The 57,924-nt window shown below is 35.6% G+C and overlaps 1 protein-coding gene across 2 annotated transcripts; it reads right to left on the bottom strand.

Moving 5' to 3' along the window:
* Nucleotides 1-13,325: 13,325 nt before the first annotated feature.
* LOC145680648 (uncharacterized protein KIAA0930 homolog) lies at nt 13,326-55,370 on the bottom strand. 2 transcript variants are annotated; one of them, XM_081751357.1, is made up of 11 exons: nt 55,213-55,370; nt 51,302-51,462; nt 48,452-48,631; nt 39,312-39,413; nt 35,498-35,638; nt 32,817-32,955; nt 27,214-27,320; nt 24,262-24,421; nt 22,076-22,567; nt 21,042-21,191; nt 13,326-14,472 (listed from the first exon to the last, which is right to left on the bottom strand). In XM_081751357.1, exons 1-11 carry the CDS (start codon nt 55,322-55,324, stop codon nt 14,432-14,434), a joined length of 1,785 nt encoding a protein of 594 aa, XP_081607483.1. In that variant the 5' UTR covers nt 55,325-55,370; the 3' UTR covers nt 13,326-14,431. The 2 variants fall into 2 exon arrangements, with proteins under 2 accessions (XP_081607483.1, XP_081607484.1); XM_081751358.1 differs by lacking the exon at nt 22,076-22,567.
* Nucleotides 55,371-57,924: the final 2,554 nt, after the last annotated feature.

Genomic DNA, 57,924 nt, shown 5'->3' with positions numbered 1-57,924 from the left:
AACAATGAGTGCCACTACATTGCATAGTGTATTTTTTTTCATAAAAACTTGTCTTAATTTTCATAAAATTCTTATTAGGTTAATAGTACCTTTTTATGGTTATATTTGGGCGAGGGGATTTGTTTCGTTACTGAGGAAGCATTTTCGTAGTGGGAAGCATGTAGAAGAGACAGTGGATATATTTCAAGAAATATGTAGGGCACCGAAAGCATACTGAAGTGCACGCAAATGTTGAAGTATATACAATCTACAGAACTCAATTTAAGCGGGCTTATAAGATAGTCATCTTATCTTTTTTGCTTTTTTTAACATATTACTTTAATTAGGGTTATCCATCTTGAGTACACGTGATCCTTATAAATTGGTATTTCATAGTGACATAATAGCTTTTTCCTGTAAATTTTGGTCCTGATGTTGTTCAACTCCACCACTTCTTTCCTTGTCATCCTTGTAAGTGTTAATTTTGGTGTACATTAACAATATGGAGGCACTATTTTTAAGATTTACGGGTAAAATCTATAGATTCACAAAGAAAGAGTAACATGAAATGAAATGAAATCTTTGACTTTTACGTCCCACGGTTATGCCGGTTAGGCTAAAGGAGACGGTGATGATGAGTAATGAATGAAATGGTGGAATGAAGAAAGTGGGAGGAAACGGGAGAACCCCGAGAAAACCCACGCACACGGTGTTTGTCCACCACAAAGTTCACTTGGCGGGGGCTGGAATCGAACCTGGGACCCCAAGCACCAGAGGTGAACGCTCTACCACTGAGCCACCGCGAAAGAGTAACATATAAAGAACTTCAACATCAGCATAATATGGTAGAAATAGTCTAATCAGTATGCCTGTAACTGAAGCAATACAGTAAAACGACGACAATTATAGTGTCGTTGTAGTGTATCTACTGTACATAATGGAATTATACTTAATATGAACTCTCTCCCAAAGTAGTTTTGAGCCACATTATTGTAAATAGCGATCTCCCCTCGGTGTCCTAACGCTTTCGCAAATTGCCTACTTTCACCTGAAATAAAATTCTTAATCTATTTCGCAACAGTCATCAGCGCCCTAACCACCAGTGCTGCTTTTCTTCCGGGGGATTAATAAATATTAGGAAGCATGCCTAATAAAATAGAACCGCCAATAGTTTAGTGGTTTTTATGCTGATAAATATTTGCAGATACTGCAAAGCTGAAGCTGTTGGCATATATGAAAGAAACTCGTAAGTCATTTTATGGTTACCCCATATTATCAATCTGTACGATATATTTATCTTTAATATAACTGGAAAGTCATTAATCTAAAAAAAAAAAACAACGTGTTAATTTTTCTAGTAGCTACGCGAAATTCTCCCTTCTTTTGCTATCAATGTTCCATATTCCGCCACGATGAGGCGCTGTAAACAAGTGTGGATCAAAAGCTAATTTGACGAAGTGTACACTATTTAGTGTGCACTCCATTTGTAGACTTCGAGTGTGCATCCTCGAAGTGTGCACTATGCACTTTTGGACACGGCCTAAGTTCTTTTTCAAGGAGTTGTTCTTAAGCAAACTTGGAGCAACCTTAATTCAAGACGCATCATCCCCATCAAAAGTATCAATGATTCTTTTGATGGGTTCAAAGTTGTTAGCATAATAGTAAACAGCTGTACTCCATGTACCCCATCTCGTTAACACAGGCTGTGGTGGAAGCAGAAGTTCAGTGGCTAATTCGCGAAACGCACTTGTTGACGAGGGAGCTTTCAGAAATACCTTTTTCACATTTCACACAAGAAGGTCAACGTCAGGAAGATGAGAACGAACTTCCTCTGCAATTCTATGTAGCGCGTGTGCCAGACAGGTGACATGCAGGATACGTGGGAAAAGAACCTTAAGGGCTTTTGCTGCACTTTTCATGTATGCAGCTCCGTCTGTGACAAAAAGGAGGACCTTATCGTATTTTACACATTCTGGCCACAGAATACTCAGTGATTTTGAAAAAACCTGTGCAATTGCCGTGCCATTTACTCTTTCCAGAACTTCTGATGCAATCAAAAATGTTTGTATGCCTTCTTACCTTTCCAAAGTTCCAATTATAACGTTGGCAATGGAACGTCCTAGAATATCGCAAGTTTCATCAATTGAAATGCATATATTTTTGTCAGCAACAAGTTTACGGATATCGTAATAGTTCTGCTGTACGCGCTATCAACGTAAGTCTTTCTCAAAGATGATTCACTTGGAACGTTTTGTTTTGTGTATTTCTCGAGAAAGTTTCTAAAGGAAACATTTTCTAATTTCCATAAAGGAATGTCCGCGTTAATTAGACCTTCACACAGATCATTCGCAAAACTGTTAGTACGCGAAGCGGGATTCTTGACTGTTCCAAGATTTTAAACCTTTTCACCGGTTGATTTGCATGTCCTTGCAGAATTGTGTTTTGCAGTGCTTATATGGTGTGTTACAAAATAACACTTTTCAGCGGAAACCATAGTTTCACATAACTTACAAAACAGTAGAGAACCGTCTGTTGAAAACAGTACGCCCGAATTCAGTCACAATTTTTTCCAAATTCTGTTGCCTAGAAAGACCAACTTTCGGCATCGTGAAATACTGAAGCGCACATAAATAGCAGTTCTGTATCACGCACGCCTAAGATTCACAATAACTGCCCACCTGGCTACTTCTTGAAAGTAATCATCTTCGTTTGCCATTCCAAGAACCGAACACTGCTTCAAAATTCCAAGAACCACTGCCTTCTACATCCGTCCGCTCCCTCTACCTGCCTGCTCAATCAGCCAAAAAATGCGTGTATCTTTCATCACGAATTCGCCACTAGATGGCAGGTCCTACCATGGCATCCTACCGTTGACAGTCAATCCTGTAGCGTTGCAGTTTGACATTTGTGCGTATACAATACATGTTAATAGAAACAATGTAAAGAAATCTAAATGGTTTGCGTAAAGGATATAATATGCGGTAGTCATTGAAGAACTACAAGAAAAAAAAAAGAAAAAAAGTTCAAATAGAAACACATTTGTTGATGTTACGGCTGAGGCACAAAAGTGAAAGAATACGCACAATTATATATTGGCCTAAATAGAATATATATAATTTTATGCTCTCGTGTGATGGAACTCTGATGCTATAAGCAAGGGTGCCGATCCTGGGGGCGGGGGCCCGGCTCCCCGCATTGTACTTATGAATATGCGATATTTGGTATAATTTGAATGCAATTTGTCTTAAAATCCTCATATATGTCTTCTGTATCTGAATGCCCCCCTCCCAAATTTACTGAGAAATCGGCGCCATTAACTATAATTGTAATTATACAGGGTGGCTCAAAAGTAGGTATACGCCTACACCCCTGCATCGATCAGGTATATCATTCTAGCTTATAGGTTCATTTGCTTCGGCTGTTCCGAGCTTAAGATATAAGTACAAAGACATTAAGAATAAATAATAAACTAAGTCTACCTTATAGAGAGCAATAAGAAATGATATAAAAAGCAATGGGTTGGTCAGTAAGTTACTGTATACCTACTTTTGGGCCACCCTATATATAATAAGGAAGTTTAAACCCCAACACTAGTCATTACTAATACAAATGTGAAACACAAAGATGTACCTTTTCTAATACACTTTCCAAACTTTGGGCTATCGCAAACCACACCACAACATGTTATATAGATTGTTTTTACTCTAAGCTAAATTGTACATTGTTTTAGTATTAAATTTAGTGTTGCCCACGATACGAAATAGCAACTGTCTATGAGAAACGAGATGAAAAGCTGTCTCACAATATAGCAACAGCTTCTTGAGATGAAGTAGCTTAAATCTTGTCTCGAGAGCAACAATATCCAAAATATACAAGTGAGTATCGTTTCAGACAGTGAAACTACAGTAGACTTCCAAGCTATGCAAATTGAATACTATATTGAAGACATGGAGTACGTTCTTGGGACTGAATCGATTACTGAGAAACCTTTCGCAAAATCTCTTACCGCTTTTGCTATATGAAAAATCAACATTGAAATTGGACGTAGTACAGAATTTCTTCAACTTCCAGTCAGTGGCGGATCCAGGGGGGGGGGCGATCGCACCCCCAAGAAGAGCAATCTTTCTTATTTTATATATACAGTGAAACCTCTACTAACGGATACCTCTGTAAAGCGGACACCTCTCATAACGGACATATTTTGTAATCCCCAAACACTGTAATAGGAAAAAACCATGTTGACAAAGCTCTCTAAAGCGGACACTCTCTTGTACGGACACGGACAGTCTTTTCTGTCTCTTATAGGTGTTATTTACCTCCATATTACGGACACTTTTCTAGAAACAAGTTGAAAAGTACAGAAAACGTACATTTTCAGTAATGTATACATGTATCACCAAGGAAGAACTGTAATAACATTTTTCCTCGTCAACTGGCTGTTCAGAAACTCAGATGAAGCGTCTTTGTTTAACAACACCCTCATATCCTTTGCTTGCATTCCACTCACACCCAACCTGTTTTAGAATCAAAAGCGATTGACAGTTGCCTGCCATTTGGGATGACATTTGGGCCATTCTACTGTTCCGCTGGAATCAATCAAAAGACATGTTTGGTATTTTTTGTCCGCGTATTCGCATATTGTCTTAGTGCCTCTATTTGTAGAAGGAAATTCTTTTAAGTCATTCTGCATCGAATAAGCAGTAAGGTGTGAGTTGTTGTGAGCTTTCGAAATGCCACGAGAAGCGCTAATGTTAAAATCGAATTGATTGAATTTTCGAAGAATACTGAGGTGTGCAAAGGATAGCTGAAAATTTTTGTATCGGTAAAACACAAGCACCTCAGAGAATATAAAACCAAGACAAGTTAATAAAGTTGTGGTGTGAAAATGACAATGAAAATAGTGTCTCATTGCTTTGAACAAAGTTGGTGTGCAAGTGAATGTTTTTATAGAGTGCGGAATGAAAAAAAAAAATCCTGTGTTAGGGTCCATGCTAAGGAGGTAGCAACAGAAATGAATGTTTCAGATTTCAAGGTCTCGAAAGAGTGGTTAGAGAAGTTTCGGATTAGACACAAAATTTCTTTCAAAGCGATTTGTGGAGAATCCGCAGATGTCGACATGCCCACAGTCATAGAACGGTTTGATAAATTACCTTCAATAATTTGTAATTACATATAACCTTATTTACTAATTTACGTAAGAAAATATCGAAACCTCTAAGACGGACACCTCTCAATAGGGGACAATTTTTGATTCCCCACGGCTGTCCGCTTTAGAGAGGTTTCACTGTATAAATAAAACCCATCCCAAAGTTTGGAGCCCTTAAAAGTAGCAGTATGACAACCCCCCCCCCCAGAAGTCGGTCCTGGATCCGCCCCTGCTTCCAGTTTTACTAAGATATAGGGGTGCAGATGGGTTATTTCCCTGAGACCAAAGAATCAATTTCCGAAAAAAGTTTGTGGCTATTTATCACCGTTTTGAGTTATACTGTTGAAACCGGAAGTGGTCGATTTCAACCACTTCCGGCTTAAGTAGAAGGTCTTTCTGGCTTAAGTATTCCTGGGACACTGAATCGATCCCCGAAAACTGCATGTCGATAGCTCTTGCCGTTTTTGCTCTGATACCTGTCAATCGAAGGACATAGCCGTTCTATAAGACTGCCAACACTTACACATAGTATAGTTTGGAAGTCTAGTACTAGACATCTTTTTCATTTTATAACTCCTCGTCAATATACCCCATTGTTGAACTCATCAAATGTGGAGTATACAGTTAGTTTATTGACTTAGAGAGTTTCGTATATGCAACTGCCAAAGGCTTGAGGAAGAAACGGAAAATCTAGTATCCCTCATGTATACCCCTATTAATTTTCTTACATAGTTCATTATCGGTCGGTATTTCATGAAATAACACTCCATTGTATTCCAACTTGTCTTTTCTTGCTTTGCAGAATGATACCCAACAATATAAGACCATTTTCTTTTCTAAACTATTGAAAAAGTGTGGTCATTCCTATGCAAACCATAAAGATTTACTCACGAAAAATGGGCAGTACGCGCTGCACTCTAGCGTCGAATTTAGAAAACAATCGTTCACGCGGGAGACAATGGTTTTTGAAAAGAATGAACAGGCAGGTAAGTGAATCGAGGAGGCGGTGCCAAGAACTGAATACGCACTAGCATCCCCGCCTCTCCACTTGTCACATTCCAACGGGAATAGACCAGTTATTATCAGACACCGAGATCACTTGGCCAGATAAGAGCGACTCAGATCTGTGGTATGCTGTAATTCATGAGTAAATAAAAAGTACTGGAAGAGAAAACCTGTGACAATGGCAACAAATTACTTCTAAATTGTGAATTGCCGTTTTCCTGAAAATAATATGAAAATTGCAATAATGGCATTTTGCCATTAATTCCGGGCTTTAGTTATTAGAAGAAAGAAGAAAACGTGTAGAAACTATTTGTCTTGATTGGCCTTCAAAATAATCGCCATATACCACAACACACTTTAGGCAGACGTAAAACTTCTGAAAACTGTCAGGGAAGGTAATCGCAGAACACATGTTCTTAGATGTCCAATACGTCTTCAAAACGTGTGCCTTTCTTGGCCCTCATTGAGCGGGAAACAGGAATTCTTAGACACCTTATCAGTGGAGAATGCAGGGTTCCCACGCCCCTGGAAAATCCTGGAAAACCCTGGAGATTGAAATTACCCTGGAATATCCTTGAATTTCTTTACAGTCCTGGAAAAATCCTGGAAAAGTGGAAGTTTTTCGATTTCCTAACTAGTTGCAATTACATGCAATAGAATGCGAACGAAAGCAGTCCTGCGAAATAAAAATTGCGAGACCTAGGACATTTCCCTCTCAGTGCCGCATTCTAAGGCGACTGAGTAAACGGAAACGCACAGTATACACCATGTTCGGTGTAATACATTTCCGCTCTGTGGATAGATGTGTTCATTAGAGATTCCTGTGCTTAGTGTATTGATTTATAAACATTAATATTTTGCTTCTCGTATCATGTTTTTGATCTTTTTGTGTAGTCAAAGTAACAACTAGGCAACGTTATATCTTAATCTGCAATGACATTGTATAAAAGCGAGAGTGCATTAGACAACATTGTGTATACTATGCGTTTACGGTTCCTCAACCGCTCGTGTAAACTGCTCAAAGGCATGCTACTGCCTTCAGAGCAATATCCATTACGAAGGAAGGAAGGAAAGAAAGAGAAATGTCCAGTTAGTTAACTGGCGATCTTCGTTTGATAGATTGTGCTTTGTTCATGTGGTTGAATAATAGCGATACTTTTCTTGTTATTTTACTTAACGATTAGCCAAAAAAATAAATAAATAAATAAAATAAAAATAAAATAAAATAAAATGCCTAAAGGCAAATCCACGTTCAGTGAAACTTGGCTGAAGAAAAAAGAATATAAAGAGTGGCTGACTGTGGGTCCGGACAAGTACAGTGCAAAATGAGTGCTTTGCTCAAAAGTGTTCGGTGTTTGCAACATGGGTGAGGCTGCCATAAGTCATGAAGGGGTAAAGAAACATTTGGCATTGACAAACAACCGAAAGGCACAGTGCAGAATTTTTTTCAGCCGAAAACTACTGTAGATAATGAACGGAAAGAAGGTAGTAAAGCCGATTTGCTATCTACCAGTGCATCACCAACCATTCAGGTGACACGCAACGATTGTTTGCAAGCTTAAGTACTTTGGGCAATGAAAGTCGTGACATCGCATTACTCGTACAATTCTTGTCAAAACATTTCGAGTCTTTTTACCTCTATGTTCCCCGCCAATGATGTGGCCAAACAGTTTTCATGTGGTGAAACTAAGTGTTCATATTTAAGTGTGTTTGGTTTGGCGCCATATTTCAAAAATCTCCTTCAAGGTTACGTGTCTGCGCAGCCAAGTTACGTTCTGCTTTTTGATGAAACTTTGAACTCAACGACAGCTAAGAAACAGATGGATATCCACGTTCGCATTTGGGATATTAACAACAGGGTAAGTAGATGTTACTGAAAATGTTAGTGTTAGTTTTAAATACAAGGACCAATTTGTTGTTAAATACTCGCATCATTCTAAGTGTAATGATGTGTAGACTATTTCTAAAAGTAACTAAACTAGCTTTACTTAACCTAGATTAGGCATACTTTTGGCTCACATCTGCGAAATATTCGCCATTTTTGACACTTTAAAAGGTAATACTTAAGATTATCTCCTCAACTTATACAGCTTTGGTTATAGTGGAAATCACCGTTATTTGGTTACGATGCAAAAGAAGTGGTACAGACACAGTATGCCAAATTATTAAATGCGACTTAGTTATTTGTAATCATAATTAAGCAAAGGAACTACTTGCAGAGGCACTTTAGACTCATGACACTTAATGTTCTGAGCTCTAACAGAAACATATGAAAGTATAAGGTCCTACCGAAGTTGGGGAAGATTGGTTTTGATTGAGATTGGAGGGGATTAGTTGCACGGATATCAGAACTTTGTTTTAGTCAAAGTTCCGGATTACTAGTCTCATGCCAAGATTTTAAAATAAAAGAAGCGAAATGAAGTATTCGATATGACGAAAATCACATTTCTCTGTTTTGAGTAAGATTTATATTAAAACTTGATATTGTGAGTTATCATATCAGTGATTACGAACTCTATGTTACTTTTTAAAACAAAATACAGAGGTTGTTTCCAATCTATGGTGACGATTTGAAGCTACACTAATCTTAAGAGAAACCATGTCGCCACTATCGAGAGTGCTCTATTTGGTGGCCCTGAATCTTGGCAATTGCCCTTCAGCGAAGTTTCCACTCTAAGAGGCTGATACGCAGTGTTTACGTTGGAAAGGGCAGTTATGTAGACCTCCCAAAAAGCACTTATTTACTGCGGCATTCGTCCAGATATGCACTTACCACATCTGTCACATACAGTCAATGGTCCAAGGTGCCGACACGACTGGTAATTTCCGTCTCTTCCCGCTTGGTGGTGCTGCACAGGGTGTTTCATTTCATCACCATAGATCGGAAACAATCTCTGTATACGATAGAAATACACTATCTGACCAAAGGACTGTTTTTATTATTTTTACTTAATAAAAACAGTGCTTTGGTCAGATAGTGTAATTTCTGTACAACAAATGCACTTAAACTTACTTTTTTTCACTTACAGGTGGTAACCTGGTATTATGGTTCAGCATTCATGGAACATTCTACTGCTGAAGTGATGCTGGAAGATTTCCAGAACTGTGTTGAAAGACTGAACCTAAACAAAGTTCTTCAGGTATCCATGGAATGTCAGTTGGAAGTTTCATCGTTTGTTGCAGGAACAGTTGCTACAGACTTCAGGAGTGCATTTGTTAAATGTGGGAAGCTGTGGGTTCCACATTGTACATAATTCTGTAAAAGAAGGAATGAACAAAACAGGGTGGCATTTGTTGGAAGTTTTCAGTAGTTTGCACAGTTTTTTTCAAGATTCCCCTGCTAGAAGGGAGGATTACATGAAAATGACTGGCTCACATGTGTTCCCACTGAAACACTGTGGGCACCGTTGGGTGGAAAATTTGCCCGTTGCCGAGAAAGTACTACAGATGCAGGAAGAGTTAAAATTATTTATTGATGAATGCAGTAAAACGTCAAATACCCCGAACTCAGTTTCTTTTAAAACCATCAAGTCCCACTTTCAGAATCCACTGACAACATCAAGTCACAGAGGACATCGGCAGTTTCTTGACAGTGTATCAGGTGGACAAGCCAATGATTCCTTTCCTCTGTGATGATCTTTATAATTTAGTGCGAAATATAATAAGATTTATTCTGAATAATAAAGTTGAAAGCATTGGTAATATTCCACAGCTACTGAAATTAGACATACAAGATTTTGCAAATTACACTCATCCAAAAAAACATTGATGTTGGATTTGTAGCTCAGCATGAGCTTGATCAGTTACTGACTAGCAAGGCCATCAGTGAAAAACGTGTGCTATAATTCAAGATTCAATGCAGGTCTTTTCTTGTCTGCATTGCAAAAAAGATATTGGAAAAGTCACCTATCAAATACCCACTATCACGTGCCATACAATGTCTGAATCCCAAATTAATGGGAACAGATAAGCCGAGATGTCAGAAAATGATGACGAGCTTATTAAAGACAGTGACAGATTTAAATAGAATTGAGGATGGAATGTCTTCTTGCGATGATATGCTGAAGGAGTACAGAGATTTTCTTGATGCTGTTGTTCTTCCAAACAACGGTGTATATAAGGAATTGGATCATATTTCAGGCAAAGAAAGTGTTGATGCTTTCCTGTATAGAGAAGTTGGTTCGTCAGGAAAATACAATAAGTTGTGGTTGCAGGTGATGAAGCCAGTTCTTCTCTTATCACATGGGCAAGCCACAGTTGAAAGAGGATTTTCTGTTAATAAGGAAATTGAAATCGAAAATCTTCAGTAGAAGTCATTCCAAGCGCAAAGAATAATATGTGACCACGTCAGTTATGTTGGTGGTGTAACAAAAGTAGATATTTCGAAGGAACTCTTAGCTTCTGTATCAAGTGCTCGTAGTATCAGTTATTCATAGAACAGAAGGAGAAGGCAAAGAAAGAGTCATCACAAAAAAGAAAAGTTGCTGATGCTGTTCAAGAGCTGAAGAACAAAAAGAAACGGTTACAAGATGACATAGATGAACTACAGAAATCTGCTGACAAATATGCCGAAAAAGCGGAACAGTGCGGCAGTTTGACTTTCATTGCAAAATCAAACAGCATGAGATCATCTGCAAAACAAAAAGAAGAGGAAGTGAAAAGTGAGGTGAAGAAGCTAAGTGAAAAGGAGATGATGTTGAAACTCAGTTAATCTGCCATAGCGATGTGTTGGTCTAAAGATTAACAGTAAAGTAATGATATTCTGCTGAACTGCATATTATAACTTCAGAATAGGTATATTTTGTCAGAAATACCGTGGAATTTTTGTGTGACATCCCTGGAAAATTTGCCTGAATATCCTGAAAAACCCCTGGAATTTTTTTTTGCCAGTTGCGTGGGAACCCTGAGAATGGTTAATAATCGAAAACAGGTACGCCAACACTTACCTCTCCAGCTTTGTGCAACTTTGACCGAATATGCAGAATTCGTTATAGCAACGTTTCACAATTTCCTCCCAAAATGCGGCGTTCACGAGTTAACCAACAGAAGCTAATTCCTTATCGTTGTCGCAGCGATCAACATTGGCTTGATGTTGGACCTAGGTGACTGAATCGCGGGAAAGACTGTGAACGCAATTCCATCGATGATAGTTTGATTCCGGATTGAAATGATAGCACCAGGCCTTATCTCCTGTGATGATTATTAGCAGAAAGGATGGCTTGTATCGTCGTAATTAAATTTCCAGAAGTTTCTGGCTTGTGCAGCATAAACTGGAAAACGTCCTTGCTAATGTCCAATTTGTCTGCCATCAATCATAAGCCAATTGCTAATCTTCATGCTAATGTATATCGCACTCGCTCGTGTCTGGGCTTGACATTCTCGACATCTGAGTCGAACGTGACTAAGTCCTTTCCTTTCTCATCGCGAAAGCACTTGAACCAGTTGTAAATAATTCGATTCTTTTACTCATGGATTCCGCTCCGTACAGTTGTACCAATATATGCGTCTGTCGTTTTCCCCAATTTGTACCAGAATTTGATGTTCACGCGTTGCTTCATTCCACTGCTTCATTAACAGTTCTCCATTTGTAGGTAGTACGTAAATTGATACAGATTTGTACGAAAAACTTAAATAAAACTTACATATATTTGTTGCTGTCTTATATATGGGTAATTTTATAGTTTCTGAAATATAGTTGTTCATTTTCTTAAAATGGCCATACATAGCTTTCCTCTGTGTAAGTCAAAACCGTGTAATTAATCATGATGTTATGCTGTAAAATATATTCTAATTAACATTTCATTAAAATATACACAAAAAAATAAACCTTCAAAGTTAGACTGTTAGCATATTCAGAGATAGATCGACTCAAATTTGGTGTACTGAGATGAATGTTACCCAACTTTCTTGCTCGTGGACTAACAGAAGGTTCTATTTCTGCTCATGTCTAGAAAGATGGTTATTCTTCCTTGTAGTCTGCTTCCTTTCGCTCCCACAACCTCTTTCCAATATAAGTTGTATGAATATTTTGTACGGAGAAAGAATCACATTGAAGCACCGCATGGAAATTCAGAATTATTAAACTCAGCGAAACGAAGGGATTTGATCCGGAGGAACAGATTCTTGTTTGGGAGTAATTGAAAGGAACTAAGCTTTCCGCCATTACTGTGTATCACCACTAATCATAATAATAATAATGCTACTACCTAGAATCTACATGCGTTTACTGAAGTACTTTTAAGGCCTCCACTGTCGCCTCCAAAAAGTCCTTTTGGGCAACTATACAACAATTTCAGTGAATTTTCCATTAGAAACATCTCTCTCGTCTAAGGTTACCTCTGGGACTTTTTGCAATTCCGATCACACACACAAGCAATTTTACTTTCAATTTTTTATTTGTTTATTTATTTTTACTGGTGGGTTTCTACTAGTTGTGTGACGGTATGACTTTGAAACTATTTTTCTGATTACGTAATTGTTGACACCAACAAAGATTAGTCCGGAATTCGTAGTTTCTTCAAGTTATCTGTCACTGAAGAGAATTTTATTTTCCTGAGTTTAGCTATACTTGATTTCTTGCTGCAGATGTATGTATCTATTTTGTATCGTATGGCGCTATTGCCTTAAATATACTACTACCCATGCACATAAAGTCGAACGCACTGTAGGTGCATCTAGGTTTTTTGTTTGCTTATAAAGGATTTACAATGAAATACAGCCTCAGAAGTAAAGCTATCATTGACGTACAGATTCAATAATTATGTTTTCATAAATAGAATGAATAAATGGAACAATTAAGTTAGAAAAAATCAATGAAATCTCAGGTTATGTTGAGTGTGAATGTTTGTGTTGTCTATTGTCCAATTAACTGGACAATTTAATTCGAAATTAACAGACAAGTTTAAGCGTCTGTCTTTCTTTAACCTTTTGGAAACAGGTGCGGCATTAAACACAATCGATCGTTCCGTTGAGGATAGGCGTCGGATATAAATAAACCATCTGGACAGAGACGGTAGTGTGGTTTATAAGTCTTATTTGCATTTACTTGTCAAAGATAATTCAATATCCAATCATAGACTTGGATTGCATTTAAAGCATCTCTGAAGACTGATAGTCGTCTCTGATGCGTTAACAATAAATATTTATGCAATAATAATAAAGTACAGGTAGTACACAGCCAAGTAAAATAAGACTATTTAAGAAAAGAACCATTTATTCACCGGTTGTTTTTGTTGATTTCCATATCACAGATACAACGAAAGTAACAAAATCTCAATAGAATTATGAGTAACATATTACTTAATAAATGCTGCTTACCGCAAGATGTACGTACGACGCATATGAGTATTCTAGAAAAATGTTCCTCCAAACATCACCCAATTTCTCTTCATGATTAATATAAACAAGATACACAATGCTTCGACCAGTTTTACATTAAAAACTCTTCTTTATATATTCAACAGAATGGAACGAGTAGGATAAAAGCAATGACTCACACCTAATATAAATGAAGATATATATATATTTATATTTATTAAAAGTTCATTTCCTGGAAGAAATTTACTAATTTTTAGCTTTTAAAAAACCTTTGTTCCTGATCTCGAAAGGCTAGTAAAAATATTAACTGTCACTTACTGCATAAAAATTTCTTTCATCTCTTTACATGGCTTTCTCAATTCTATTTTCTTGAAACGATAAAACTATTCCTCATTCTTTGTTCAGATCGACTTTGGCTTCAAAATTACAACAATCACTTTTTTCTCAGACTAGAACGGTTATTTCTTCTTTGGTAATATTTATCAATTTAATATATATATATATATATTTGTTTTATTTTTCTTTCATAAAAATGAAAATATATTTGATTCTGAATTTTAAAAATAAAAAGGATCCCACAGCCTTCCAAACTTAACACCATTGTCATCATCAATAAGTCACCAACACTGATTGGGATTAAACCCAATATTAGGCCTCAAGATACTGTTTACAACTAACTTCACTTATTTACTTACATTACATTACTTACATGACTAGTAAGGCGGATGTGAATACAGCAAATACAAATTGAACACAATCCACCTTCGACAAGGTACATACTTGTGCCTAATCAAAATCTCTTTTGCAAAGATACCGTATATACTTTTTTTTCTTTCATTAAACTTTAAAAGTAACCTTTAAATGCAAAATCCTTTTGGGAAGATGCTGATGTAACTCATACTTTGCAGATGGAAATACAACAGCTCTTCCCTAGTCAGGGGAGTGTTTTCCTGAGATCCATGTAACAATGTGACACACAAGTAACTAGAACGTCAAAATCGGCCCTTCTCGGCGATCCAAAATATCTGCAAAAAGAAAAAGGCAAAACTGTTAACTGAAATATTTTTGCCTATGATGCTGTTTGTATATAAAATTACATATGTTGTTTTAAGGAAAAATAAATCTCCTTTATCGTAGTATTAATTAAACATGTAATATATATATATATATATATTACATTTTTATGATACCACCATCTTCAAGTACCTAATTATTTAAGAAATACACGCAAGAATTGCAAATGTATATGCCTAGTGAACATGCACTTAAGAACACCACGCATATGCCACCAGATTGGATCGAAATTCACGCCACAGAATGTTTGCTTTTCGAAGGCATGTTGACCTTTTAGTTTGAAAGTCCCAGCAAACCGGTCACCATAATGGGCTGACTGATCCTAGTGTATGTGTACTGCATCTATTAGCAGTCTGAAATTCGTCCAACAAACCGTTACGAATGTAATTGTGGGCGTGGGTCACAGCATGTCTGCAATTTCCAGACGTCAGCAAACGCTTACCGTGGAATTTTGATGACTTTGAGGTGTGGGTGTACAGTGAGACTATGATAGGCCAGGTATTCGTTCTGCAAATACACCATTCAGGTTGGTCGTAACATGTCACTGATTCAGTAGTGTGCACAATAGCAAACCAAGAATTCTTATCGGTAAGTGCCTAGACAGAATATTTGTTCGGGGCACCGTAATAGATGGGATGGGAACTATTTGAGGCACCCCTTTCCCTCATATCTGAATACACAATCACTAGACAAAAATGTTTTAGTCGAATTCAGGTCTACGTTCCTCGCGCATGGTTACATCTACTTCTATACAATAAATACCTTCGTTGTACCTGATCAACAAATTCCTACTATGCGTTCTTTAATGCATTTTCAACAGTAAATTCTATCGCTGAAATGTTCTCAAATCATCGACTCGAATTCACCGAAGTTTTGGTTGCTAAATCCGTGACCCAGTCGCACTCTGTCAATTCAAAATTTAAGTGGTATTACCACTTTCATGTTAAAGATTTCGTATTTTATTAGGCAATTATATTATAAACGAATGGCTTATTTTTTATTTTTATTTATTTATATATATTTGTGCGTTGTCATTTTATTTTCTGCCCAATATTTAACTCACTCCTCATGTAAGCTTTGTCCATGGAACAAATTTCCTTACATCAAATCTTGAACTCTTTTCGTTACACTTTTTTATTATTATTACTATTTTATATATATATATATATATATATATATATATATATATATATATAAACTTGTAGAACGATTTCTTAATTTTTTTAAATCGAAATACTAAGTAGAAGAGTACTTTTAAGTTTTTTTTAAGAATAAACTGACAAACTTGTACAGCGAAAATCGCAGCAGTTGCAGACATTCATTTACAAATATTACCATAAACTGGATTTTCTAACATTACAACGAACTTCCTGGCAATATAGTCTACAGAGATTTATCTGCACAGCAAATTGCTATTTGGATTATGTGTGGTAACACAACACTATTGCCATTCTTTGTTTCTCTTGATAGGACTTTCGTATCTCTTTCACGTAGATGCCCAATCGTGTGGCGAGCCTGAGTTAATTGTAAAATTCCGTGACCAACCGGAACTCGAACTCCGGATAAGATGCAAACAAAAGTAGCAGTGCTAATCATCAGCTAACAGAAGCATCAATACATATACATTTAAGTAACAAAACAGACAAAATGTATCTTGAAAATATAAATGTCTGTCTATTTCACTTACTTATGTATCTATATTGTCGAAGTTTTTACACAAATCATATTGAACGAACTATGAAGTAATCAAGGATGTTATAAAATAAGAGGATCTGCCCATATCACAAAGTCGTGAAGCCATACGTCACAGCTTCGCCACACCCACTCTGCCCGCTCCGCACCATTAAGATCGCGATGTTTCGAGCCAACAATCATGGCGGAAAGGAGAGTAGCCAATCAGACGTGTCAGCTCAAACGATGCTCGGTTGTTTCTTGGCTTCATTGAGTTCATAGGATAACGACAAGTATGGGCATATCCTCAATTTTATAACATCCTTGGAACTAATGCAGGGACTTTGTATTACCAAAAACATTCAACATATGTAGAAACGCTTGGAACTACTTCGATCATTTGAAATATCACTAGATTTTCATATTCCTTTAGAGCCTTCAAAAACAAACCGCGTAACTCGATGTTATATTGCTGCGCCTGAGTGTTTACCGATTGATGACGGGGAAAGTTTGGTCTGAGCACGTGTGTATATGTGGGCTACTCGTGTCATCCTCACATGATACAAAATAGCCCATGCTACATAATCAACCTACCCTCCCCCTTCTCCCGTAAGAACAACCGAACATTGCTATTAATTTCAAATTATAATTACATATCAAATTATATGTCAATATTGTCTCAATTGAAAAATTACGTGACGACACTGGTATATAAAAGCAAGTATATTTATCAGTATGGGAAATTATTTCGTTTTCATCCATTACCTAAAGTAATTCAGCACATCCATGAATACGGATGAGATGTTTTTCTTTAAGTTTCATTTCAGGATGTGCTTTCGCATGTTGTATATCATGCGAACATACAAATAGTAATTTCAATCGCACGAAATAAGTAAATAAATAATATACATATTCTATTCTATGAGAACATGAAAATTAGCTACTTAAGGTCTTAATTTTCTTTAAATGAATAAAAAAACATTGGTAACACTTAATAAGCTATTTATTTTCTTCCTGCACTTACGGGTTTGCCTTGTTTATTAGAATAACTCGGAGCAGCCGATAACCTCCTGCTTGCTTGAGGGACATCTTTAAACATAGTGTGCGCTGTGCGTCTTTACATTATTTTTTTTCTTTCTTGAAGAATCGTTGTCAAGTAGTTGGGTAATTTCAGAAAAATGGGCTGGTATGTTCATTGTATCACAAAAAGGAATCTTATACTTCAGATCAACACATGGCCTTTGACACGAGATTATGAAGTGGTCAAAATTAAAGACAGGCAGGAATTAAAAAGGATAAAAACTATTTCACTGATTAATTACGAAATAGTATATGGTATGAGGATAGTTTTTCATATAAGTCTAATAATTCGTATATCGACTTTTAAAAGTCTGATCAGATTACATGAACATTTAACAGATACGAAAAGTGAATGTTCGGTGTCAGGATTGTAAAAACATCCGATGGAATCTTAAAGATCTAAGAATTTTATAATGTTCGATAGAAAGCTCCATAACTTTTATTTTGTTTTCGCCCGGCTGCGGCGAAATTAAAATGAAGTTACTATTGGTATGTTAGATTTAGTTTCATTATTACTATGGAGAACCTAAATAGTTTCTTCGAATTTGATGAATAAGGTGTCGATAGAGTCTTTAGTCTCACGACTGGTACTTGGTACATGGCGTCACATTTTCCGTTGGATATCAAATGAAAGAATAAGTCGCGAGGTTTCAAAACGTATTTTATGGGTATTTTATTATGTATAATAAAGGAAATAAACGAGTACACCATCTACGGTATTCAATAAATAAGTAAAGTCAATAGTTTCAAACTTCTTATAATATGAACAATTGCTTGTTCCAAACATTACCTCGCCTCTAATGGAAAAATACAAGGAGCTCAATATTTTGAATGGGAATGGTAAGTACCAGGGCACATGTTTTTAGTTCTGCTAGGGATTTCCCTCGTAGCTACATAGTTAGCGTACGCGTCTTTAGCGCAGAAGATCCGGGTTCGATTCTCGGTGGAAGCTCATGTGGCTCAGATTTCACGTTCCGCTGTAGGTCTCATAGAGCCTCGCTGCTGAAAGAGATGCTAAATTCTAGTTCATCCAACCAACCACAGATCTGCTTTTGGGACCACTAAGCCAACAGAGTACAAGTAAGGGTGGCTCTGACTCCAATATTTAATGTTAGTTCCCAGCTAACAGAAACGTTAGAAGTAGGCATAATAAAATTTAGTTGTGGCAAACTGTAGCTTTTAGGTCATTAACATGAACTTTCCAATATAGAGAAGACAAAGGATGATCTATTATGATTAACTATAATTTACAATGGCAGGAGAAATTTAACGCGGGTTCTGCCTTTCTTCCTGATGGTGCATGTCTACGTTCATATACTAGTTCCAAGATTTAGGAGAGAGAAAAGATTCAAGATGACTCCTACCATCACAAGCCATGGCATTTCGTTTTCTTAATCTCCTCGCTCCCCCCTCCCCTCACAAATTCTGTTTGTTAATTTGTTAGCAGAAGATTTTTATATAAACATTTCTTTACTTACTAAGTTTGCAACACCTCTATACGCTGCAGACTGCATCGTTTAAAAGGCTACAGCCTTTTGTGAAAAAGAAAATAGTGTATTTTAATTATATGATAGTCAACTGTTTTCACTTTTACTTTACATAAATATTAGTAGGTACTACTAGTCTGAAAATTACCACCGATGCTGCTGCGTGAAGAAGCGTAAGTAACATATTCGTAGGTATTTAATAATGACATTTTTATTTTCTAAGAGATAACTTAGAATTAACTGATTACGAAAGACTCGTTTTGTAACCTACTTCTATAATTATTGAAAATGAATATTGAAACATATTTTCATTCGTGCTCTCAAACCAACGCTCTGTTGTTCAGGAAAAAAACTTATGTTTACTTGCCAGTTAGTGGTGAAATAGTTTATAACATTATTTCATGTCTTATGTCCAAATCAAATTGTGTCCACGAAGGTATCATGCACTATTAACTATGCCTCAGGTATGTCTAATGAGCTTATTTTCACCAACATTTGTCCGTAATTAAAAACTATGATGCTGAAATATTAGCGTATAATGTTTTCAAGACCTTGTATGCAATGAAATCATCGAGTAAAATAAATATAAACGTAAGTTTCATTTGACAGTCTGAAACTATGCTAGACTCTCAAATTATGTAAATTCAATACTTAAACTTGAAGTAACACATTTATAACTTCTGGTTGCACTAGGGAACAAAATCAAAGATAGAACCTGTTCTTCTAATGCTGAATAAAAGACTTGCTATCTCTTACTGTTTTCGCTCTCTGGAGGTTGGTATTGAAACCAAAAGTGCTAAGTGATGTCTATCACTTCCGGTTGCAACAGAGGAATAATATCAAAAGATGAAACATATTCTTATGACACTGAATCCATTGCTTGTCGCTATATATTTCCATTCTATCCATTGTGATCAGTGTGAAACCGGAAATCGTAGAACAGATTCATTCTTAACTCATTCTTGAGATGCTGAATCTATGTCAAACCAACCACTTTTCGATATTTCTTACCGTTTTCGCTCTATGGAAATGAAGAAGAAGAAGAAGAAGAAGAAGAAGTAGTAGTAGAAGAAGAAGTAGTAGTAGTAGTAGTAGTAGTAGTAGTAGTAGTAGTAGTAGTAGTAATAGTAGTAGTAGTAGTAGTAGTAGTAGTAGTAGTAGTAGTAGTAGTAGTAGTGGTAGTAGTAGTAGTAGTAGTAGTAGTAGTAGTAGTAGTAATAGTAATAATAATAATTAATTTAGTTACATCTGGGAATGGTTGAAATCGGTAGTAGTAGTAAATTTCAACCATTCCCAGTTCGGGTGGTGATGGTGCGTTTTCTTGAAATGTTGAATCGATTACAAGAAAACAGTATGTCACTATCTCTCTCCGTTTTTGTTCTATGATGATCAATACTGAAACCGCTAACGGCTGATTTCTACCACTTCCGACTTGAACAGAGGATTAATGGACGAAATAGAATCTGATCTTGGCTCAATGAATTGATAGCAAACAATAGTTTCTCGATATATTTTACCATTTTTGCTCCATGAAAATAGGTATTGAAATTGGACATACTAGTAAATTTCAACCACTTCCGTTTCGGTAGTGTTGCGGATGGTGATGTTGATGTTTTCTTGAGACGCTGAATCGATTAAAAAACATTTGTCACTATGTTATCGTTTTTGTTGTATAGTGATAAATGTTGAAACCGGACATGATTGATTTCTACTCATTCCGTTTTGAATAAAGCGTTAATGGAAGAAAATGAATATATTCCTGGGACGCTAAACCGATTTTAAAACAAAAAGTTTCGTGATATCGTTTTTGCTCTGATACCTGTCGAAAGACGGACAGACATAAGCAGTTCTGTAGACTTCCTACACTTATGCATAGCATAGTTTGGAAGTATAATAAATAAGTGTTAATTGTACGATCAGTTACTACCGTGATGACATATCTTCTGTATCATGACGGATTATTCTGAAAGCATATTGCCATTCGTTCAAATATAAAGACTCCATACCTACAATTCAGGTACTATTTTCTAATTCTTTGTATCAATACAATGGTAACTATTTTACATTCAGTCCAAGTTTGAGATTTCTCTTAATGAAATTCCTAATAACTCTACTATTTCTTTCTTTTCTGTCCGTTACATTTTTTCGTTCTAACTCATTCCATAGCCTAAGAAAGTATGAGTTTATCTCTAGGGAAACAAAAAGTTCCAGTGTTTTCTATCAGGATTATTACATATTTCCCCATTTTCCTCCTATGTATTTAATTTAATAGCATTACCAACCTTTGACTATGCTCCACCACGGAAGAGTAATGTACGTAAGAAAGGCATTGAGTGGAACTGATTGTGCTCGACGCGATTCTTTCCAAAAATGGAAGGTTTGGGTAAATCCTCTCATCGTCCACAGTGGATTATAAGCACCATCATCAAGTTCTGTAATGAAAGTTAATGCATTAGAAACCAATTCATAAAGTACACAATAGCTTCAGTTTCATCAAAACGTTCTAACTAGGGTTATTTTATACACAAGTATATTACATAAAGCAATGATCAACTTCTCTCCAATGACTTGAAATTGTTACAGAGATATTATGAAAGAAAGAAAGAAACATGGAAAAAAATATACCCAATATCAGGAATCGAACCTATTAATTCTTTATGCAATATCAATGACTCAATCCTTATCGGTACAAATTCCAAGATGAAAGCAAAGTCTCACAAATATTATCAGAATGAAGATATTGAATAACATTTCCTCCAGGAGCAGAGAGTTTACTATAAATCTACACTTTTTTCGTTATATTTTCTTTTTGGGGTACATTACATTTTTCAATCTTCTATTTTCATGATACGCATGTTACGGAAAACACACCAAAAACAAAGGACGAAATACTATCACACTGTCTTGAGGAAGTAAATGTACCCAAACAAGAGAATGGCTCCTTATTAAATATCTAAAAATGTTTGCTACGGAAAATCCGAGATCTGTATGTACAAAAAAAATCAAGGCATAAATACTCGCTACCAACAATAAAGGTTTGCAGCAGTTAGTCTTAATCTGAGAATACAGTACTTGCATGAGAATAAGAAGTTAGTTCGAAGATAATCAAAATGTTTTGCATGAGCACTTGTATTTCGACTGCATGTACTGGAAATATATCTCTACTAATCATCATGGTGACAGTGCAGGAAATTATAACCTAGAATTACAGTAGTCATTGTTATATTTTATTGGTTCTGATTTATAATGTCTGCATTAGTTCTACGAAATAAATTTTAAAAGAAAAGCTATTGATTGATTGCATAGCATACCATACCATTGGATGTGGACGCTTTCCTCCTGCCTGCATCACACCAGTAAGTGATGTGCGTTCCATCAGGTAACAGCTTTTGAGGGGGTTTAAGCCATCTCTCTTTTCTACGGGAATCATTATTATTGTTTGTTTCTTTTGAAGGTATTTTCAATTCACATCGAACACTTTCAGCACTTCTGCTCCTCGTAGTTTTTGCATATGTATGTACAGGTACAATGACACTGGAGTTTGGATTTGAAGGACTCTTCTTGTTCTTTAACTGAGAAGGCACAAGTTTGATGTGACACAACTTTTGTATACTATCTGAACATTTACAGTTTTTATCACTAATATCTTTGCTTAAACACGATTTACAGTCTACTTCTGTTTCACATAAGATTTGCTGTGATGTCTGTCCACAACAACTATTACTGTTACAGTAACTACAACTGGCCATGCAGGTCTCTGTGCATGAACAACACTCAGTGCAAACAGGGGAAGAGGAAAATGTAGAGGCTACAAAAAAGCAATAAAATAAATCAAAAATCACAAATAAGGAATCTACAAAGCAACACAATATTCATTTCCTTTCGGAAAAAAAATTAACAAATGCCATGAAATGCAACAAAACGTAATACAGGAAGTAAGTTTAAATCATGCATTATTACACATAATACTAACAAAAACATATTGATTTCACCAATGCACAACAGAAAGTAACAACGAAACAAAACAACACTTAAGATATATCATACATGGAGGAAATAACTGATTTCATGTCACACCCTTCCTTGATAGGTGTGCACTGTGTGACAGATAGGTGTATGACAAATGTGCTCTGTTCTGTAGGTTGTCTAAGGAAACAGACTTTGTGATACAATTAATGTGGTCTGAGTGACTGAACACCAACCTCAAAACTGACTGAATGTATGGCTGTTCAAGGAGCAGATTCGGTAGCGTATAGTTATCGTGATCACACTGTTGCCGTAAACTCGGGTTCGATTTTCGGTCAAGTCGTGCATTTCTGTCATCAACATTTAAAGTACCTATTGCTTCGACTGAGTAATTTTATGAGCATTTTGGCTTAACTTGTCATCCCATTTCTACAGAATAAAGTCTCATGTTAAATACGAATTTTATGAATCCTACGTTCAAAAGATACACCAAATTTTATCCTTGAGTATGAGCACTCTCAAGTGATGTAAAATGAACAACGAATGTTTCTGAAATGAAGCTTAGCTTTTGACTTTGATACTAAGCTTAACGGCATGCGTGAAAACCGGAGAAACCGAACTGAACCTACGGAAACGATATTATCCACACATACAACTTCACCTGGCATCGCATCGAACTAGATCTTTGGACCAGAGGTGACCCTTTATTATTGAATCAGCGTATCTTCAAGAGGGATTTTATTCTGCGAAATTTAATTGTATTTTATACATACAATATCACATATTCTATATTGACTTGTTACCATATTACATTACATGTTCATCTCTTCATATACTAATCGAATTATAAAATTCACAGTGCATAAACGTGACTGGGTCGTGATCGAACCTGGATCCTTAGCTCACCGTGCTGGTATACTACTATTATCCAGCTATTCCTCAGACATTTTCACTCTTAAGATTACTGCACTGTCATTCAGGCTATACACACTGTACCACGTCTATCATTGTGCCTGAAGAACACACTGTCTACATTATCTGATGTAATGGAGTGGTTAACATAGTGCTTCACGTACGACATACTAAGCTAAAGACACAGGTTCGACAGTCGCTCCAGTCGAATGTTTCCACTCAGATTTTTATTGCATTTATAACTTACTGTAAATACAGCGTAAGAAAAAATCAGTTTGCATATAATTAGATTGTTTTCTTAAATTAACCACATGTCGAATTAAACAGTCATATTCAGAACTATTCTTTCAAAGTTCTGCACTCATTCCTTTAACTAGGATTATATACCTCTACTAGTTTTATTTACTTATTTAAACTTTATCAAACATATGACCTTGTTTTAATAAATGCAAATTGTCAAAAGAAAACAATGTATTTACCAATTTTGACAAACACTGTATATCACAAAGGATTTAAAAAAATAATAAAGACGCATTTACAACTTAAAAATAATTATTTACATGTTTATCATTACAACAACTAAATAACACACTACATAAAGATTGTCATAGAATAAATTCTTACCATCTCTTACGTCTCCTGCTTCAATTTCACTTAATCCATTCGCCATGGAATCCAGGCCTTCATTCTCTGATCGCGATTTCCCACTCTCTCCATAAGGCTTAGTTTTCCATCCACCACGGACGAAGTTATTGATGTTGGCACTAGGATCACTCAACCGCCGCTGGAAAATATCAGGTGGAGTCTTTGAACAAAACGCATTCTATGGCACTTTCAACATAATACACTTTATACAGTTGAGCCTATTTGCAATATATATAATTTAAAAATACTAGTTTCATTTTTTTTTTAAATTTTGTATTTACAATATGTGAGAAACTTAAGTAATATCTTTCAGTTTCTACAGAAATATATAAATATTTTAAAGAGAACTGTTTGTTTTTTATGTATTTCATTATATATGGAGCAGCCGGAGAAATTGATCCAATGTGTAAGGAATATCAACTGTCTTTTTTATAATGCTACTTAGTTAGACGATATTCTTGAACCGAAGTATTGATAGTTCTAACAACAGAATCATGCTGCATACGTATTCGTCGGTAAATTGATTTTCTTCCGAGAGTTCTTGCTGTGAAGTATGTCTAAAGTGGTCAACCAAAATGCGATTTCAACAAAGGATAATCCATTACTAGCTCGTGATTACCTTGCATGTATAATAGTTTTCCTTAAATTCTACTGAATTCGACGAAAAGTGTAGTGAGCATGCGGTGGTGTCTAGTTTTAAATTGATAGTCTAAATTTGACTACACGAAGTCCTCTGAATGTCTTACACATTTTGCACTAGAACTAGGTATTGCAAAATGGCTCAACTGCATCTTCTACAAACTAATTAAAAATATTGAAAACTACTTAAGTAAACACAAAACGCATTATAAATATTCACAAAGTTCGTTTATATTTTGCCTTATTAGTTCCACGGATAATTACAACTGCATTATTATTTATTTCTGTATATTAAATTAACATTATGGCGAAATAAGATGCTCATACACACACACACACACACACACCAAAAAAAAAAGCATATTGCATGTGACCATAGTCTCATTTTAGACTGAAATATCGTGGAACTCGAAATAGGATCGGAGCAAAGACGTGCAAGGTAAGATTTTGTTGATGCAAGTTACAGCTTCTTCGTGGCTACATCAGGATTTCATTCCCAGTGCGAGGTGACGCTGTTCGAATTCCACGTTAAACTGTAGCTGTCTCATACGGCCCCGATGTTAGAAGGGACATTATACCTTAAATCAACCAACCAACATGTAAGTATATCGATGCAAACAGAAATTCGTCCGTAAATCCTGAACCAATTCAAATCAATCAAGATTTTTATCAATCCCTTCCTTCAAATTTTACTTTCACTTTTCAGTCCTATAGGCCTGTTAACTCACAATACGCACCCAAACGTAATTTCCATGAAAACGATGTTGGCCTGCCTATATTAGACTCTTGGTATGATTACTCGCACTAATGATATATTGTTGAATTTCTGTTCGTTTAATCGATTTTTTATTGAATATTTTTCTAAAGTCTTTTTCCGAAAATTCTCAGCTTACTTAGTTTATTACTGTACTATGAATTTCTGACCACAGTTTAACCGACATAGTATGTGTACAATAACAAATTATGCTTTTCATTACTTAGTAATTAATGTTGTATTGAAAGACCTTCCCCCTGTCCTTCGTCTGCACGAAATTTAGACTTGCCGAATTTTGGCAGTTCCGACTAAAGTGTCATTCCGTTAACACGTATAACTGTGCTCTGTATATATATATATATATATATATATATATATATATATATATATATATCCAAAACAAAGTAGCACTTTACCACAATTTTCATTTGCATTTATGAAAAAAAATGTTTCCTTAAAAAAATAACAAAAAAGTTAAAACAGACAAGAGCAGGTTAAGTGACGACTGGGAGATTGTGATTAAAAAATCCATTGAGTATTGGCACAATATCAACATTAATTATCAACCTTTACTTTCAAGGTCCATATAACGATCTCGCCATTTTATAGCGAGCTGCACAGCTACTTGAGGAGTGACTTGCTGCGATAGATTCGACAAGGTATCTACCCCTGTCTTCCCCGCTTGAGTTCATTCCTTTATAATTCCTTGACATTTTTATTTTTCTTATTTACACTTTTATCCTCCGTGAACAAAATTTTAGGAGAGAGCCGAAAACTTGAAAGTGCAATATTTATTCAGAAATCACAAATTAAAATGGCATTTGTGTTACGGTTTAAAATTTCACTTTACATGTAAATTCCAAAACATTAAATTTTCATACGAAATCGTGAAATAAAAATCTTTTCTTTTAGCAGCTTCCGAACTAAAACGAAGTAGGAAGATTTATATCGTAAGCCATAGCAGAATATTACACAAAGAATGAAAAAGTGCATGAATGGACCTGGACTTGAACCCCAGATCTTCGACATATCGTGTTGATGCGTTAACCACTGCGCTACTCAGTTCGCCTCCAGACCAGCCATACACTCTCTCATTCTCGAAGTCGGCGTTCTTTCATTCAGACTACACAGCTTGTACCATAACTGCATGTTGTGCTTCGATAGTTCAGTGTCCATATTCAGAACGCCTCTACTGGTTATAACATATTCACGCCTTTGGCGTGGAAGATTCGGATTCGATTCCCGCCGGGAGCTCATGCGGTTCGGATTCCATGTTAATCAGTAGGTCCTGTCTCACCTCGCTGCTTAAAGAGACGTTAAAACTCAAAATTAACTCTAACGGTTGTATTGTATTAACGAACTGAAGAAATAACTGATTTTTAATATCAATTTCTCTAAAGATGCGAATTCAATGTTACGAATATTAAGTTAACGTAACGAATATTAAGTTAAACGTAACAGAATAGCTTATTTATTTAGAATAGCTTATTAATATATTTATTTCATTATGCTTACATCGCTTCACATTACTACCCTACCTGATATCTATATACATAAAAATCTTCTGGATCTTCATCCCAATCAGAATCCCACATATCTGTCACGCATAAACCTGGCTCGGATGTGGGTGTTTCTGCGCCATAACCTGTAATGAGAAAATAATAAATCATATAGGTATTGAAGATAATAGAATATTGAAATGCAACTCTTCACCTCGATATCTTCCAAAGTTCACGAAAAACGTTACTGTCACGGGTCATGACAAAGATCATCTTTCGAACGCAACAAAAGAAAAGGAATAAAATGTCTTTGTCCTCCATTGTAACCAAAATATAGTAACTCATGGCATGTGTCGAAACTGGTAATGTTCTTTTAAATGTTTGGAAGCTACTGAAATAAGTCATTTTGTTAAATAGCGAATCAATTGAAATGCAAAGTCTCGATTAAAAAAAAAAAAAAAAAAAAAGCTTAAATATTACACACAAAAATCCAGACATATGCATAAAACATTGTATAGCATCATGAATATAACTGGAGTAGCTCATACAAATGTTCTTCCATTATTCAGGATGTAATTTTAATACAAGAAAATTATCACATTTAAAATGTTTTAATTTTTGCCTTTAATCTAAGAAAAATAATATATTAGCGTGTGTGAGTCGCAACTTTGTTGGCGTTTTCTTCAGCACACTGTATAACTTGCATATAAGGAAATAAAAGTTTCTTTCTGTTGTGTGGATTGTTTATTTCACTATTTCAACCACCAATCTTGCAGACTTCAAGAGAGTTTCACCTTACGCAGGTAAGTTCTCGTTTACATTGGAAGTTATTTGTAAACAACTGCCGCTCCTGCATAAGTAAGCTAAAACTGACGAATTCCTCAGTAAAATAGGTAAGTGAAATAAACAATCACGCAAAAGATATGTAAATAATTATTTATTATATACACAAGTTTTGTAAAATATTAACTCTATAACTTTCGATAACTTGTGGATTTATATATATATATATATATATATATATATATATATATATATATAGAGCCAACAACCACATTAATTACTCTCACTTAATTGATTGGAAGGCAACGTTAAAACTACATCAATTATGCTTCCAGTACACATATACCAGGTTACTGCTGCTGCTGTTGGGTTTCCGGTGACATGCATTTTGGCACATGTTCCGCTACATTTTGTACGATATATATATAATAAAATAAAAAATATGCTTTATTTCTAAATGCCAAATTTTGACATTGGATTAAAATTTTACGCAATAGTAGTCTTTCTCATGCAACATTATTAATTATTAATTGCTATGCCCGTTCTTCGCACGAACCAGATAAAATATCAATGTAAACAAACTGCACAACGAAAGAACAATTAAGAAACATTTCTAAAATGGAATCTATTTTGTGTGAATGTATATCCAACAACCTGGATGTGTTTTCATTGGAATGGCTCAACGCAAACACTATCTGGAGTGTCACTATACATCTGAGCAACCTTGATAAATATGGATTCGACACAAATATTGGTCATTTTCTACTACTTTTACATGTCCCGGTAAACGCCCCCTTAGACCCCCCCCCTGGTTCGAATTGTGAAAAAAATCGCCTCTGGCCCCCAGCCGATATCACGAAGACTATGAATGTGACACTAATATCTGTCATTTTCTACTACTTTTCCATATCCCGGTAAACGCCCCATATGACCCCCTGGTTCCAATTTTGAAGAAACAACGCCCCTAGCCCCGTCGATGGGGGCTGTATTTGGAAGTTAACGGCTGTGTGAGTATCACCATTCATATCAGAGACAGCGAAAACTATGGATTTGATACTAATATCGGGCATTTTGGATTATTTTTACGTCTCGATGACCCTCTAATATGGTCCCTGTTCCTTAGCTGATGAGAGGTAAATTTGAAAGTAAACGCGATCTTGAGTTTCACCATTGAGCTCAGCGATCCCGTAAACTATGAATTTCACATTAATATCGGCCATTTTCAATAATTTTTTCATATCTCGGTACCCCCCCCCCCTCTGTAGGTGACCCCCGGCCCGCATACAATGGTGGCTGAATTTGAAAATCATGGCTAATGAAAGTATCACCATTGATCTCAGCGACGACGAAAACTATGGATTTGACACTAATATCGGTCATTTTCGATTATTTTTACATGTTCCGCAATCCCCCCGAACCGCAGCGGAATGGGGTGAATTTGGAAGGTAATGCGATCGAAGCTTCACCATTGATCTCAGCGACCTCGAAAACTATGAATTTCGTAGTCGTAGAAAACAACCGATATTAGCGTGAAAACTATGAATTTCACGCTAATATCGGTTGTTTTCTACGACTTTTACATGTCCCGGTAAACGCCTCTCCCCCTGAGAACCAGGGTTTGAAAAACCCGGTTTTTTTAAAAAGCCCAACCCACCTGGGCCCATGTGGGTTTTTTCGGGTTTAATTGGGTTTTTTTTCGAAATATTTCAATGTTTTTGGGGTAGAAGTGTTAAAATGTGATTTATATTTCAAAATTATCATTGTCACAACTTGTCACAATTGTCACAGCAATTTTCTATTCACCGCAGTTTTGAAAAAAAGGCCGCCATTTTGAAATTTTACGTTGGATCGCTGCCAAAGTATATACAGCTAATTTAGAGTATCTCGTGTTTCTACTCTGAACATGTCAACTTAAAAGACCAAAAATTGCACTTTGTAGCGTGGATATCCGCTATTTTGAAAAAAGAATGGCAGCCATTTTGAAATTTTACGTTGGTATTTTACCAAAATATATACAGGAAATTTAGTGTGTCTCCTTCTTGTACCCTGAAAATTTAAACTTAAAAGACCGAAAGTGATACCCTGTAGTATGTGTGTACAGGCAGACGAACGAACAAATGTGGATCGAATCATCCCAGGAGCCTCAGTAACGTTCGCCAAATATGAACACCAAATATATTAATTTAAAACAAAGATATATAATTCGTGTTTTATAAAATAAATGTTTCAAAATGTCTTATACGATATATATATTTTCCATCGTAAAATAAATAGTTTTATTATTGGAGTCATGGGAGGCGATTAGAGGGGGGGGGGCAGAGGGGGACAGTTGCTTTTTTGAAATTACCCATTAATGTATATAGTTTCATTTGGAAATATAAAGTTTTGTATGTATTATTGGTTCATAGAATAAAAATGATGCCATAAAATATTTGTCGTTCCATGAGTACGTATTAAAAACGCTACAAAAATTGCGTTTGAACTGCCACTAAAAATGGCCCAAAAATTAACCTATTGGAGCGCCACAATTCGAGCGTACTTTCATTTCTTCATGCAATGGCTCGATATGTTAGTCAAACGCTCTGGAACTAACTGAGATAACATTTCGCAAGAAAAGAAGTCCTTCACAAGTTATTTTTTAATTGTACAAAAATCGACAGTTCCTAAAATGTATTTTCTTCTTTCTAATAATGAGGAATATTTTTATTTGATTTTTTTCAGTTTAATATTCTGTTCAGCAGCCAAGTTACATGAGACGTCCACTTACTGATCAACATGGAGTCCGAACCACGTGAGCTCTCCCCGGGAATCGAGCCCGGGTCTCCCACGTCAAAGACGTGTACACTAACCGCTTAGCCACGAAGGAGCTCAGTAAGGAATATTAATTTTGCAGTGTAATATACGAGTTTAGGGGTGTACATATACAGTTTTGTATATACAATTAAATTTAGTGAATTCAGCATAATTCTAGGTTTTAGGATTATTTTGTATAACTGAAATGTGGAGCCTCTAAGTATTGCTGAGTTTTGATATATTCCAAGAAAGTGAAAACTGTACTTAATGGCAGCGAACATGTTTCGGGAAGTTGCAAAAGTATTTCTTTAAATGTCGTAGTATATGCTTGTAGTATTTACTGTCATTCTAAGAGTAATAACACATATAATAGCATGCGTGGAATTAAAAATATAAGTTGTTCATTAATTTCCAGTTTCAATATAACTTTTGCAAAACAAGCCTCATTATTCATTACTATGATTATTTGATTAATATTATTCTTTCTGTTTATTTGTTTTGCAAATTTGTTATTAAATAGGCCCCTAATCTGATTACACAATTTTCCAGACAGATATTCATGAGCAAAGAATCAGATCTCTTCTTACACCTTCGTTGTTAAGAGTACAAAGGGCTAGTACTTGCGTTGCTCTTGTCAATTTACTTAATAAAATATGAAACAAGATATACGGTATTTTAACTGAAAAAGACAGTATCCTAATAGTTATACAACCTTTCGTCAAAAAAAGTGTTACAAGCAACCAGGAAAACTAACATTGATATCAAATATTCAGATCATGTCTTGCCCCCCCCCCCCACTTTTAACGTCCAACCGCCGCCACTGGTTGGAGTTCACTTCCGATACTTTGTGCGTTCAATTACGGGAATTTCCCGAGCACTTGTTGCAAGACGGCTCTTTCCAGAAAATTAATTTAAAACAATTAACACAGACATAATTCATATTTTATAAAGTAAATGTTTCAAAATGTCTTAAATGAAATTCAATATCTTTCAACGTAAAATAAATAGTGTTATTGTTGAATTATTCAGTTGCGACACTTTGTGCGTTGAATTGCGGGAATTTCAGAGCACTTCTTTCGCGACGTTTTCTTTTTCTTTCTTCTTGTTCTTCCGAAAATGCAGCTTTTTCTTGGTGCACCGGCACTATTAAGGAAGTTTGAATTCAGCATTTGAAATAGTAAGAGTTACGTAATCTTCGGAAATCTTAAATTTGACAAGAATTTTTACGCTATTGCTAGTGTTGATTCTGCAGAATGCTTATTTGAAGAGTAGCAGCAAATAACTGAACTAAACTGTTTTTGTTGGAAAACCAAATTTTACTGAAGAATACTTGTGTGACCATCAAAGGTAATAAAACAATAATACTAATAGTTTTACTAACGTACTACATATTTACTGGTACTACCGGCACCTATGGCCTTAAACCCGATGAGGGATAACGTCCCTCGGCGTCGCCAAGTCAGCGAGCACACTTTTCACGGAAAGCATTTTCTAAAATATAAAATTGCATATCTTACTTCAAACAGGCTATAAGTATAATCTATACATTAATTTGTTTTATAATTACCTCAAGCTAAGGTTTTTTTAATTCATTCAGTGCATTCAGAAGTTTATAAAAGTCTTATGTTGTATACCTTAACGTGAAAGCATCTAATTCGCCCAGGTAAGTCCAAAATCTGATAAAAATCACTATCTATGTAATCACCTTAGTTGTCAACAATATACTAACAAAAAGCTCAAAAACCCAGGTGAGTTTTTTCAGGCGGGGTCCAACCCGAAAAAACCTGGTGGGTTTTTTCGGGCTGGGGCCACTTGGGCAAATCCTGCTGAGAACCCTCTGGTTCGAATTTTGAAAAAACGCTTCGTCTTGATCTGAGGACTGGACCAAGATACCCGTGACCAAAATTTGGTAACTCTCGGTCCACTCGGCTGGTCCCCAGGCCGCACACAGACATACAAACAAACTCTTTATTTTATTTATATTAGATTAGATTATATACATAGATAGATTGTACATAGAATGTACCTTGGAATCTACTATTTCAAACAACTTTCATATGTCGTACCTTTTGGCTTCGTGACTGCCATTTCAGCATGCCCTTTACCCTGAGGTCCTTTCATGCGAACGAACTCAATTCGCTGCGAACTGGCACCGGAAAAAAGACCAAATGTCATCCGCTGGGCCATTTTACTGCTCAAACTGGACTGAAACACAATAAATGAATAAATAAACAATTAAAATGAGTGACAATCGCAACACTGTACATAATGTATTTAAATGGGATATATTTCCACTGACAACTGACCTTCGACAGCTGCTTGATAACGTAGAACTTCTAATATTGTGATCTGTTCAGAATAAGCACTCAAACAGTGCGTTTTGCCCAATGACATACATCTCACGTGGTCCCGTATAGCACAGTCACTCACACTCTCGCCTTTAATGAAAGCAGTTCCCAGTTTGATTCCCAGTGGGGACACTCAATCGAAAAAATGTAATAGCTTTTTCAGACCAACCATCCAGTGAGGTTTTCCTCATTCACACCAAGAAAATGCCGGGATAGTATCTTACATAATGGTCCCAAACTGCTTCCTTCCTCTCCAATTTCCCAGGCACGTGATCGCCGAGGGACACCATCCCTCATACGTGAAGGGCCAACATGGCCACAGATACCGAAAGCCGAGAAATCGAATTCCTAATCCTAGAACTCATCTTACACACAATCAGTTGAAGAACAGTCATCTGTCCGTCAAATACTTTTATGACTTTCTCTTAATCATTACTATCTTCTCCATTTATTCTACCTATATACGAACCAGTAGCAAGGCAAATATGAACGTAATTTTCAAAGTAATTAAAAGAACTTATCTTTATTGGCACAGTACTTCATAATAAATAAGATTAATCTATCTACTAAAATAGACGTACAAAAAGTTGTCTTGTTCTTAAGAGTATATGTCTAAGGTAAAGCAAATACGAACGAAAGTGGGAACATTTCTAGAAATTGAGCAAACTATCACGACTATACTTTTAATATTATCACAGGTACCTCTAGAATGAACAACACTCCATAGATAACATGACACATAATAAGTTGTTGAAATTTAATTCCCGTATAATCCTTATATTTTCTAGCATTTGGCTCTTCGCATGAAAATGAAATCCTAGAAAGTTAGTAGGAAAGATAAGGAAATAATTTAAGAAAATAAAAAGGAATGGACATCTGGAGAGAGCATTACAATAACTAGATGGTCTACACGAATGTTGGAGTTGTGTTCGTCAAATAATGGTGTGACTTACTGTATAACAGAATGGCTAAGCTACACACTCTTTCGTTTGGCAAGCGCACGTTGCCAATTTGTTAGTGCTTTTACTGACGGAATGTTGAAGTATTTCTTAATCACACTCCTACTGTTAACCAATCTTAACGTATATTAAATCTTACCTGTATTAACAAAATAAAAATCTTAAAAACCCCCAGTGTTAGGGTTTCATTTTAGGTATCAAATAAAATTTTTAAATGCGTGAGTTTTTTTCTCATATTCCTTTCAATATCTCGGCCGACTCAGAAAACGTGGATTCTGCCTTGATGTCTCAGAAGTATATGTCTTCATTAACATATATTTTGCTCCTCTTTGTCATATCTATACAGTGTTCCTAACATCGACTTTATTTATATTCAGACCTTCAAATTTATTCATATAACTCGGATGAAAGAAATCAAACCTCTTCCGGTGCCCTATATATTGATTCCTGCTTATTTATCGGCAGTCTGTAGGAAGTTCAATCGAAAATGGATATACTTCATATTTCTAGAGAAATCAGTATCCTGATAATTCTATGATACGGATATTCGAGCATCGTAACTGTTTTCTTCAATGATTAGTTATTTGAAGTGTAATGTCCATTTTCAGCAGGAAAGCTACAAAAGACGGGGCCTATAGCATGAAGTGGGTTATAAACCACTATTTTAAGTATGTATTATGGGTGAATATCACCATCGGAAATCGAATCCGGGACAACGTGCCTTAGCAACTGGCCACAGAAAGGATTCAAAAATTCATGGATAGTATCCAACAATAAATAAATAAATATTTGACTATAATCTAGCAAGTGATCCATGTTAAGAATAATATTGCTTATTAACTCTTCCATGTCAACTGGAAAAACGTTTTAACAAAACGTCTCGCTACCCATCTCTAGATAGAATGTGAGCCTAGCAGCTTGCTGAAACGATGGGCAGGAAATACTAATTATAGCTTTAATACAGAAAATCTAACTAAAAGTTAAGGAACATTTATACTTCGCGGAAGTTGAAAATATACTCCTCAAAACTATCTACGAAAAAATAAAGATTTTCTCAGACTGGGAAGACAGAAATAATCGTAAGATAGGGGGAGAGGGAACTCCAGAAGGGAGGAAATTCGATGGCTTCCTCTTCTATAAATATTTTTTACACATATCTACTTTTATTATACTTCAATTACTTATACTTCACTGCTGATTACATCTTTTACATATTTTTTTTTCTGGTAATGAAAGTATTAATTTAATCCCTCTAAGTTTAATAGCTACAATACTTTACTTGCTTTCTAATTCTTCACGTAATCACTATTTATAAGAAGTATTTTTTTTAACTACCTGAAGACTTAATGGGTTATAGTAGTCATCTATATAAAGTCATTGTTAATACTCATTATAGATACATGACAAATAACTTTATCATATTTCATCATTTCAACTTACCCTAGCATCATAGACTCTTTTCAAAGCATCGTATCTGATGGAACCAAGAAAAATGACTCCCTGAATACTTCCTTCTCTATCCGATGCTACAAGTTCCACGCACACCATTTCACCATCTCGTACTAATATATCACAAAACACCTGCAAAAATAAACAGTTTGCTACTCACCACCACATTCTCTATTGCTAAATAACACATTATTATCCGGTCAACAACATTATATCTTATATATGAATTATCATCTTGACATATTTATTATTCTCGAATGATACCTTTTCCTTATCATCGTTACATTTGCATTGAGACTTTTATGATATCCTTTCCTGGCCCTAATATCCTACAATTATGAATTCCATAGACTCACAGAACAATGGCGCTTAACTGATGTCAATGACAATGTATTGCTGGGAAAGGAGTCAGTTCATGCTTTATCTGAGTTATTGTTCGATAACGTAGTAAACTGAATCATATCAGAATTTCATATCGAAAAAATATAAATTCCACCCGTAACCATAAGTAACTCATACTCACCAACACTTCACAGATCTGTACAGTGATTGTTGTACAACTCACAAAAAAAGACGTTACTAGTGTCAACAATAAACGTATACCAAGAAACACAGTGAAGCCTATTTATTTTATCTATTGAAGTAAAACTACTACAGACTGCAGCATCGCACTTCGGATGCAGTAATCAGTTATTATCTACGTCTTGGTTTCTATATTGTAAATAATGTGTAGTGGAAGTTATTTCTGCAATCCAAAACATTGCATGAAATATGGTCGGGCGCCATGGGATATGTAAGTCCACATCTCATATAGCCTTGATCCTAAAAAGGGAGGTTCAACTCCATACCTAACCAAATATATATTTTTGTTTGCCACTCACACACTAGTATAAATATTGTAATTTTAACATGTTAACTACCTACAAATCGTTAACCATATTTTTTATTCTTTTCTCCCTTCCACGTGTAACAATAGATGTAGAATAACTGTTAGCTCCAGGAAATTCTCTTGAAGCTTCCATGCTGTCTCACTCCTCGAAACAGCGAAATATCAAAAGCGGCTCTTAGTTCTGGATTTAAAGATATATATGTCCATGCCATTGGGTCTTGGTTACCAAGTTGAGAAACGGAATTGTGTTATTTCAATCGTTTTTACACTTCGCAACATGAATCCGATCTTCATTTGTTATAAATTTCCTATAGACATCTCCAGAAATCTTTGAGTATATGACGAAAACAAAGAGAACTAACAGGCTAATAAGTCCGTTTGGACTAGACCACTAAATGTCTTGAAGAAAAGCATGTTTTAAATATCCTACAGAAATAATTACAACAAGTTTTAGGGTTATTGGTACCACTTTTTGCTGTTTATTGTATATTTTATGAATATCTTTCAATCTAAAGACAAAGAAACTTCGCAAGACTTCAAATTACTAGATTCCTCTATAATGAAAGCCAAAAAGAAAGAAAGAAAAAGAAAAGGTAAGCTTCCAATATTAAGACTACAACTACGTTACAGAGCAGTCAATTGCTCACTAATCGTTTGATTATGGTTTATGAATGCATGGTCTATAGATCATACGAATAGGGATTCGTGGCAAATCGTATACTATCAGTTTTCCTCAGAGCATATATGTACCTCGAAAGTAAATGGAAATAAAAGCACGTACAAGTTTTTATCGTTTATATATAACAAACTTTATATAAAGAAGTTACCCAATCTTCCAAATACACTAATATTGAACTTTCACAAAAGGACTAAGCTCGCCTCTAAGATACAGTCAGATTATGTCACAGGGTTCATTCCATTGTTTTTGGGATCTCTATTCAGGAAGAACTATTTTGGACGAATTTCTTCAAAATAATTAATCTAAAGTTTTTATTGGGCAAAACTGGGTTTTATTAAATTTTGTACGTGCATATAGAGCAGTATTCCTACTTAAAATACCACTTAAGCTCTTATGTTCTATTGTACACCTTTGGAAGGAAATTATGGAATTCCCTTGTCACAAAGGAAATCCGTGAAGACCCACTTGTGTTTCGTGTCACAGATTTTGCACTAGCGTATATTTCGATTTCTCGAATGGAGGAAGTAGACCCTATTACACTAAGGATTCAAGGGCCAGTAGTTTTGGCAAGTTTTTTTTTTAACTTCCCTCAAAACATGCCAGGCAAATACTAGGATAGTACCTCAAGTCAGGAGCCAGAGATGAAGAAAAGCGGCCTTACAAACTTTTTTGGCACAAATTGTGTTACGCACACACATCAAAATTATCATTCCCTAGAACCTAATATGTTTGGTTCAAAGTGTTTTTTCCCTACGTCCAGAGGGGATTTTTCTGGTGTTGTTTCTTTGTACATCTCGTGTTTAAGCGCGTGAGATTTAGATACTGTCATGTGACTAATCAAAGGTATCAATAGATTTTGATTTGTTTGTTTGCGGAACCCAAATATATTATAACAAGTATTACAAAATGTAGGTAAAAAAGCTGTCACGTAGCTACAAATGCTATCGAAGTCAAGTGAAGCATTAGTGAAGTTTGCCGCGACTATTGCGCTATTTGTAATGCGTATGATATTTGCAGCTATTGAAAGCATGATAGTGACATATTTGTGACTAATTTTATCATTACAAAATATTTTTAACCACTGCAATTAGAATCACACTAACAATTTCTATTATATATTCACGGATGCAGTGTATGGTGCAAATCTTTTGGACTACTGTATTGTTCAAGTGCTGCTGCCAAGTTGTAACTCGACAACATATTGAGCACTTAAAGGTCTGTTATTGTTATGCTTCATCATTTGGATCAGACCACATAAAACATTTAAACCGTTATTTAATAATTGATAATTTTCCGTTTAATCTTCCAAAGAGTCTGAAATACTGACTTTATTAGACTTATTCTAAAAATATTGACGAAATACTGATTTTGTCAAAAATATTGGGTTTACTGATTAGTTTGCATGCCTGCTACCTTCACCAGCCTCACTTCTAAATTACGTTTTGAATGTGAAGTATACGCCTACTATTTATAAAGGAAAATAGTTTCTTACTCCTTCTGACTTCATAAAAAAGAAAACTTATTATTACGCAGCATTCCCAAAACAGCCGAGTATTTACGATTGCATGCCTATGTGTATAACTTGTTCCCTTGCTTTGCATCTTAGGGCTTTCGCTAAGTTTACTCCTACCTTTTTGAATTTGGTGATCAACTTGAAGACAATAAAGAACACCAAAAATTTAGAAAAGTGAGTCAAACAGTATCTACATAAAAACTTTGAAAAAAATATTATATATGGTGAACGAGCCACTCCTTTGAGCAGGAGACAGACCGACGAATCTAAATTGAGAAATTTGAGTGCCCGGCAATTATTACAAACTGCGAACCAAGGTTTCTGATCTATAAGGAAAAGTCTGAAAACAGTTCTTAATTTATTTAATAGCATTTTGTAGATACTGCGCACCTAATTTTCTACATTTGTTATATTCTTCATTGCCCCTAAGTCATTCAATTTAGCGAAAAGCTTTAGCTATAGAATGAACCAATACAAACGTTAAGTCATGAACGGATAATGAAAGTATAATGAATATAATTAAATTGGCACAACTTAAATGTAGGCCGCAGATATTTATTATTATAAATCAAACTTATCATCGGCTGCCATTGATAACAACAATCATTACTCAAGATCTTAACAAGTTGTTGATTCGAACACCTGCTTTTATCTTACTTGTATTAAAAAATGTTTGGAAAATACATAAAATATAACTCTAATGCAGGAGTTTTTTTTCGATTACCTCATCAAAATTATCGACCATGAAACACACATGTGGATACGTCATCTCCTCTAGTTCACCTTTTGTATCCATTCTTCTTCTACTTGGAGATGCATAAACTTTCTGAAAACGAAATACAAATTATTATTTATTGTGTTTTGATACCCCAATTTCGTATTTTTAAAAAAAATAAAATATGCCAAATAATATTAGCACTAATAATACTTTTTATTGTTATATTTGCATACATACTTAAACCTGATGCTCTACCCATCACGACTCAGGAACTTACTATAACAAACTCTTTTGATCAGAGTATATAAACTTACTTATTAAAACTTAAATACACCGTATTTTAGTTTTAATAAATAAGTATATATATATACTCTGGTCAGAAAAGTTTTAGTTATTGTTATTGAACTTATGTTTCAATTTGAGTTGGACAGACATTTTATAACATAGCTTCTACAATAATGCATCACTTCATCACAACCAAAACACCGATATATATTTCGAATAATGAAGTCGTTATTATAACCAATACGCACCAATAACAATATTTCTAGTTTTCAAATACAACATATACTATTATAATCTCATTGGCATTACAATGTATTCGAAATGCGTCGTTTTAATAACCGAATTAGAAGTTAAACGAAATATAAAGTTTACCTTTCTACATTATGATTCGTGAAAGAAAATCACAGCAGGTTCAACAAACATGTGCTCAGCAGGCAGTAGAACTCTCAACAGATCGCCGATTCAAAAATGACACAAATATAAGCATCGATCTGAACTTATTTTCATCCGTTCCGAAAGATTGTTGGTTTGCATAGGAAGCAATTTTTCCCCATACCATGCTACGGGATTTGTACGCTCACTTTTCCTCTCGGTTACAATTTGTTTAGCATGATTTTTTTTTTTTTTTTTCACGCCACATTATAAAAAGTATGCGGCGCGGAGATCGGTAAGTAACAGTCGAGAAATACAAACTTGTTGAGCTGAGTAAGTTTTGTAAGACGTTTATAATGTAGTCTAATAATATTTTATATGAATTATGTATAACTGAAGTTGTCTATGTTTGTAGAATAATAAAATTACACCCACTGCTAAACATTGGTTTTACATTGAATTTTCAGTTATATCGTTCACAGCTTTCTAATTTTTGACTGTCTAATTTAATTGTCAAGTTTATGGCGTACAAAATTCATTTACAAAATCTATTTACATAGCCTCGAAGGAAATATTCTCCTTAAGATTTGAATTTCTTGCTGAATTCGAATATTTTTACTTCGGAATACTCCCAAAACACAATTTTGCGACTCTAAACTATTTTTTATTTTCTTCCGATAAGTTTTTTTCTATCAATTTCAAATTTTCTACGTTTAATAACGAAATTCATGGCTTAAATCATTTTTATCATTGCATAAGAAATCCACGGCTTTCGCGGTTGGGTAGGCACTCTGCTCGTACATTATTAACACTTTCGATCCTAGGGGTACTTAAATTGACAAAGTCCTGTGTCCTGGAGAAAATAAGTGTTATTAAAAAAATCATATCTTCTTAGGCTTTTATTCTAAATGGTTGAAACTTTCAGAAATGAAAGTAAAAGCACCAGTCTGCTTAAAAAAAAAAAAATGCCGGTTTAAGTACAAGATATATGTAAATAATTACTGCAAACAATAACTTAATTTCTTGAAAAGTAATAATGTTTGAGGGATGTGAATGATAAATGATACATATTCTTCAGTCCTCTTTGTAGAATGACTGAAAGGCATTCTTGGATCAGGTTTGCCAGCAGATAATCCACAAAGCATTCAAAATTACTTTCTCAAATAAAAAGCATACAAAATTCATTTTTGGTTGTTTTTTTAAATATTAAATGGTCGTGTCCTTCCCGAACGACAGTCGGATTTAACGAAAGTTTATAGCCTTCGTTCCGGAACTATAGTAGGATTGAAACTGTTAAAAGTTGGTACATTATGAATATGGTTTGAAGATTCCTTCGATTTCTCGATATTTGTTTAAAGTGGTCTTCCAGTGCTTAGCAGGTTACGATTCTATAAATCAATATAATCACTAAAAAAGAGAAAGCTGTACATTTACAAATACGAAGTACATTATGTATGGTCCGACATAAAACACATACACCGCTATTTGGAGGTGACAGTTCTAGCACTGAGTCTTCATCATAGAAAATCTGTCAACTGAAGCAAGTGCATTTCACTCTCTATTGACTGATGCTTTCACCTTCATTACACATCACAGCTCTACGCCGATTAAAATGGAAAATTTTCTAACTGCTATTAACTGTGAAACGATCTTCAAGGAACCTCACGCATTATCTTCTTTTGTCTATACAAATGTATAATGAATGATACAGTTCGCCTCGAAACATAACCATTTTTTCTTATCAGCAGTGAAACTGTAAAAAGGGCATTAGCATCCACGCGGGGTCTGTTGATGAGTCGGATGTTGTCACTACTACAAACAGTTAGCCGTCACCAGGAGGAACAAGTAAGACTGGCTTACTCTTCCTTTGAATAGTCTTTGGTGTTGCAAACTAATAAAAATGATTCAAAGTAGGAATAAAATACAACTCATTCAACGAAGTAGTTTCCTCATGTATTAATATATTATGATTATAATTTTTTTTTGTTTATGTCCTTTGAGTAACTTGGAATCAATCTCACATAAAACATTAGATCAAACATGGTTGAATATTACAATCGAAATTCTGATTCATATAAAATGATAAAATAAGAAATTTCAACCTCTTATTTTCAGTTTAAAGCATGTCCTTGCTTTCGCTATCTAATGAGGATTAATTCATACCGATGACAAGGTGATCGCTATTTCCATATATATATATATATATATATATATATATATATATATATATATATATATATATATATATATATATATATATATATATATATCTATATCGGGTGTTCCCAAAATAAGTGTTACAACTCTTGGGAGGTGACTCCTGCCACTGAGACAAGAAAAAAAGTTCTCTTGAACTTTCGGACGCCAATAGTTTGGAAACTATCCAACATAAAGAGGGCGGGTAAAAAATTCACTAAAGAAGTTATACCTGCTCTATTGAATTTTGCATGTTTCACAATCCTACCATGCACGCGCAAGGGATTCCCCAAAGGAACGTAGGGAGTCCCGGATAATCTACCAAATGAAACTTGGTCTAAATGGATATGAATTGATAGGGTTTCTACCAGGTAACAATAATTCGTTTGTATTAAGTCGATATCTGGAACAAATACAAAATGGCGGACACCTTCATACCCGTTGTGTGTGGTTGCATAATCGCCGGGTACGGATGCTGGCCAACAGTGAAGTTCTGAGTATTAAGTGTAGCGAAATTGTACTCAAATGCTCTACAAAGACATCTGGAGTGTCGGTAGAGCATAACAGATGAAGCACGGTGATTCACATGTGTGGTAACACGTAACGAAAAATGCCCAGAAATGCACTCATACTCAGTAAACATGAGTTCAAAGCGTTGGAAATGTAAGGTTTAGCGTCAAGAATATGAAAGCCATTGCCAGTTCACCAATAATATTCCTTCAAACCGATGCAATATGATATGCACGGTTGCATACCAATAAGGATGCAACAACTGAGGCCAAGTTGAAATTGTGCAATTGGACGCACTAAGAAACTGGGTAAACTAAATGAATGTCACTAGTGGGATCGCATGATCGATATTGAAATGTGGCCAATGTGTGTGTTGATATCAACATGTAGCTAATGGACAAATGTCAACATGTACCACTACTGCTGGGACACCGTCCCACGTACGAAAAATAGGAAAATAACTACTCGAGTATTGAATCTGAGGCCGTGGGTTTCCAGTAGGATTGGAAACTGCGACCACGCGAGCAAAAGCGAGTGCTCTAGCCGTGAGGTTCGAAGGAGCCTCACTTTATCTGTATTCATTTCTTTGAGGAGTACCCACTTTGTTTGGCAAGCGCCCTTGTACAGCCTCCCGACATGCTTGTGTGTTTTATTTTGTTACTCCTACTGCACAGTTGTAAACAATGAGAGCTTTAAGACGTTTCTTCCTATTTCTCATGTCGTTTTATTTTCCATATGTATCGTATTCCAGCTGTAGTGTTAAATGTGCCAAAAGGTTCAGTTTCGTCTTTGTCTTGGCATGTGCACTGTGTGTAAGATACGAATTTCTGGAGGTATTTTCCTATATTTCGAGTAAGTCATATCCCAGAAAACGTGGAACATGACACAAGTTTGTTATTTTCACTCTCCATCAGAATTTGAACAATGCATTAAGAGATTTCTTTTCATATGTGTCGACTGTGGGACAATGTGCCAAACAAAGAGGGACATTGATATAATCGTGTTCTATTTACGTTCTACCAAAAGGTGCACCAGATGTAATAGCAGAATGCACAACGTTATTTTCCTTGTTTTCGCACGTGAGACGGTGTCCCAACAGTAGTGCGACATGTTGACATTTGTCCATTAGCTACATGTTGATATCAACACACACATTGGCCACATTTCAATATCGATCATGCGATCTCACTAGTGACATTCATTTAGTTTACCCAGTCTCTTAGTGAGTCCAATTGCACAATTTCAACTTGGCCTCAGTTGTTGCATCCTTATTGGTATGCAACCGTGCACATCATATTGCCTCGGTTTGAAGGAATATTATTGGTGAATTGGCAATGGCTTTCATATCTTTGACGCTAATCCTTACATTTCCGACGCTTTGAACTCACGTTTACTGAGTATGAGTGCATTTCTGGGCATTTTTCGTTAAGTGTTACCACACACGTGAATCACCCTGCTTCCTCTGTTGTACTCTACCGACACTCCAGATGTCTTTGTAGAGCATTTGAGTACAAATTCGCTACACTTAATACTCAGAACTTCACTGTTGGCCAGCATCCGTACCTGGCGATTATGCAACCACACACAACGGGCATGAAGGTGTCCGCCATTTTGTATTTGTTCCAGATATCGACTTAATACAAACGAATTATTGTTACCTGGTAGAAACCCTATCAATTCATATCCATTTAGATCAAGTTTCACTTGGTAGATTATCCGGGACCCCCTATGTTCCTTTAGGGAATCCCTTGCGTGTGCATGGTAGGATTGTGAAACATACAAAATTCAATAGAGCAGATATGACTTCTTCAGTGAATTTTTTACCCGCCCTCTTTATGTTGGATAGTTTCCGAACTATTGGCGTCCGAAAGTCATTTTCCCATGCTTTCGGCACCTTGTAGATCCGAAACTATGTCCGATAGCAGAAAGTTCAGAAGAACTTTTTTTCTTGTCTCAGTGGCAGAAGTAACCTCCCAAGAGTTATTATTTTGCAACACCTGATATATATATATATATATATATATATATATATATATATATATATATATATATATATGGGTGATTCCACGAAAAAGGGAAATTTTCTGTCACGGGCATTTCTTCAAACCACTACTAGAAAAAATTACCTTATTTTAATTTTGTTTGGTAGTAACCGTCACAAAGTAGATATGCCATGTATAACAGTTTGCAAATATAACACGAAACATACATAAAAAATTAATTATTACCCAGATTTCTCAACACCGTGGGCTGTCACAGACTACAGTTGATTAATTTTAATCAATAAATTACAACTGAAGTCGCAAATCAAACATCATTTAATGGTATTAAATAGAAGAGAACACTTCAATGTTTCGGTTTTATGGAAAGTAAACCTTTATAACGATTATTTTCGAAAGCTTGACTATGCGTCGTTTCTGTCACCTCTATTTGGTCTCAACTCCATGGCATGAAAAAAAATTGTCATTGCTCTCAACAGATAGCATGATCGTCCACATTAGCAACACCCACAAGAAGACAAGGCAGACGTGTTTGACTGAAGAACAGAAAAAGTTGTGTGCATGTGTTAAAAGCTATAGGAAAAATATTTTTGTGTGTGGAAAGCAGGTGCGTACATTAATTGATTCTCAACACCATGGTATTTATTACTGAATGTATTTGTATGGTATATACCTTCTTTCCCTTGAGAAACCTACGCCTTAAAGTAGAAAATTCGTACACAATTACTCACATATATTGGTTAAAAAGTGGGCCGGTAAAGATAAATTATATTCAATTTTCTGAACTCCATGGTGCTCAACTCCATGTCCATCTGAAAACTAAGGAATCCACGGAGTTGAGACAAGTTCACGGAGTTGATAATTCTATAGTGTTTGTTATGCACATGCTCTTCCAAATATTTGTTCTTTCAACATATTGATAGAAATAAACTCGTTTATGGTCTAGTGACTAGTACGCTCGCCTTTCGTGCGTGGTTCTGGGTTTGTTTCCCGGTGGAATCTCAAAAATTAATGGTGTTTACTTCGCACAGTGAGGCAACTGAAAAACTCATTTGAGTAGAGATGTACTGAAACCTGATCGCGCAGACCATCACAACGGCCGTAGGAGCCGACACCCTGACTACGTGTCATTCACACTCAAAGGCCGGCTGGTGGGTCCTAGCCCATTTAAGGAGTGTTTCGCTAAAGTTCAGATTTGGGGCTATCAGGTAGCCGGAGGTAAAACTTCAGTCAAGTCAAGATGGTGTCTGTTTTTAACCTATTGACGTCTCAATCTATAAGTGTTATGCGCACCAACAAAAAGCTTTTAAAGAAGCAATAAGAAAAATATTTTTGCGCATGGAAAGCAGGTGTGTATATTAATTGATATTGGTTTATTTCCTCTCTTGATTGATTGATTGTTATATTAGTTCCTAAGTGAAGTCGTGACCCGACTACGGCAGGTCTCATAGTTTTGGAGCTATGGACCTTTCATCTTTTCGGCAACCTATAACTCCGAAAGGAAGCATTTGTGCACCCAGGTTGTCTATACTTTTCGTCTTATCTTGGTGTCAGGAATCAGCTTCCAAACGATGTGTGTATTGTTTTGAAACACCTTGTATATATACCGAATATACAAATACACTTAACAAATGTTGACAAAGTATTGCACTTTCGACGTGTTGACTTGATCACACAGAGAAGACAGACGGTTTACATAAGCTCAGAAAACAAATGAAGTAGACAATTAGACAATTATAGACAATTAGACAAGTACACAATTACAGGGTGCGGCACGTAAAACCGGCCCGTAAAGTGAACACATAAAATGAAATGTAATGTACTTATCCGGTACGGTTTTAACTTCAGTCCCCTTAAAACACGTCTGCAACTTCTCTCACTCGCATGAACCTGTTGACTCAATCTCCTGGTTGACTTTCGAGGACTTCTTGTCATTATCTCCTCCACCTGCATCTTTAATTCAGGTGTGCAGACAGATGGTCGTCTGTTCCTGGGAGCATTTTGAACCGATCCTGTACGCCGCCATTTTTCAATCAATTCCTGAATGGTGCCTTTTGCTGGCACAGAACGTCCTGGAAATTTCTCCCGAAACAAATTCTTTGTTTTCACAAAAGATCCAGTGAGAATGAAACTTCAACAATGGCAACACGCTCGGGTATCGAATACGGCATTACCACACACTGACACTCACCCGGCTTAACACAACGAGGCCTTTTTCTCAACTGGTTTCGACAAGTTTCACTGGCTGCGGCTGCACGTGACTGCTGCAGGTCACGTAAGTCGACCCGATCTCGACACGCCATCTCTTGGTAGGAAGGTAATTATTTAAGTGTTGCCAAAAACACAATATACCAGAATATTACAACGGGCCGGTTTTACGTGCCGCACCCTGTATAATCTTAATCACTTATAAGCCAAAACTTATCACCCAGATGTATCACGTTTCTCAACTCCACAGTAATTTTCAACTCCATGTTCACTAATCTCAACTCCGTGACCTATGGTCTCAACTCCGTGGATGCTGAAAAGTTTATTATTTTTTATTTACTACACCAATAACGATTCAGCTCTGCTGAACACCTAATTAACATGCACTTAGTAGTAGTAAGTGCATCTGATATTTTTTTCGAAATAGGCGACCATCAACAGAACAAAAATTTTCCAAGTGAAAATTTCCCTTTTTCGTGGAATCACCCATATATATATATATATATATATATATATATATATATATATATATATATATATATATATGTGTGTGTGTGTGTGTGTGTGTGAAAATTGCAAGATAAAATGGCTTTCTTTGATGTCCTCGACATATTGTATGTATTCTCCTTATTTTTCAGGAACAACAAAGTTTTCTGTTACATACTCTAAAAGCATCCTAACATTTGATATCACAAATGGAACAAACTACACTAAAAGGGAGGAGACTCGAACTGCCCACTCGTTAGCCCACAGCCTAGCACCATATAGTACAACAAACACCTGTTAACGCACTAAAAACTCCCGAGGTGAGAAGACCTCGAATTTCAAAATGTATTGCTTATTCCTTCATGTCATCGGGAGCAGAGAAAGGTTACTCTACTCAATAACATTTGCATGGTTCCCGGCATATTTTATATGTAGGTATTATATGTTTTACAGTTGAACATCGTAGAATATTTTTTTTTTTTTTTCATAAATTGTCAGATGATGTGGGCTAGCTGCAAAGTCTAGCTACCCAAATATAAGTCCCTCTGAATTACACTAATATAATTAATGCAAAAACTGCGAATACTAGAAGTAACAAGAATTGTACCATACTATTGTGGTAGCTGTAATGGCCATACTGAGGGTAAACTGCAGTCCTTCCTCTGTTACAATGGTAAGGATGGAAGATGGTTAGAAAAAAGGATTTATGGTAAGAGCTTGGCCTGCGAGGAGGAAGTTGGTTTTGCTTTTCGACAATCTTTAAATTAATATCACTTTGCAATTAGTTACTAATTTCAAAGTTAACTTAAAATTGATTTATAACATGGAACTAACATTTCTGGGCTACAGCCGACGAAGACAATGGCCAGGGATGTAGCGTAAGTTCAATTAGTTTATACGTGAGCAGCGCAGTTCCTAATGCCCAACTAACAATAGACAGAGTTCCACTAACTCTTAACTGAAGCACGTGGTACGTTAAACTCAAAACTCTTAATTGAAGCAACTCGCCAAATATCTAACAATGCAAAGTAAACAATTCTTTGTCTTTACCGGGAACTAAATCCAGGGGAAAAAATAGATGTAACATACCTGAGAATGTCGTTTTAAAACTTGAAGTTCTTTGGGACTAGTCCGTGTACATATTGCTAATGTTAACGTATAATCAAACTGATGAATAATGAGGTTCAGGTACACAGTTTCTTCCCAATCTACATCAGGATCTCCTATTGGAAGTTTCCGACTATCTTTACGGAAAACATCTACTTCTGTCTGGCAGGAGAGAGGCGCAAAAGTCGACATTAGTACTAGAAATAATGTTCTATTGCATATATATTGCACACTATATTCTTTGTAATTCACAAAATAATCATGTGATACTAGAAAAAACACTTCAACATATAAATAAATAAAATAAAATTTACTACTATTAATCTAGTACACAATACACCTTTCAAAGTAATTTACTATTGATTTTGATATGATAACGCAAAAGAGAGCTTGAGAAAAATCGATGTTGCTTAAAGACATATTATCGGTAAGTTTCCTGCACTGTAGAAATAATTTAAAGCCGAGCTGTCTTTTTATTAACTATGAATTTACCATAGAAAAAATACGTTTGATGGGCTGCTGAAGCATTGTTGCAGGTCTTCCTTGTTCTGCATTTGCTCATAGTTAATAAAAAAGATAGCTCAGTTCTAAACTGTTTTTACAGTACAGGAAAGTTACAGATAACCTCTATTACTCTATCATGTAAATTTTCGAAAAAGTCCATTTCTTAAGGATATGTACTGATGAAGGCGACAAATTAACGTTGAAATGTCGACGGTATAGATTACCACTATCTACTGGTCGGGAGTTTACGTGAGTACACACTTTTGGATTCGATCGTTTGCCATATATATAATTTATTAATTTAATTACCATATTTCGGTTCATTATTTTTCCTTGCACTTTTATTTTATTCACTTACTGAAATGTTATTCAGTTCAGGAACTAACACCATAGTACCAAAATTTAGGTAAGGCTTACAGTAGTAATACCTTATGTTTTTACTTGGAAGCTAATGAAAACTGTACCCACTTGAAAATCAAAGACCAGACGCAACTATTGATAATATCTATCAATGCCTAATATAGTTCTATTTATTCTTATTATATAAGGAGGCACATCATAATAGTACTGGGAAATATTTCTCTTGAACCCAGGTTACAATTTCTTAAAGAACATAAAAGATATGCGATCCTGCACACAGATTTTATGATTTTGTGGACTGCTGAAAGAAAATGGGAATGCCTCTATTTTAACTGGTGATCTGTAATTTACTACTCCGTATTGATACAATTTATCACACTTTTTTAATTTCCACTGTGTTGCTATACTTAGTATGTGAAGAGCTTATAGAAAAGATATTTTAAAAAGTTGCCGCTTGTTTCTGATGAGGGATGCCTGATTGAAGCATTCGAAATATCGAAATCATGATGTCCCCTAACAATATTAAAAAGGTAAGTAAATTCGTTACGGAGATCAAAAGTATTTCACTTGATAAATGTAACTACCTAAATGCATATGAACTGTCATCTTATCATTATCACTAAATATTACTTACGATTTGGTTATCATTGACGGGCCGTTAACAATGGAGAAAAATTACGTTAATTCACAGTACCATAATGGATTATCTTGTACGCGTCAACCAGTACGATAGGCTTCGGAAATCACTAAGGAATTTTTCGATTACAATAATGAATCATTTCACTGCTAATCGACTGTTTGGACAGCGCGTAGTACACAACCAGCACACAATTATCATGGCTGACATTTTCCGAGCTAAGTCTCAGTTATTGTGAGGTTAAAGACAGTTGGCGTCTGACATATGGCTACACTAATTGTAAACAAAATGAATAGGAGAGTTGTTCACCAAAACCTGTAGTATTCTTTCATGCAGTTCCTAGCCAAACAAGTATACAATCAACTGCAAGTACAGTTAAAAAATCTCAATAACAGACGCCACTAAAACATGATTATTTGTTCTAATGAGAGATAGCCGTTCCAGACAGATTACATAAATAGTCTTCTTTCACCGTATACAGAAAATGCATTACTAAATGTAAATGTTGACATGGTCTAATACCATAATACTGTACTCAGTGTTCGAATTACTGGGGAATGAAGAGGAAATCTCTCTCTCTCTGTAAAGAAGCAGAAGTGTCACTGGGGGAAGTTTCTATTTGGGAAATTGTACTGCAAAATATAAAGTTTGTGTGATAATCTCCTTCTCAAACACATATCACAACTCCATAGAAGTCCGTTCACACACTGACTAAAAGTAATGTGACTCTACAAGAACAAGTCAGAATTATTATTAAACACTGAAAATGTAGACAGAACTAACCAATCATAACGGTTTATGAATTTACTGAGGAAAAGTTTATAACAGTTGTCTGACATAGAAACCTATGGATACTAGGTTCTGATAGGAATTTGGTTGTAATTGATGGAACGGCTAAATGGATCGATTGAAGAATTATTTTCAAATTGCAGAAAATATATTCAGTGCCACATACGTATGATCTGAGATGAATTCCTACATGTTAATAAGAGATTGCTACAGCGTTGAAGGTAAGAGAAGACTCTACGTGTCCGTAAAAAGAAGTGCTATGTGACATAGCAAGTTTGGCTGTATTATGGTGTTCGTAAAGAGATGTTTCAATGTACTGTTATTTTTATTATTTGGAAATCATACGTTACAAATCATCCTGTCATATCATTACGATTATAAATGATGACTTGTTACATGTTCTAAGTTTGTCGCGTTGAGGAGCCTTAAGGAATAGCGTCTTCATCATACTGTGTGTTGTGACCAATTGTCAGACTCCAGGAACCGCCCAATTCTTACTTCTACATTTAACCTAATGTTTATTTATTAAGTTTCAGACTTACTTCAAACTTTGGGAGATATCTAGATGTGCCTTTAACGTGTCGCTTACGCACGAAAAACAATAAATCGTCGCAATCTATACTCCTATCAGTTTCAAACAAAAAATGCCTCACAAACAAGTCAGTCCAGTATGTGGTGCCATGAAGCATAACGAATCCGGAATCTGAAACAAACAATTACAATACATTACAATTACAAACAATTACAAATTACAATATTCACAAAATTTTAAAAAGCAATAATAACAAAAAATCGAACAAAACTGACCGAAAAGCATTATTTGTCCATTGCGTGTATTAGTCAACCAAGCATTCATTCACGTTTGGTGATGTCACTAGTGCTCCCCTAATAAACGAAAATAAAGAGAACATACATTGCGTAAGGCATACGCATATTTGTATGGGTAAGGCTTATAAATACCAAGAATACGGACGATACATAGACTTCATTACATATTATTATACAGAAGTGGTTGATAATTTCGACTTTTTAGTTTTCGCTTCTCTACTCAATTAGCAATGGATTTTGTTTAAAGGTGCCAACTGCTGAGGTAAGGTTCTTACAAAGTTCAAGATCTGAGATAAAACACTTAGTAGCTACGACAGAGAGCAAGGGGAAGACAGCTTGGTAAAAATGTACCACAGAAGGGATACCAAACATGCCGGGAAAGTTTATTATTAACCAAGAAAACAAAAGAAAGGACACCAAAATAGGCTTACCTCATATTATAATGAAATAAAATGAAGGTGTGTCAATATTTCGGCTGCAAATCGTCAATTTACACGATCATTGCGTGCAAACTGATGTAACATAAAAATGAAATGTAAGTTTCCCGCAAACATTAATAACTTACTTTAACACTTTTTTTTTTTTTTTTTTTAAATCGGCAGTACAAAATGAATGTTCGCAACCCATTCAGACTACCTATTATGTTAGAGGTGCTATACTATCTTAGTTGGTCACAGATTTGTAAAATTTACAGAAGAAATGTCTAATGTTACTTCAAAATGGAATGAATATATATCAATATATATGGGGAATCTTACCTCTGACATACCTAATAACGTTAAAAAAACCTTACACTTATGCTTTTCATCACGTAATAGTCCATGAACTGAATTCCTTTGTCAATGCTACTTGTTAAGAAGCCTCATCCCAGCGAAATTAAAATACCACTAATTTTACAGTAATTATGTGATATCTTCAAATAGATAAAAGATAACCGAAATATGGAACAAGAGCGTCCTAGACAATATTATTTTGCGTGAGGTACCGTTATCGCAAGTCACCTAGTGGCTTTCCGTTTTCAACCGTTTACAAACGCGAAAATAAATGCCGATTTTCAAAATAGTTCGAAATCGAAAGCAGGTAAGTGAGTCGTGATAATGGTATCTCATGTAAAATAATATTGTCTAGGGCGGTCTTGTTCCACACTTCGATTGTCTTTTATCTATTTGAAGATATCACATATTTACTGAAAAATTAGCGGTATTTTATTTTCGCTGGGATGAGGCCTCTTAAGTCACGATCGGTAACAATAAATCTCTTCTACATGTAAAGCATCTAGTAACATGGGAATCACAGTGGTTTCCACTTCGTCGCTTACGCGCATATATATCCAAAATCACTGACGCGCCTGCTCATTACGGATGCACTACCGCTCAGGACCACCAGCTACGCCCAACTTTTAAGTGGGATAGACATAATTAGTGATTTTTGTGTCCAGTTTTGCTCTGTTGTTTTATGGTATATGTTGGCATGTTGTATTTATACCCGTAACAGTTAAGTCCTCCTAAAGTAAATCTGCACACACGACTGCAAAGCCTCCCACAAGAAACAATTCATACGACAGAAGTGCACTTCCAGATGAAAGAATTAGCTACGCATTTCATATCTTTATGTATGATTACGTAACATAAGATAGCATGTTGTGTTAAAAAAAAAAAAAAAAAAAAAAAAAAAAGACCTACAAATCAAATGTAGAAGTAACAGCTACACGAAAAACAGTTTGTTCTTCGCTTTCTGTACTAAAAGTCCTGAACCCCACCTTTACTTTCTTGAGATCTTGAAAAGCTAGAGTTCCTTTATAATTATAGAACATACAAAAAGTAGTGACAACACTGATCTCATATCAGAGGGCTACGTCTCAGTATTACTAGAATTACGTAGCTGATAAGGAAATGTGATACAATGATGTGTGGCGAGTGGCTACGACTATGTGTTATTCAGTCAAAAGTAGCAATGCTCCAAAGTAGAGGAGGAAAGTGGAAACACCTAGCAATACATTTCACGACAGACGAACAACATACGTAGATTAAGACTGAAGGGCTGTACAATGTTCTCAGAAACTTCGACACAAGAAAAGACTCATCCGCGCTATACGGTGGTCCCTGTGAAACTTTTACGAAGATTTAAGTGCTGACACTGACTTTCATACGTGACAGAAGGTGATAGAGATGGGACGACGATCACATCGAAGGAACATAATAAGTGATCTTCTGAACGTAAGGGTAGGTACGAATTATAACAATGCTGCCACTATCTTCTATTTATCCCTTGTATTACAGTAGTATCAATTTCCGTAAATTAACCTCTGTTTAATGTAGCCATATGGGTAATAGTATACATGAGAACCCCCTGTCTTCCGTGCGCGAGGATACTTCATATTATATATTTATACATTACCAAATTAAATCATTGCGTTGTCTTCATTATATGTGCTTAACATTCTATTTTTACTTTCTAGAATAAATTTTGTTGATTTCGATTCGAAAAATGTTAAATATTTTTAAATTTATATCATGATGCAGACCAAAATCCTTGTTGCATATAAAGTAATGCGCTATAGCATATAAAGTACAAGGGCAAATAGGTACGTTCTTTTTTATTTTCGTATCAGTGGATAAGTAAATGAAAGTGGGTTTGTTACCCCCTTTCTAAGTTCGTAGATACTCAATGAATAATCCCTAAAAGTATGAGCGTCCAGCTTCTTCTGGAACTCAGACGGTCTTACGTATACTATATCCGCCATATGAAGTATCCTCAAATCTGACATTCTCAATTCATCACCCCACCTACTTAACTGCCTTTCTTAATCAGGAGGAAAAGTAACTATCCAGTCCATTCCTGCCTTACTATTGGACACAATAGCTGCGCCAAGTAAAACGCTAGAAGTTGCATTAGATTAGAACAATTATATGTAGCATTTTAGCACGCAATTCTCCATAATATACACATCAACTCACAGAAACGAGTCAACGCTCTACAATACCCACACCATACCAGCTCCGTCCTGCCCGACTCGGTTAGATAGCATTCGTGCTTTTAAGTGATGATCTGCCACACGTTGGTTTGTGTTTTTTGTACTATATATTTTATGACGTATGTTCCGATACTGTACTTATACGCAAATCGTGGAAAAATTATAATTTTTCGCCCAGCGCAGTATTTAGGAAGGCAATAAGAAGGAAGTGAAAGAATTATAATTTTTTCAAAATTCCTTCAAGTGTTATGTCTAAATTTAACCTGCACGTCATATTTTTCATTGTCTTTTGAGTTCTCCACTAATATTGAAAAATGTGGGTGACTTTTGCGAAGAGCCAAATGTATTTGCATACGCTCACGAGCAATACTTGCTTGTGGTTTGACGTAAACCACAGCCACACAGTTCGACTCCCATACATTGTTTATAAACATCTTGTGTATAATATCAAAACCCGAACTCACAATTTTAAAGGTCATGGGAAAGATCTCTTTGCAGCACCAATTAAATTTATTCTGCAATTCAGCTGTTGTGCTTATAATGGCTTACTACTAAAATCTACAGTCAATCCCAATACCATCCATGCTTTTGTCATTATTATTATATATAATCGTAACATATCAGACTACAACAAAATACAAATCGTCTTACCATCTTTCAACAATTGTCTCATTTCTTTTGTCCGCTGAAAGTTAATTTCTTCCAGTAATTGTTCCAATATTGTAGTGGATTTAACCACTGGACACTCACTCCTTAACGCCATTTTAGCAGATGACAACAAAAATTACCCACTCACACTATAGCCAGGCCGTTTTAGGGCCACATTCCGTAGCATAAACGCAACGCAAAATATGAAAAAAAAAAAAAAAAAAACTATGAATCGCTTTCTCGATTACCTTACAGAAAAAGTCAAATTTAGTGTTACGTTGACGCAATCCATTGAAAATGAGACATTTGGGGGTCATTCCGTACCAGATTCAGGAAGATTCTGAATACCTGCAATGTAACGCAAAAGTCAATGAAACTGCGACGTACATATTCCGCAAATTTTGCTATGCGTTAAGAAAACGATTATAGAAGTGTTCATTAGTCTGGCAGCCAGACAAACAAGGAAATAGAAGTAAGGAAAATAATGACTCATCGAGCATGTCAACACAAAATGACCAAACGAAAATAGGGCTAGCTCAGGAGAGTAATGCTCCCGGAAGTGGGAACGAAAAACACAGTTCTGATTGGTTGGCGTTATCCATTTCTTGCCACGTTGCATTCCAATAGCAGACATCAAACAATTGTTGCTGCCGGTCTTCGTGGCCGAGTGGGCTAGCGCTATATGCTAATAACAAAAATCTCTTTTGGCGTGCGTTACATTTTTATAACACTTTTTAAATTAAAATAATATGAAAATAATGCTCAAAAAAGTGATTTACTTACTTTTGTGCACATAAGTAGTAGTAGTAGTAGGAACGGGTTAGAAGCCCCGCAGGGCTCGTTTTGTTCCCCTTGTACTCCATGATATAGGGCTCGTTTTGTTCCCCTTGTACTATACAGGTATGATATAAATTTTGTGACCAACTTAAAACAACTGGCTAGAATAGCGCGTAAAATAGCTGGCTACGGTAGCGCGCGAAAAACGTACTTCCGGGAGCATTACTCTCCCGAGCGGGTCGTATTAAAATAGTCTGAACAATATTCGGCACGATCGTTCTACATTGTGTCATTGAATGGAGATTTCCATTATTTTCCTTTTTTTTTTTTAGTTTCTCTAATTTATTTATTCAAAGTCATATTCTCCTATTACAATTACGAGTTAATGTATTCAATAGACTGGAATAGTGGTGACGTCATTACCTCTCCGTTACCATGGTGATCGCCATTTTGTTTTCTATACAAACGTGCGTGTGTAAATGAGGTGTTGAGTAAACAATGGCTGTGAAATTATTTAGAATTTTTAAATACTTTGAGAACGAAGTAAAGTTGGTGGAAACAGGCGAAAATGCTCTTGAATCAAATCGCATATCTTCCATAATGTATGCTGGTGAATTTAAATATTTAAAAGCAGAGTGGAGGCAAACATGAAGAAATGAAATTGAGGTAAGTTTGTATCCATTATTTGTTAATATAAATGCCTCGATGTATTGCACAGAAGGGGAACAAACCTTATATAAAGTTCGTGTTGATTTATCTGTATTATGTAATATTACAATTGTGTGTTCTGATCGAATCATATTTGCTCATTTATTTTGCCTTAGTAATTTTACGTTTACGATTAAGAATTTTATGTTGCCTACAGAATATTGAAAATCTTTAGTAAAGAATTCTAGGATATTGCTTGTTCCATTTCTGCTCAATTACATTAATGTTTACAATCAAATACATAACACATCGCTATTTATGCGTTATTTCTCAGCCTTTGCTCGTGTTTGTATAGAAAATAAAATGGCAATCACCATGGCAACGAAAAGGATGTGACGTCACACTATTTCAGTCTATTATTAAATCAATATTTATCTAAGATTCAACATAACCTTCTTATTTCTTATTCAACATAACCTTCTTATAACCTCTTATATGGCGTTCAGAACACAACGAAATAAAGTCCATTATCAGAGTTAAGAGAAAAGGAGAGACAAAGTTTGTACAGTACGCTTAAGTAAATAGAAAAGTTAATACTGTTTTTTACATTATAAAAGTTGTATTTTTTATTTTATAAAATGTGAACCTATATCATCTTTTTTTGCTAATTAACACATATTACTTGCTAGTTGCTACATATACTTTACATAAATATATAATAAGGATAATGACAGTGACATTGGCAGAAAAAGCAACTAGTATTATTTTTTGTGTAGAACAAATTAACTTCATAACTGAAAACAGCGAATAAATCCATCCTCCGCATGTTTGGAAGTAACAGGAGAAAATATCACGGAGTTGACTACATTTAGTTTACAAAATTTTCAGTCGAAAGTGTTCATAAATTCAGGTTCATCTTAAATAAAATACGTCTTCCATTTTTGAAGAAGGGAAGGAAATTAAAATGCTGACCGCATTACCTCTCTGTATTGCTAAACTAATACGCTGAAGTGAAAATTGTGCACTTCTCGTATCTCCCGTCTTGAGGTTTAAGTTCGACCCAATTTCCTTTAGGAAATCCCTAGCTTCCCGGCTAAAAACTCCCATAGTTCCTGTAGCAAATGAACATACGATCTTCTTTTAATTTTGAATGTTTGGAGTGTTTTCGTTTACAGGCTGTCTCAGCAGCATTTACTGCCTCTTTACATGATGAAGGTAAATGAGAAGGTGCAAAAGTGCCAACACATGTGACGTCCCATACCAGTCCTTGCCCCATTTTCCAAGGGGTTA

Source organism: Thermobia domestica, chromosome 3, assembly GCF_964235325.1.
Source record: "Thermobia domestica chromosome 3, izTheDome1.hap1.1, whole genome shotgun sequence".
Lineage (NCBI taxonomy): Eukaryota > Metazoa > Arthropoda > Insecta > Zygentoma > Lepismatidae > Thermobia > Thermobia domestica.
Note: the sequence above shows the minus strand (reverse complement) of the source record. Positions and strands in the feature narration are given on the sequence as shown.

Coding starts and splice junctions, on each gene's coding strand:
- LOC145680648 (XM_081751357.1), bottom strand. CDS start 55,324: ATGGCGTTAAGGAGTGAGTGTCCAGTGGTTAAATCCACTACAATATTG. Junction 51,463..55,212: donor GAGACAATTGTTGAAAGATG/GTAAGACGATTT, acceptor TGTTTGTTTCAG/ATTCCGGATTCGTTATGCTT. Junction 48,632..51,301: donor GATATCTCCCAAAGTTTGAA/GTAAGTCTGAAA, acceptor CTCTCCTGCCAG/ACAGAAGTAGATGTTTTCCG.